We start from the raw sequence: 72089 nt of genomic DNA, 5'->3' as shown, positions 1-72089 counted from the left end.
AAACTAACTTATCCCCTAACTTATCAAAATTTATTTTAAAATAAGTGCTTTTAATTCTCCCTTTTAGGACCTGCTGACCCATGTTACAATATAACATAAAATATTTAGGACATAATTATTTATTAAAATTAACTTAAACAACATACTATAAAAACCAAAAAACTGCTTATCAAAACTATATTCTACTTACAAATTAAATTGTACAATGTTTTGTAAAATAAAATTATCTATCTCAAGAAAAAGGCTACAAAAAAGTTAATTAACTTTAATAAAGTCAGGTTTTAGTAATAAAAATATATTCAACAACTACAACTAGTAAAATAAAAATTCATAACAATCTAAAAACCTACTTTATCTAACATATATACATATTTAATAATGTCAAATTTTATTTGGTAATTTTTTTTTTATACTAGCAAATTTGTTAAAATCAAACTTATATTAATTTTAGCAGATTTACACATAAATTTAAAATACTGATTATAAATAAATACACCAGTTTAATTATGCCAATTATAAAGGTGTAAAGTTTATAGTTTAGGGTTGCCAAAGGTTTTTCAGAAACATTTTTCAAATTTTTGAAAGTACAAGTTTTTGGGTCTACTTTTGGTATAAAATTAAGTTTAGATAAAAAACTGTCTTATTTAGTAAAAAACCATTGAAAAGATATTGTTAAGCTACTTTAAGTGTTTATTTTATAAAAAGTTATTAATAGAAAAAAAAATGTTATCTATTGACAGGTTTTTTGTGCAAAATCAAGGCTTACAAGTGAAAATTGTTTAAAATTCGAGGTTTTTCCAGTTTATTTTAGTGTTTTCAGTTCAAAACTAAAGGTTATTTCGAAATTTCTCAAACTCCAGGTTGTTTTAGCCTAAATTGTCAAGTTCCAGGTATTTCCAAGTTTTTTTCAGGATTCCAGGCTTTTTGGTAACCCAGGTATTTGTATTTAATAAAGTATCTACCTCTGAGCAGAATTGACATCCACAAGAATTTATTGTGAAAATTTCATCTTCCAGAATATCTTCTTCCAGACATAGATTGCAAGTATGCTTTTCTGTTAAATAGTGTTAAATCAAATTTAAACAATGTATAACATAATAAAACTTTCAAAAAAAAGCAGGTTATAAAATATCTTTAAGAATTATCTTAATACAAGTAATTTGTTTCAAAATATTAGTGAAAAAAAACTTTTGTATAGTAAATTACAACCTTAAAACAGTCGTTTTAAAATGGCCTCACCTTCATTTAATTTATAATTTTTATTTATACAAGTAGTTTGTGACTGAAAATAAAAAGATGACTGAAATAAAACATTTTTATTGTATGTTACAAACTTAACAATGTTTTTTTAAACTCACCTTCATTTAATTTAGAATTTTCATTGTTTAGCACAAATTTCACAGTTTCTTCATTCAAACAAGTTTCATTGGTATCCATTTATTTTACAAAATGTTAATTTTTCTGCAATAACAAATATACTTTTATTAAGTAAGTGGTTGAAAAAATTAACTTACGGCTTTTAATTTACACAACCGTGTTTAATTTACTCAACTAATTCTTTATAGTAAACAATGTTACATTTGATTGACCAAAATTTAAATTTTGTAAGCAAAGTTTCTTTTTAAAATTTTAAGAAACATATTTTTTTTTTAAACTGAAAAAAAAAGTTAATATAGAAATTATTTTAAATATGGTTAAACGGCTAATAATTTCTTTTGTCTATTACTTTGCCAAAGATGGTAATATAAGGGGGTAAAGATTTATATTACTGTTTTCCAGAGGTTTATCAGCACCTATAGTTGGGGTACTACACTAAAATTTCTATAACTATTAAAGTTAAATTTTAAAGTGATTTAAGTTGAATAAATAATTTTAAAAGTTTAATATATGTAGGTTGTACCAGGGACATTGTGTCTGAGCAGATGGTTTTTATTATATTTTTAAACTGTTAAAACTATTGCTTTTAAAAAATACTTTTTTTTTACAAGCAACTTGTTGCAGTTTTAGTTTTTGTCTTACTCAATTAGTTTTGAATGATATCAAAGTAAGGGGTTTTTTAAATAGTTGTAAATTTTTGTACCCTCTAGAAAAATACCACAGATAGCTGCATACATGATACCTTTATTTGTTCTAAATGTTAACACTGTTGATTCAGCCTGAAGAGATGAAATAATAAAGACAAATGTTGGCCTTTTTCATAAGTAAATGTACAAACAAAAGTGTTCAATAATTTATAATAAACCAAAAGAAATAAAGATACTTTTTTTAATTATTCCATAGCTACTGTGTGTTGGCTTTTTTTATCAGTATTTTGTTTAGAACAAACCCTAACAGCACCATGTATTGCAGATAAACTTCTTGTTAAAGTAACAGGACAACTGTTAGTATTTATTGTGACATCATAATTATTTGTTGTTGATTGGAGTGACAGTAGTTTGGTTTAATTTTTTTTATTTTAGATAAATTTACCATATGGAAGTCTTTTCAGCCTCAAAAATCAAAATGCATATTTTTAACAACTTTTTGTATGACTTTATATTTAAATTCTAAATACACAAAATGCAAATTTATAACAACTTTTTTGTATGATTTTAGAATGAAAATCACAAAAAGACTGCAGTAATTTTTCATGTAAAAAAAATATTTTACATGAGAAATTATTATTTCACAATAAGTAGCTTTTTGAGCTTCTATAAAATTTTACATATCAATTTTTTAAAATACAAAAACTGTAAAGTTTTTTAATAAAATACCTTTAATTTTTTTATTTTTTTATCATAGAAAATTGTTGGTTGTTATCTAGTCAGCAAATACTAAATCTTTTGTAATCTCTCCATCAGAGAATCCAAGAAAATTTTAGAAAATTCCTTTTGTTTGAAACCTAGCAAATGTAAGCCTAACTATTAAAACCAACTACACTTTATGAAATTTATTTTAGTACTACTCAACACTTAACAAATGCATTATAAGCTATTTCCTTTCAAGAACACATGTTTTAATTGTTGCTGCACAAAGTAATTATTCATGCGAAAACTTTTTGTGTCTAGCGCAACTTAGTGGATAGATTTGTAGTATCAGCTTAAGTGAAAATGTATGATTTTATTCAAAGTAAGGATTCAAAGTTATCTCTCTTATTCGACTAGTTACTTATTTGCGAATCCGTTAAATGTTTAAAACATTTTTTGATTGAAAACAATCCAATAAACTGTATATTTCGTTGCTGTACAGTTTTCATTAATACTGATCGATTCGTAAATGTTTTAACTACCATTATCCATTATCCAACGCTAGTTATTTTAATTTTAATATTTAGTATCTATTTTTTTAACCTAGATATTAAACTTTTTTCTATGTATAAAAAGTCTCAAAATTCTACTTATCACGTTTAACATTTTATACTGAATCAAATGTAAGATATTTAAAAATGACGATAAACTAATAAAATGAATTACTTTTAATTTATTTTATGCTTAAGCGTACTTAAATCAACTGCTTTTCTACTCACATTAACTTTTATCTTACTTGTATATACTAAATTTCATAACATTCTAGATGTTTGCTATAAATTTATCTTTAAGTTTAAATGCTAACGTCGTTTTTAAAGAGTTTGGACTATGGAGCATAACATATGGTAGAGCATCAGTATCGCCAGATTTGAGTATAATTGTTGAAATCAAAGGAATTTTTCTTACTTATCCAAGTAATGATGGTTTAAAAACTTTTTGATTAGATTCACCTCAAAACACATTGGGTACCTTTGTTGTTTACAAAAACAAAAGAGTTAATCTTCTTGTCGAAAATTGGTTTAACGCTTACAAAGGAAAAGTTTACTTTTAGTATTTTTAGTCATATATTTTAATGTTCTTCAATTTCTCTTCTCTCTTTTTAGATACGTATTTGAACGTTATCCATTTATGAACTAATCTGAGGACTTTTGGCCCATCGGTACAATTATTTTTTTTTTTAACCGTTTTTGTTTTTGTTTATATTTTTAGTACGTTTGTATAACATTGCTTATTGAACGATAAAAAAAGCGCTCAAGACGTTTGGTGTAAGGACCTGGTGTACAAAGAAACCTTTCGGTTATCGATTAGTACACCACATGCTTATAAAATTTCTTACGAGCTACTACACATAGTTTTTTTTATTATTTAAATATTTAAATCTTTAGTAACAAAACAAACAGTTAAACAAAAATGAAAATGAAAGAAAATAAAAGTAAAAAATACTGTATTATGAATCTTGTTTAGTAACATAAGAACTAAAAAAATATATATAACTTTAAATTAACTTTTAAAAGAAGATAAACAACACAACACTAATAAACAACTTGTGATGAATACTTAAATTATAAGTTACAACCTCTTTAAACAAAGTAAAATGTAAAACGCTGAAATATTTTAACGAAAATTTTTTATAAGTATTTTGTGCTAAAAAGGTAATTTTTATTTTGTTTGATAATTTAACTTGAACAGTAAAAATAATTTTGCATTTGATAAGTTAAATAGACTATTGTAAAAATTTTAAGAATTTTAAAGAAGTGATTATAACTCTGATTCATTTTTACTTAAAACTAAGTTTAAAAGTATGTTAAAGTAGAAGGTTTTTTTATAGTTTTTTTTGTTTGAACTAATTAAGAAGTTTATTCGTCATTCAAAGTGAAAATTTTTATTAGCATCGGTTTATTAGTTCATTTTTCTTTAATAATTTTAATTTTTAATTTATCTAAAAAAAATTCACTATTAACAAACTTCATTTTTATGTTTGTAGTAAGTTACATTGTTTTAAATTGTAATATTTTGTAAAAATCACAAACATAACGCAAACGCATCAGATCTGAAACTTTAAATAAAAATCTATTATATAACTAACGTAAAAAAATAATGAGACTTGAAATGCAATTGATTAGAGTACGCCTGATCATAAAAAAGGTTAAGAATTATTTTTTTATTAGTTTTTTGTCACTTTTACATTAGTTTGCTTTTTGTAGAGTCTTAAAATCTTTAAGTAATAAATGAAGTTTCAAAAATTTTTATACATATAAAACAGATTCATTACACTTTTGCAATTGCATTACTTTTATAGCAAATAACTCACAAATTTTAGTTTTAATTATTAATAAAGATAAAAACTTGAAGCTTTAATTATAGTTCAAAACTTTACAACAAGTTGTTTAACTTTGAATTTTTAAATGTTTTAAGTTCATACTCTTTTGTCAAAACTTTAAACTAAATTATTGGTCTACTTTTTTTTATAACAAAACGTAAACTATTTTTTTTATTGAAGCACAGTTTTCATTAAATTAGTGGTTTTAATTTACTGTCGTTTAAAAACTTAAGTTCTCACAAATACGTTTTCAATAAACTTAATTTTTCTTACTTTACATTTTTTTTTGTTTTTGAAAAAGAAAAATTTAGTTTCTGCTTATTAAAACTTCTTTATAATTTTATAAAAATCTTTAAATAGTTTTTCCAATAAAAAGTAATCAGTACGTTCGATTAATCATAATTGTATAAAATTATAACTCTATTTAAAATAACAACAGATAAAAATCAAGATTCTGTAAACTTAAAATAAGCTATCATAACTTTTTTAGTTCAAACTTTGTTATTTGACTTAAACTGTACTCAATAAATGTTGTGAAGTTTTACAAATATTTAATAAAGCAATCAAAATTAATTTAAAGTGGGAGAACAAGACTGGTTAAACAAAACAAAATAAAATAATAACTAATTTGTAAAAATAATTAAAGGTAATGCTATCGAATTTTGTACTTAATTTTTCGGTTTTTATTTAATATTTAACTCTAAAATAAAGCTTGTAGTAGAGGTTTAAACAAATAGTTTATCTATTGTAAATGATTTACTACTATATTGTCTAAAAAGTAAGTATGTATCAAGAAATAAAGTTTAGTTAAACTTTATAAGTATTAAATTATCAAAAGTCGCAAAAAACAAGGAACTTTTCTAATTGTTATGTACCTTTTCTATAAGTAAACGTGAAGTTTTCAATATCTTACTTTTATTAAAAACTTCAATTCTAACTTAGTAATTAAATACCTGGTTAATAATTAATTAAAACACTTGGTCAAGTAATTTTTTGTTTTAAAGTTTTTAGTCTTTTGAACGTATTAAATTTTATTACAGAAAAAAAAAAGCTTGACAGTATTTTCGAACGAGAAAACTATGTGACTTACAAATATTATCACAAGTCGATTTCTATAAATAATTATTCAAAATAACGTTCAGCATGCTTACTCGAAACTACTAACGTTTTTTGTAAGCTCAGCAGAACAACTAACTGATTTATTTTGTTTTACCTAGTCATATAAGCTACAAAAATATTATAATTTTAAGTATATTCTAAGAATAGATTTGAACCTAAATTGTTCATTACTTGTAACTGTTTGAAAAGTTTTTCTGAAAACTAGAACTTGAAATATGCATTAGTTTAACAAAAACTAGCTATATTACAATTTAGTTCTTTTTTTAGGCTAGAAAATAAAGTATATTAACCAGAACCATTAAAAGTCCCATTAAGAATAAAAGTTTAATAAAAAATGTTTTCGCAGATATTAAACTAGTATTATTACTTTTTTACTTACACTATGTAATTTTTTTTTTATATTTAATAATTTAGGAAATATAATATTTTTGCACTAACTAAACAATATATTACGCTTATTTGAAATTGAAATAAAAGTTGCTTTTCTTACATTAGATTATTGTAAATGAAGTTAATTTAACTAATAGTTTTTGATTTTAGGATGAAAAATATGTTCGATAAAAGCTTTAAAACTTGCATCTTTCACACAAAACTTTTTTTTACAAATTATGTCTTACAAAAGTAAATATTAAAAAAAAACAGGCTTAAAATTTTTTAAACAAACACAATACTTTTATCCAAATACCCTATTACTTGATTACACGAATCGTTATTTAAAGAACTTTGTTTAAAAAGATTTAAAGTTCAGCAACTGTTTAAAAAATACATCTATAAGAAGTGTTATAATATACAACTTTTTTTTTCTTGCAAAAATTTCAAAATCTACTGGTTATATAAAAATAAGCAGGTAACATTAATTCGAACTTGATTGATAGTAAATAGAAGTTTTGCTAGCAAACACTTAACCAAAAGTCCATCTATTTTCTTGAGCCTAAAATTTGAATATTTGTTTCAATTGGATTATTCGTTTTTTAAAGTTAATAAACTTTTTTGTTATCAACAATAGATTTGAGTTTAAAACAAACATAATTTGTTTTTAGAACTTGACAGTGGTTTTTCAACTATGTGTTTTTTCATTATTCGATAAAGGAAACTTGACAATCAAATTATGTTTTAAAGCTTAACAAACAAAACAATATACTAATTACGGAAAGCTTAAAGTATCACAGAACTGTATGAAAAAATATAAGTTTTAAAGAATTTGCTAGCTCTAAAATATTTTGATCTAATTAGAAACTATTGTATATTAGTTTAACAATGTACTGCCTAAGTTGAATTTTATGTGTATTTGTATTTGTTAGGTAGTTGATAGAAAGCTTAAAGTTAAGTTTTTATACCTAACTATCAACCAAACTTTAATATGAAAACAAAAACAAAAAAACAGAATAAAAAAAACAAGATACAAATAAAAGCATACTTTAAGAAACAAAGATAGTTTGAAAAATTAGTTTTACAAAAGAAAACTTTGGTAGCAACTAAGGTCTAGCGATTTTCTAACAGTTTTTTTTTTATAGTCAGCTTTATATTGCTAGTATAAAGTAAGTTAATATTTTTAAGTTAGCTTAAACTCGAGCTTTCTTTTACCATAATCTGTAGTAATTAAACCAAGAAAATTATTGTGGTCATGAGATTAAACAACTAAATACTATGTTTATTTAATCAGTTCAAAAGAAAACATTTGCTTTTTTTATTGCTTTTGGAGTATATGTATTTGAGTTTGTTTTCTAGGAATTAAGTTTTTAAGTATAGAAATAATAAAATAGTTAACTTTTATGTTTTTGTAGGCTAAATTTTTAAACAAATTTATAAAAAAATACCATTGTATAAACAGCACAAAGAGTGAACGTGAAAAATAAAACAAATAAAGCATTAAGTGAAACCAACATTTGTTTGATGAGGATACCTAGCAAAAATGTCTGAACTAAACCAGGTATGTATATGGTATATAATTAAGTAAACTTTTTTGTTGATAGTTGTAATATTTAAATGTGAATTATAACTTTTCACAACAAAACCACAAAAATATAAATAATTGGATACAAAAAGTAGTTATCAAAATTATATATTAATTAATTGTCTTTGTTTTTATTCTGGACAAGACATTAATCTTCACCCACGTTGTATGATTTGGTAACCAAAAGTTTTTTTCGTACACCAGTTCCTTAAATCAGTCTTTTTGAGCGCAGTTTTTTTCTCTTTCTATAAACCACATTTACTGTGTAAATCATACATTAGCTTATTTTATAGGATTTAAAGTTAAGTATTGAAGAAATAAGCTATTAAAAGAATTTTCTACCTAAACTATTTTTGTTTTTTATTAAAATTGAGCCAAGTATCTAAATAATACTTTATAGAAACTAATTATTTTTTCAAAAATGCTAAAATTTACTAACATGCTTTGAAACTTTAAATGTTGTGAATATAGTGTTCAGTTTTGTTAATCTATTTCATATTAATTAATTTTTACAGAGAGAATCTTTTCAAGTACAATCAGAAAGATTAACACGCCAATACTTAGACAGACAAGCGAAATTAAAAGGAGAAATTCAACAACTTGAAGAAAAGTTTGAAGCTATGGAAACCCAAAAAAACGAACTCAGTAACATTTCGGATGGTTCAAACCTTGTAAACTTGAAAACTGTTATTGGTGAATGTAAGAGAATTTACAACGAGCTTCAAGTCAAAGTTGCACAACACGAGCAACTTTACAACGATTTCATCAGTTCAATTAGCAAACTTGAAGCTAAAGAAGGTTTGGCAAAAGACAGAATTGAAAAATTTGAGCACTTTCAAGCTGATGATAGTCATATCGGTGAAGAATGCCCGATCTGTATGGAGAATATTGAGATTGGAAGGGAGCTAGTTAGACTGGGTTGTAGTGGGAGACACACAATTTGTAAAGAGTGTATTTATAAATGGTTCGAACGTAATAATTCGTGTCCGATCTGTAGAACTGTATTTCTTGAATGATATGAATATTGTTGTTGCAATAAACGAATTATGCTATTTTAACTAAATATTATTTTGGAAAATCCAAAAAAGTTCTTAATTAGTTTTCGTTTTAGATCAAAATACTTAACGTTTATGTTTATGACTATCTTTAATTCAGAGAAATTGAATCTCTTTAAATTTATAAAGCTAGATATTTAAATGGTTTAAGCTGTGTAAATGTTTTTAAATGTTTATAAGGTAGTTAAAAAATATAGGGGTAAACGTATATGAAACAATGACATAAAGAACTTTTATATGGTTAAATGAAAAGTTGTTTACATAAAACACAAACTTCAAAGTTACTTTGTTACTTTTTTCGCTTTTAAATTTACAAAATATTTTTTAACTTTAATTTGGTTATAGATACAATAAAAACTAAAAAAACGTAGAAAATCAAAAAAATATTTTTTTTTAATGCAATTCAAACTATATAAAGTAAACAAAATAACTTGTTACAAGACTTATAAGAAAACTGTTTATAATTTTTTTAATAAATTTTTAGAAAATAAAAGCAAGTAAGTAAAATTTCTAAATGAAGTCTTTTAGTTATTTGTAGATCAAAATTCAAAATACAACAGAATAATTGTAAATTAAAAAAAAAAGGTCAGTAGGACGTAAGTAAAGATAAAAAGAAAACTTGAAGTTGTATAGAAATTGAATATCTTTTAGTACTGAAACTTCAATTTTATAACAATATAGTTTTTTAATATATTAGAACGAAGTTTTATTGTATACCTGACTAAAATGAAAGCTTAAGTACGTAAAAAAAACTTCAGATATTTTTATTCTTTATGCAAAAATAAATTTATGTTTAAATCAAACAGAGGAAACAAAAAAGTTGTGATCTTTTAAACTGAACATCTTTAAACTTTAAAAGATAAAGTAGAAAGCATCAACTGATAAACTGAATAACTTATTTTTTATATGCATTTTGCTCAACACTTTAATGATTTGAGACGCTATAAATATGTTTTGCAAGTTTTTTTTTTAATGTTTACATCTTTGAACAGTATATAATAAGAACGAGTGTATAAAAAATTTTCTGTCGGTAAATTTAATACATTTTATACAAAAACTTTAAAGAAAATTTTTGTCTTTTGAAACGACATAGTTTACGATCACTTATTAAAGTTATACCAAAAATTTATCAAAGTTTTTCGAATTAGACAAAGTTAAATACTAATTAAAAGAATGACAAGATGAAATTATCAAACAAGGCAACACCAAGGGAATGTTAAAGTTGGAAGATTGATTAAAAAACAAACAATTAATAATAATTTATGTTATAACTGTAGATTATCACATTTACATTTTACTAACAAACTTTTGTGCTACCCTCTAAGTCTAAGCCTTTATTGCATTCTAAAAATTTTTTTGACAACTTGATTGTTTGGTTTCTTATTTTGTGCCCTAGCAATTTTGAGGCAACATTCTGATAGAAATTTGGCAACTATGCTTACTAAATAGGATTTGGCTTTTCTAGATGACTGATGGACTTATTAAGAAAAATCTTACTGAGCTGCGTAATTCAAGTGTATTATAAATAACAATAAATTTTCTTAAATGCAAAAGAATGAATGTAACAAATATTCAAGATCACATAAAAATTATATAGTTTAAGTCCAAATGTTTCTATTGTTGATAAGTAATCACTGAATTAGAGGTCGGTAAAAAAATTTTTGTTCTTGACAAAAAACTAATAGCTGAAATAAACTTATTAAAAAAAAAACAAGTTAAAGCTTTTTTATACTATAAATATACAAATATGCTTTGTAACTTTATAGTGTGACTGTGATTAAGCTGTGTGTTTTTGTTATAACTATGATGTATTTCTATTAAACTTTATTAAAAGAAATATTCTTTAAACACTACTACCCGTAAAAACTCTTTTTTATTAAATATTTCAGGCATTTATAAAGTTCTACCGAACCTTACTAGAGCTTAAGTTTTTCTGTAAACTAAAGTTGTTTACGCGCGTAACTTCCGCCAACTTTAGACGAATCAAATTTAGTTAAAATTAAAAAAACTTTCCCCAAGCTGCATTAAAATGCTATGCAAAGTAAATAAACAAAATACTTCAATGTGTTAGCTCAATGGCAGCAGTATATTTTCTCAATTATTAAATATTTATTTAGCAGCTAAAACAATTTTGATTGAAGAAATATAAAAGCTATTAAACAGTATCTGTGTTTATTAATGAATTGTAAATATCTATTTGATCAACACCACTAGTTTATATTTTTTAGTTCAAATTGTTGTTGTGGTGTTATAATATTATATATTGTGTTAAATACTGTTATGGTCTTTAATGTTAAAAAAAATAATTGTATATAGATTCGATAAGTTATAATTAATAAAAAATTAGAGATTTAAGTTTAAGTATTTGTAATTTTACTATTTTAATTAATTCAAACATTTAAAGGTGTACAAACAAAGTTATACTCCTTTATAGATCAGTTTCCTAAATTTTTAGTTCAAATTACATTTACATAAACTTTTAAGAGACACATTGTAAGTTAACTTAAATGCTAGAAACTATATCACATACTATTAGTATTTATTAAAGTTAGAATGAGCTTTTTGTCATAAAAAAGACACAAGTTGTGTTCAAGCAATGGAGATTAAAAAATCCTTAGTTTAGTTGAAGTAAAGTAATTTCCTCAGAAGTATAATTGATAAATGTGTTGCTAAAGGAATAAGTTTAAATATTTCATTAAGAGATTAAAAAGATATTTTATTAAAAAAACATTAAAACCAACTAAATTAGAATAACTTAAAGTGTGTTTTTATTAAACATAACTTAACCATTATAAATAACTATTTATGGTCTAAAATTAGAATTATAAAACTTATAAGTAAAAGTCTATATATATATTTATATATATATTAAAGGTTTTATACAAAGTTCTGATCGATAGTGCTCGACAAATCAAATTGGAGCTTAATATTTATTTATTTAATTATATAAAAACTATAATTCAAACAGCTGTTTCACACATTGAAATGTAAAATTTCATGTGATCTTCAGTGAGTTGTAGTTTATTATAATACAACTCACGTACAATAAACTGTACCATTACTACGTCATAATTACTATAAAAAATTCTAAAATCGAAATTTCTGTTCACTATTATAATAAACTACAACTCACTGAAGATCACATGAAATTTTATATTTCAATGTGTGAAACAGCTGTTTGAATTATAGTTTTTATATAATTAAATAAATAAATATATATATATATATATATATATATATGTATACTTTTTACATACCTTAGAAGTAATGATTGTTGAACCTATAGTTTTAACAAGTTGATCTTATTTGTAGAATTATATCATAACTATCAGGTGTTTTTAACCACTTAACAAGGTAACTTTTTTATATTAGCTACCAAAGTAGGTTTCTTACAGAATTAGCAAACTAAAAAGGAAAAAAAAAGACTATTTCATTAGTCAAAAAGTCTTTCTATACACCAGAAAATTATTTGACCAAAGTATTTGAGAGTTGATATTTTATCATGTTTAACAAATTAATATTTAATTTTTTAAATGTAGCAATTTTATTTATTTTAAAAATAAAAGTTTTATTAAACAAATCACCAATTTTTTATCTAAAATTTTATTTTTGCAATACTTTTTTAATCCCAACATTAAAAGTCTTTTAAACTATAAAAGGAATTCAACTTGAAAATTTAAGGTATATAAATTATAAATTAAAGGATTTTTAGAGAATTTTTAAACTTCCTAGAAATTGACCCTTAGAAATTTGCAGTCCATACATGGAAACTTTTTACAAAAATTACAGTATTTCAAAATTTTAATAAGATGTTATATATAGATATAAAAATTGGCTTGTAGTTTATACTTGAAGCTTTCATTAAGGAGCCAATAATAATTTTTTATAAATGTTGAAAATTGTTTATTTTGTAGCATGTTATTTTGTTCTATTGTAGTTAATAAACTAATGATTAAACTAAGTTTAAATTGAAAACAATAATATCTATCATTTTTCTTTAAACGCAGACTAGTTTTTAGTCACTTGAGCTAGCTTTTTTGTCTGATAGAGTGGCAACCCTGATGCATAAATAGAATTAGAGAGTCTATTTCATAATTAAAAATATAATGTTAAGTTTCTCTTTATAAATAACATTTGTAAGTAATAATTTGTTTTTAACTTTCAGTTCTTTGAATAATAATTATACTATTTTTTAGAGTATATTAAGCTTTTGTACCAAGAAGTTGACAGAAGTTATTCAACTCGTTCAAAAAGTAAGTTTTGCTTCTCATTTTATTTTATAGAGGTTGCGGAGAAGTGTTTAAGTTTTAAAAGTTTTCAACTCAAAAATTATACATTATAACCATACAGATGTTAAAAAAATAATCTGATTGTTTAATGGTTAAAAATGATTTTTTTTATGTTATAGATATTGGTTTTAAAATTTACTCGTAATAAGACTTTGCTTTTATGAATATTCTAACTCATATATCTTGTTTAGTTTCATACAACAAATAAGTATAACTCACATAGCTTATAAAACAATTATTGTTTCTAAAGGATGTTCTAAAATTATATCGATTATAGTCAATTCTTTTAACATTTGTTCAAATAAAAAAATCAAGTAAAGTTTTTAGACACGAAGATTAATATATTTTTATTTTATATAAAATTTTGTACTGTTACTCAAAATGCTTTGTCAAATACAAACAATAATTTTATTTTATAAAAGAAAAACCCTTAGTAGAACTGTAAATAAAGAACTTCTTTGCAACAATTTATATTTTTACAGTACAGATGCCATTAGGTTGTTTGGATTATGAAAATCAATACAAAAGTCTATTTATTATTGTTTTCAGAAAATGTTTATTATAGACACAAAAAAAACTGTTTTTTAATAATCTATTACTATAATACTTTTTTTTACAGAAAATGCTTAGTACTGCAAATACAGAAGTTATTTTGTTATTTTAATTACTTTTTTTTACAGAAAAATGATTAGCACTGATGGTATTGAATTATCTGGCTGGCTGAGAAAATCTCCCCCTGAAAGGAAATTGAGGAAAAAGGTAATTATTAAATTAATCTGTTTTGTATTTTCTGTTATTTAATAAAAAATCACCTTTAATAATTTCACTAAAAACATGATTATTTTCTTACTCTTAACCTGAAAAAAAGTTGAGAATTAATTAGATAATTTGTTGTAACTTTTAATATTGTTTTAGTAGTCGGTACAATCTGTTCTATCATTTTTGTTTCACAAAGTTGAGGAAAAAGTTATAAAAATAAAAGATATTCAAATATATGAATTAAAATAAATTTTGTAAAGTAGCTTTGCCATAAATAAACTTAATTCCCTAGTAAAATATTTATGTGAAGTACTTTAACTTTTAAGTTGTGCAAAGTGTTACTAGATCAATTGAAGTGATTTTGAATATTGTGAATAAAATATGTAATGTATAACTTATTGACTGAAAAAGTTTAGTGTTTGTACAAATAAACTCTAATGGAATTTATATTCGATCAAAAATTAGTAGTTTGTACATTAAACTATCTAAAAATTTTACAAGAATATTTTATCTGCTGTAAAAATATTTTTTATCATTGATAAACATTTCAAACTTAAGAAATTTTATAACAAGTTAAATGTCTAATCAAATATGAGTGCTTTTAAAATCGTTAGTAAATGTTACACAAAAATTGGTTTAACTCTTTTAGAATTAGATTGGTGTATTTATATAAAATTACTACTTAAATTATTTTTTTATTTGTAGTAAAAATATTTGTGGGTAAGAACTTAAACTACTATTATAACTCTGATCTACCATGACAGTTTTAATACTTAACATCCGTTTATTGGCAAATAAAATCTGTTTTAAGATAATCTTATGCAAATTGAACAAAAGTAAATTTATTTGATCAATCTTAAAGGTTAGTGAGAATAAAAAACAGATTGTTAGGTTTTTTAGCTCAATTAGGAAAATCCATTCTAGTTTTACTGTATTGTTGTTGTTTAGAAGAAAAAAAACTATGTGATTATAAAAGATTATAAAGATGTTTTTCCAGATAAATTTTCACATATGTATGGATCACAATATATGTATATACTTCCTCAACGGAAATTAGAACAAAGGCTAGAATACTTACTATACTTAAGTTGATAGTTAGTTGTTGCTAGGGAAGCTAGTTTTATTGTTTTATTATCTTTTGTGAGAAACAAATTATGTGGCAGAAATATCTTTTTAGAGACATATCTCTAGACTTATTTTCACATTTGCTTGGATCACTATATAAATATAGTTCCTTAACAGAAAGTACAACAATAAATTAAAAAAAAAATATCTAAAGAGATTTTGAAACCATTAAATTGAAACCATTTTCATTACAATGTTTTTTTATTTTCAAAGACAGACTACCTTAAAACCATTCATCCATTTTAAGGGAAATGTGATAGTTCTTAGAGGATATGCATCTCCTTTATAATATAAAATATTTAACAGTTTTATTTTCATACAGTCGATGCTGAAAGTAGCCAAAACAGTTTACTATAAACTTAGGTTTGTCAGTTGAGTATTTCTGCAAGTTTCAAATGCATAAAATAGTTTTTAATGTATTTTTTGTCAAGATATGTCTTTTGTGTTTTAGTTGCAGTAAACTTGAAATTTGTTAAGATTATTTTATACATAACTAAATTGTTATTACATGCATAGCCATAAAAGTCATAAATAAAAACATAATTTTAACAAGTTAATAACCATTTAAGTCACTGATCTTTTTGAAGCAGTTAGTGATTTTGTAAGTTATTATCTGTTGTAGAAACTATGTATGTATGTTTTTAATGTATTTCAAACAACTTTGTTTTAACTGCTGTTTTCAAAAATACTAGTATTTAAAATGCTATTAAGTATAGAGTTCAAAGTTTAATTGCAAACTTTCTATAAAAGCCAAAATTCTGTCGAAATATTTATATTATAACTAAAAAACATATAACTTTTAGTTTATACATAATAACAACACTTTTGTATAGTTCATATATATGATTTAATTTTGATTAGTAAAATATTGTAATTCGATCTATTGGAATTGTTGTAATAGTTTTTATAAAATGTTTAGTACACTATATACAATTTTAAACCTAGTTTTTTAAATTTTAAATTTAAATGATTATTTAGGTTTTATTAAAATGATAAAACAGTAATTTTAGTTACAAAACTTTGTATTGATAAAATTATTTTTAATAAAGTCTAAAAATTTATGATAATGCTGGGAAAAATGTTTTATAACTATATTATATTACATAACAATAACATTTTAATTTTTCAGTTATTTAGTGGTTCAATGTATAAACGGTTTAATATGAATATATGAAAAAACACTTATGAAAAATAGTTTAAATTTTTATGTATTTTTTGTACTATTCTAAAGGAATTATAACTTTTTAAAATAAAAAAAACTTTGTTTGTACACCTTGTAAAGGTACTAATTAAATTAGCTTAGTGGTAATCCATAACTATCTATCTATAAAAAAAAACATTGAAAAATTAAGGTTTTATAAAAATAAAAACTGTAATTCATATATATATATATAGTTTTAATATTTTTAATTTTGAATACTTTCAGCTTAGGCATCTAAAAATATGTTAATATTTGAAAAATGTTAAAAGAATTTGAATTATTAATTAAAAGTTTCGTGGCATTTTATTTTGTAATGGAAAGTTTTCAGTTTCTAAAATATTATTGTGTAATACTTAAAAAAAAGCTAAGTCTTTTATCTTTTAAGCATTTAATGTTTAAAATATTCTAATGTAAAAAAACGTTCCTAAACTATATATATATAAAGTTCTCAATCTATTTTAATATAGTTATATAATAAATTAAATAAGTTTATTTCGTAATTATTTTTAAGAAAAAAATGTAAGTTTAAAATTGATCATGTTTGTTTATTTTATAAACATTTATTTGTTTAAAATTTTATTTTTCACTTTATGACTTATAAAAAAAAAAATAAAGTTGTCGTTGTACTATCTATACGTGTTTTTACTCTTAAAATTTTTTTATTAGCCCTAGACTTATATATTTTTTAATATTGAATTTAGCAAGAAATTTAACCTTATTGTTCATTACTTTAAATAAATTAAATTGTTGCTGATAAAAATTTAATCACTCTGTCAATTAATATTGATTTTTTACTGATTTAGTTATTTAGTTGTTTTAATTTTTTGTTTTTAACATACTCTACGTTTTTTGTAAACCTACTTTCAAATAAAACATTTAGAGTTTTAAAATATTTTTTGCTATTGACTTCAGATAAATCATCAAGGCTAAAGTTTAATTGATTTGTTAATTCGTATAAAACCACCGGTATAAAATTCCAAATTTTCAATTAAAGCGTGTCAAATTATAAAGCCAGAACTTTAAAACTGTTTAACTTTTTTAAAAACTTAAGATACTTTAAGTGTTTTTTCTACTGTAGAAATTTATGTAATGAATAATAAGCTTTACCTGTTCATTCACAAAAAATAGATAGAAAAATCTTGTATACTTTTTAGATATTTGTTTATGAAACTTAGCACTTGAGTTGGTATAAACAAGCAAATATTTAATTGTTTACTGACACTTAAAAAAAAAGTTAAAAATGTTTTTTAATTTTCAAGTATTTTTAAATATAGAAATTGTTATACTATTAGATTGAAAATAATAACAATTATAAATGTAACTTTTTACAAAATATTCAAAAACTTATTTAGTGTTCAACGTATAACTAACATAAAATATTTTATTACACAAAAGTATTACATAAAAATATGGTTTATGTTCAAAAATATATAACTATTATCAGCATATAGTTATAGTACAACGTCTGTTATAAAAATTTCTAATATTAAACTAAGTACTTTAATGCCAAAACTATAACAAAAGCTAATTTTTTGTCCATAATAAACTGATTTAAGTTTTAAGCTAAACATATTTATACACACAACTTAAACTAAATATTTCCACAATACATCTAAAAGTTTCCACACACACACACGTCGGGTCACACACACACATTATATTGTGACGTCATAATACATCCAACTAGTCAGGGTTGAGCGAACAAGAGCAGCATAGCTGAAATATTTTCTGTGTTGGATACATTTTTAGTTTACCTGTTCGTTTGCACGTGAACTGTTTATGAGTTTTTTGTCAAGTTTAAAGAGGGTTGTAGTAAGAACCGATGTTTTTTAAAAGGAATTTTGTTTGCAAGATTTATATGTTTACATTGAAACATTAGTGATTAGTTTTGTTTGGTAAATGTACTTTACGAAGTTTTATTACCTGTTGTAAGTTTTATTTATGAGTTTTTTTGTTGTCGATTTTTTTAAAAGAGGGTTATAGTAACAACTGATGTTTTGAAAGGAATTTTGTTTGAAAGGTGAGGTTTAGGATTAGTGAATAGTTTTATTGGGTGTTTGAATTTGTTTACGTTAGTTTTAATACCTGTTTAAGCACGTGGGCTCATGTTAATTATTTTATCATGTTGTTTTAAAGGGGCTGTAGTAACAATTGACGTTTTTGAAAGGTATATGTATGTTTATATTGAAACATTATAGAGCAGTTTAGTTTGGTACCTGAGCTTTTTCAAGTTAACTTTGTTTCCTGTATTAATTTTGCACGTGAGAATTTAAAAAAGGTTTTGGAAGCTATTTATTTACATCAACAGTTTAGTATTTTTAACTATCAACTATTACAAATTTAGTTTTTATTTTTGGGTTTAGTTTGCACATGAACATTTGTATTTTTGACCTAAAAGCTTTGAAGAGCTCTAGTATTAGTCAATTTGTGGATTTTCTTTAAAGTTCAAACTTTGATACTTACAGTTTGTTTGGTATTTGATTTATTTTTTGTTTTTGTTTATTTTGTGACCTGTATTTAGTTAGAATGCATGTAACGTTTGTGCAAGCTGTAAGAAAATAAATTTTTGAATGTAAATTTATCTGTAAGGGTACTTTTGAATAAACAAATAAAATATTTGACTAATGAAGTTATGCAAGATGGTTTTTAAATAAGAAAAATTATAACCTATCTTAATATTTTGTAAAATAAAATGTACATACAAAAGTTAAATATGCGTAGTTTGTTTTTAATAAGGGTATTTTTTAAATTGTTTTACCAATATATAAAAGCAATAAGATAATTACTATGGTGCTTACTACTATTTTTTTAATCTAAAGAAGTAAAATAATAATTGTTTCTATCATAAATATTTTTTATAAAGTCTAATGAGTTTTTAGTGTTTGCTATAATGTATCGTTCAAAAAAAAACCTTTTTTTAAATGTTAAGTCCTTTTAAAATTTAATTTTATGGATTGTAATGACTGTATTTCTTCAAATATGTTTTTACAACAATACGTTTTACTTTTATTTTGTATTGATTTGTTATCATATGGGATTACATTGTTTACATAAGTATTAAGTCATTTAGGACATCCTTTAAAGATTATCTGTTTCTATTTATAATCCTACTATAAATACAGAGATACGAATAATTCTTATTGGTCTACTTTATTGTAATAACTTTTTTACTAAGTTTCTTATTGGCTATTTTTTTACAAGTTATTTTTAAGTGCTATAAATACAGAGACAAATTTAATTCTTGTCGGCTTAATTTTTCAGATTTTAACCACTAAATTTTACAAATTTTGTTACATCATATATTTTTATAAGAAAAACTTATGTTTATATAAAATACTAAATAGTACCTAAAATAAAAAAGTTTTTTGTGGGCTATATTTTTACAAAAGATATTTAAATGTTATAAACAAAAAAAAAAACCATAAAAACAAAATAGATGTGTTTGTGTTTTTAATTAAACTTTTGATTATGCTATTTTTTAATACACTTACATTTTTATTATGAATATTAAAATATAAGTTCAGTAAAATGTAGTTGTGTGCCTTAAAAAAACTTTCAATCGTCGTTTTTTAGTATAGTTGTTTAACTACTAAACTTTAAAATCATAACAAATTTATTTAAAAAATTTAAATTTTAGTACTTAAAACTTTTATAAATATTTTTATAGCACCGTAAAAATTTCAAAGTCAAGTTAACATTTTAAAATAAATAAACAAAACTTATAAATTGTTTGTTTTGTTAAAAATTTGTCATGGAAGTTTTTGTAAACTAGTTATCTAAATTTAAAGTTAATGATTTTATTAATATTTATATAAAATATGAAATCAAGCTGTAATAAACAGTTAATAAAATGCTAAAAAATAATTTAAATAAAAAAGAAATGAATGATAAAGTTCAAAAATAAGTTTTTGTTTTTTTTTGGAACAAATCAGTTTTAATTTTATTTTATTTCACTATTAGTTTTTAACATAAAGCTAGAAATGTTTTTAATTGTCAAGACTAATTGTTTTCTAATTACAAAAAGCAAATTTTGTATTTAATTTCGTAAAGTTTTGGATACAAAAGTTTGAATTGAATTAATTGTTATAAAAGTGTTTATTTTTAATAAAAAGTTGGCAAAATATTTAGCACAAAATAAACATCAATAAAGACAATTTAAAACCTTTTAGATCAATTACATATAAATTTGTTTACCTTTTTAACGTGTAAAACAACAGATAAAGGCTGTTTTACTGGAATAAACACCATAAAGTACCATAAATTAAAGTTATTTTAAATCAAATAGAAAGTACAGCATCTAATGCGCGTGTTTAAGCAGTTAATAATTAAACTTGAAAATTGTTTGATCTATTTTCAAGCTGCTTCAGTCTTGTTTTGTTTGATAAGTGAAAAGGTTGTTAAGTTTTATGTATTGTGTTGTGCTCATTTGAGATTTTAAGTTAGAAATATACTTTTAACTTGAATTGTTTGTGTGAATTTTAAATCTATTCAGAATAAAAGTATAAGTAAAGTTTTCAAGATGTCTTAGATTAGATATTTTAGTTTTTTAATTAAATATAATTGTTTAAATGGTTTAATTATAAAATAGTTTTATGATACTTTACTGTTTCAATTTTTTCTAAAATTGTAAAAAATATTATTTTAGAAAAACAGGTGTCATTATTGCTTTAGTTGGATAGAAATTATTTGATTATCTGTTTTTAGGAAAAAAAGTTATGTTTATTACATTTTTCATCTAAACATTTTTACACTTCAACAAATATTTTTACACTATCTTTATTATTAAAATAAAGCATTAGCTGTTTCTGAAAAAAACTTAAGTAGTGTTTTATTTTATCATAAGACAAAATATATAAATAATTAATGCAACTCACTTGTTTCGAAAGTCACTTTCTTTTCCATTGTGTAATGTAAATGTATTGTTTAAAAATATATTAAAGTGAATAAGACAAACTTATACAATAAGAATATTATAAAATTGAATTGTATAACTGTTGTGATGTAGTTTGTATTCTTTTATTTAAAAGAGGAGTAGCTTTCAAACACAGTTATAAATAGTTTTTAAGTTCATAAAACAATAGATCTAATTAAGTTCCAGCAACAAAAATTTACTGTTTCTTTTATTTTTTTATAATGCATAAGACCATTAGTTCGAGTAAGCAGATAGCAGATTTGAGTTACAAAAAAGAATAATATAAACATATTAATTTCTTCTGCAATAAATTCAGTTTTTATTTGATTTTAAAAACAGTTTGAGTTATTTTATCAACATTTAAGGTTGAAATAAGTATAAATAGTTTTTTGTTTCAAAGACTTAATTTATGAATATAGTTGCAGTTAACATTTATGTTTTTGAATTTATAAAATTATAAACTTAGCTTGAACAAGTAAAAAGTTATAAGTATAAACGTAGATGTGTAAAAATCTGAGTTGAAAACATCCTGTTTTTTCATAAAGTTGCTAAAAAGATGAGTTTTAAATTTGCATTAAATCTAAAAATACTTCAGTTGTAACTTTTGACTTCCATGAATTATTAAAACTCACAAAACTGTATGTAAATGTGTTTTTTTTTTTACAGATTTTAAAATTTATGATGTTGAGTTCAGAAAACTAGTTAAAAGTTCAACTTTTAATACTTTGTTTTATTTTCATAAATATAATTTTATCAAGTTTTAAAATTTATTGCTACTTAATAAATTTTTTTATAAAAAGAAAGTAATAGTAAAAGAACTTTATATTATAATATAATTTTATTAATATTAATACAATTATTATGATTTTATTACAAAATACTTATATTGCTAAACTTAAACTTTTAAATCAATGCTAATATTATATGTATGCATAATGTAATAAAACTTTTGAGTACAGTTTATTCAACTAATAACAAATTTGAGTGCCTGTTGTGAAAACAGAATAAATAATCTGTTATTTTAAAGTTTATTAATTACATCATCAAACATTCTTGCTGTTATAAATACACTTTACAGCTGTAAACTAAATTCAGTTTCGCAGTTGAAACATTGGTTATAAGGTAAGATAATTTTTCATAAGTACTTTCATAACAAAAAAAATTGATAACTTTTTGAGACTATGTTTTAAATTTTTATAGCAGAGTTTTGTAGTTTAACAATTAAATAAACGACAATTTAAGTTGTTTAGGCACAAGTAAGTTTATGTTTTGATTTCAAGTTTCAATATAAATTGTAAAGTTTAAACTTAGACTCTTCTTACAAAAAATTCAAGCCTCAATTGATTTTTACATATTTTAAAGATTAAACTTATTCTTGATAACAAAAAGGTTGATCATACCGTTCGATCATCCGACCACAAGCTTCGGTAGACTGAGACTGGTATGATCAACCCTTTTGTTAAACTTGAGCTTGTCTCACGGCATACGAAAGTCCAGGCTTCTGCTCTGCAGACTTTCGCCGATGTTTTTGTTGATTATTCTTGATAAGATATATTTAAACTTTAGTACAAAAAAGCTCTAACGTTTCTTTTTATATTTTGACAAAAAAATTATTGTTAACAATGTATTTTTTGTCTTTTTATTAAAGTAGCGGTTTATGTGAAAAACTTGAATCAAATTAGATGTTTTCATTTTTATCTATTTTTAATATTTATAAATTTAAACAGGCTTAAACAAAAAAGCATAATAGCACTATTTACCATTTTATTTGTACTTATTTGATTTATATGGGCTTTGAATTAAACACTAAAATTAAACATTATATTAGTTAACTTTTATTTTAGTATTTTATTGTTTTTTATTATAATTTTTAAACAGGCTTGGAAAAAGAGGTGGTTCGTTTTGAAATCGGGAAGAATTTCCGGGGAATCATCGGTTCTCGAGTATTACAAACAGCAAACATCCAGAAAGCCGAATAATACAATACACCTCGATAATTGTATCCAAGTTAGTATACTATTTATAGATGATAATTAAAAAGTTTAATAATACAATACACCTCGATAACTATAATCAAGTTTATACTTTATACCTTGATAACTGTATCCAAGTTAGTATACTATTTATAGATGATAATTAAAAAGTTGAATAATACAATACACCTTGATAGTTGTATCCAAGTTAGTATATTTTAATAAATAATATTATGTTGACTTGTTTATTTGATTATTACAAAAACAAACTATTAGGAAACCGAATTGTACAATAAATTTTGATAATTGTATTCTAGTTAGTAAATTTTAATAATTGATATCATGTTTACTTGTTTATTTGAGAATATTATAAACAAAAAAACATCTAGAAAGTCGAATAATACAATAAGTCTTGATTACTTTGTTCAAGTTAGCTTAAAAATGGTATATACATATATTATTTAATTTTTATTTGTAAGTTTTTTGAAAATATAACAATCAAAATAAAGCCAACAATTGTTGCTACAATACAATAAATCTAAATAACTGTACTTAAATTTGTGCACTGTTAATAAATATAATATGCATATTGCATTGTGTAGTTATTCATTTGTAAGATTATATTAATGTAAAAAACGATAGAAAACTAAACAATACATAAATCTCAACAATTGTATTCAATTTTGTTTTAACAGTAGAATATTATACTAAGTATATAAAAAGTTGTTGTATTCTAATAAAATTTTTGAACAATACTTACAAGTAAAAATACAAATTAAACAACAAATCCTAATGCATAATGCATTCAAATAAGACTTTTCTCAATACGTGCTGTATTTTGTATCCAGAACTATTTTATTTAATACTGTTACTAATTCCAGTTAGCAATCAAAAGTTATAAATTAGCTAATTTTGAATACAGTTTATATGATTTAGTATAAAGTTTTAACACTGTAGCTAGTATTTTAGTCAAGTTTGTACTACTCAAAGTATTTCTAATAATTAAAAAAAACAGCAATGTTTTTAATAGAAGTATACTGGTATGATGATAATATTTCAAATTTAAGTAACATAAGCCAATATTAATAACATTTCGTTCGATTTTCATTAATAATATAAACGAAAAACTTCTGGAAAGCTAACAGTACAATAGAACATCAACTTATTTGTTTTAATTAGAATTTTAACTTGAACAGTTACGTAAAAATCAAAACTCTTCTTTTGAGTGTGATTTTGATTTCCTGTGAACACCTTACTCACAAGCAACAAAATACTTAGTTTACTGTTGAATTTAAACGCTTGTTTCTACTATTATTATATTTAAATCTTTTTTAAATGTATGAGTATATTTTAACGCTTGTGAACTTTTTAAGTAATTTAGACTCACAAGTAACAAATTACTTAGTTTACTGTTGAATTTAAACGCTGGTTTCTACTATTGTTACAAAAAACTTTAATCAACCGTTTTTTAAATGTATGAGTATATTAAACGCTTATGAACTTTTGAAGTGATTTAGACTCACAAGTAATTAAAAACTTTATTTACTGTTTTTTTTTTCTTTATTTTTGTATTAGGATAAATAAAAGAACCGTTTTTTAAATGTAGCATTTATACACATTAATAAACTTTTTAACTCTAAAAATTCCATATATTGATTAAAACAAAATGATAATAAATCAACGGTTTTTACTGTGACAAGGCTAAAAGACAAACACCAGCAATCCATAAAAACAAATGAACATAAAAGTGTTTGAAGGTTATGAGATTGATGTGTTGTTTACACGTTTGATTATGACGTCACACCAATGTTTATATTAAAGCCGGTCTCTGCTAACGGTAGCCGCAGGATATAATTATTTAACAGCAAGATTGTTTATTACGACTAAGGCCGGAAATCATGAAATTTATAGTATTTACGGTTAAAGTCTATTTCATTGTTTTGTTAATTTTTGTTTCTAAAACTAATATTTCATATTTACAATATTTCATGAAATATGTCGTACTTAACTTTAAGGTAGTTGATTGCGACAAGGAATCAAAATATGTTTGAGCTTTTTGAGATAGAGCTTTTAACTAATTTAATTTGATGTTTGTTGAATTTGTAGTTTATTTAAATAACAAAAAGTATAACTAATAGCTACATATGCTAAAATTCTTAAAAGACAATTTGATTTTTTTTATTTTTAGAATTTTGTGCTTAGTTATATCACACACTACAATTATTTTAGATTTTTGATAAATTATTTACGAGGAAGTATGTTATTTTTATTAAATAAAATAATTTCTTTTAAAACTTTAGCAAGATATGTATAATTTCATTCTAAGTTTCATCTATCGCTTTTGATGTTTTATGAATTAAACTTTTTTTTTTAATTGTTCATTGTGTTACATCTTTAAAACGTTTATAAAATTTACTTTTAAAGATAGTTGTTATGAAATATTATACATAGGTAGACTCATTATTACAAGCATCTTCAAAATATTAAAAATATTTAGTTTGTATGTTTAAAACTAAATAGTTATTTCACAACTTATAACAGTCAGTTATAACTCTTGCTTTAATTTTGCAACAATATTTTAATCATTGAATTCTCATTAAATCAGATACATATGTCATAAAAATAGGTTTGGATCATTAGCTTTTAGCGCGTAACTAATAGCACAGCAATTACTGGCAAGTTAACTTGTTTTCAACTCACTAAACTCACTACTATGACATCATAACATTCGCTTGTGTTTGCAACTAGCTAAACTATAGGGGTGCGCATATGTTTTATAAACCAACACTACTTCTATGAAATCATTAATTAGATTGTATTTACAACTATTGGGATGTAAGCCTATTTTTTCACATAAAACTTACTACTATGATATCATACTAAGAACACACCTTTAATTAACATCAAAAACATCAGAAAACCTTCTTAATGATTATCTTGTATTTAAATTTAGTTTGTAGTTTTACTTGAATCTATTTTCAAGAAAACATGTTTTAGTGATAATGTCACATCATTTGCTGATTATAAAATTAAAAACGAAATCACATGTATCTTCTGATTTAACAAATTTCATAGCTTGTACTAAATTAACAATAAGTTTATTATGCTTTTATATAAATCTAACAAAAAATATTGTTTTAACACACAGACTAAAACAAGTAAAATATGGCAGTTTTTATTAATATAAAACAATTAAAATTACTAGTAAAAGCTGTAAGTTTTAAAGTTCACAATTGTTACATTGAAACAACAGATTGATAAATATATTTTTTTATTTAAAAATCTAAAAGTTTTTTGATTAGTTAGCGCATACTACTTTATATTAAGAATGGCATAACATTAGTAAAATATATAAACTTAGATTTTATTTTAAGCTTTTATATTATCACCTTATCTTGTAATGTTATCTCGGAAGATAGTTATTAATAATTTTCTGTTATGACGTAATATATAGACACTTTTGAATTTTGTTATAGGTTTTTCATAGATAAACATAACATTCAATTTTAGTGACTCTTCAGGTAAACAATATTTAAGTATGACATCATAATAAACGATAAACGAAAAATATAAAAGTTTTGTGTTTTCCATCAACTTCTACAACTATCAAATGATTTATCATGTCTTCATGTAGCAAAATTATCATTTCTTCATGTATTTTTAGTTATGACGTCACATAACAACAAGTACGCACGTTTTAACATGAAATAAATACAGGCTACAAATTTTTGATCTTTTATACTGTTGTAAAATATACTTTGACAAAGTTTTACAACATTTGTAGTTTTACCATTAAATAATAAAATACAATTTTGTACCATACCAGGTATTCACAGTTTAGTATGAAACATAATAAACACTATATAAGCTGTTTATCTTAAACTGAAGCAGTTTATCTTTTACTTATACAAGATATTATTTAAACAAAACCTTATCGTTATCACATCACAATACTTTTATGACATTAGATAATAAATGTCCACGTTTTAACACGAAAAACTGGCTGTTTAGCTCATACTTGAATTGTTAATCTTTGCTACTTTTGTAAAGTGTGCTTTAACAAAAACTTGCCAGTATCACACCTCTATGGCTACACAGATAGAATCTCTATACTTATATATGTATATTACAATTGTAACATCTCTAACTTACCTTATTAATTAAAATTATGACAACATAAGATAATATTTTAATACTTAATATATAAAAGTTGCACAGATTATTCTCAAAACGTTGTTTTTTGCTACTAGTATAAAATATCTTTTAACAAAAAGTTTACTATTATTGTAGCATGACAAAACCATTATTATGTAACAGATTTATACCTAATATTATAGAAATTTACAACAAAATTTACCACTATGACATCACAAAAGTTACCGTTATGACATCACGAAACTAATTATTACGTCACAGATAGACACCCACGTACCTGTGGCATCGAAGCAGCAAGGGTTCGTGTTTGATATTGTGACGAAAGAAAGAACTTATTATTTGGTTGCCGACAACCAATTGATGATGTCAACTTGGGTGAACAGATTATGCAAGTTGTGCGGATTTTACCATGGTTAGTAAAATTTCAATATTTATTTAATTATGTATACTTAATTTTACTTGGACGATCTGCTATAAAATCCAACTATAGTTAACCACTGGCTTATCAACCTATTCAAATATATAGCAATATTGTTAAAATGAGTATAAATTTTTTAAATAAGTTGAAGATATTTTCATTCTAATTGAATTAAATATACCAAGGATCAAGTTCTATTATTAGAAAATATTAAAAAAACATTAAAAACGTCAAAAATTTATTTTACATTTTTTACTACCGACTCCTTCATGGGCAAAGTGAATTCATGGAAAAATATTTTAAAACATTCTAGTGGTTGCTTGTATAAACACTTGAAAAGTGAGGACAATAAAATTTATTTGTCGCTAGAAAATGAGTATTAAAAGCTTTCGAAGATGTTGTGTGTGAAACAAAAAATTATTTGAAAACTAAATATTTTCACAAATGAAAGTATTAAAAAAATCCTTTTTAAACTAACCAAAGTAAAAATATAAATTAGTTTAAATATTAGACTTACGTTTATAATTGAAAAAAATAACTTAGCATCTTTGATGAAAAGATTTCACAAAATTTTTAAAAACATTTTTGTTTAAAATTTTTTACTTAGTTGAAAAATATTTTTGAATTTAAATACGTATGTAAATACAACTATGTAATATAAGTACGAAGCACCAAAAACTTCGCTTAAAATGAATCACGGGTTATACCTTTTTGGTAAACACAGGTTATCTAGACTCAAACATTTGTAAAAAGCCAAATTTCATGGGAAAATTTTGAAAAACTAGCTGGAAATGAATCATAAGTTTAAGCCGTATTGACAAAATACTAATACCAGTTTTTCATTATCGCATCTACGATCAATTTTAAAAGATTAAATCAACCACTAAGGAACATTACAAACGCATTAGCTGTGAAAAATGCTCTTTGTCAACTTGTTGTACAAGATGTAATACTTGTGGGCGTGTTAACTTATCATAAAAATGAGTTGGTTGTATTTTGAGGTTTGAGTTTGTTTTGATAGTGATAAATTAGCTCGTTGAAATGTTTTTGGTAAGAAATTGTACAAAGTTGTTTTCAAATATCCACTTATTTGAACTTAAAATGTTGGTGTAGTATAATTTTCTAAAATAATATAAAAGTTCTTTATTTATATATCGGTATTAAAAATAATTATTTATTTTATGACGATATAAATTTTCAACTAGATTTTATCTAAAGATTAAAGTTTAAGTTTTTTATTGCAAGTTTCTAAAACTATAAAAATAGTTTTGAAATATTACTGAATTACTTTTGATTACTTCTGAGTGTTTAATTACTTTTAGTATAACAGCTTAAATTAATATTTTTTAAACTTTGTTCTTATTAACATTAAAACAACTATTAAACTCTGATGTCCCTTTAGTTTAACAAAAGTAAAGTTTTTATATCATTTATATTATAATGTTAAAGAAATACAACAGTGATTATTATATGCTGTGTTTAATGTAAAAAATATTTAAAGTTGTATTTTGTATGTCTAAATTAAAAGGTGGCATAAAAAAAGAAATATTAAAGATGTTACAGTAAAAACTAAAAAGACTAAGAGTATTTTTAATTCGACATCAAAAGAAAACCTTAATTTTCAAACTTATATATATATATATATTTATACAAGGTCAAAACATCAAGACTAATTAGGGTTACATGAAAAAAACAAAACAGTTTAACTGCGCTAATCAGAAACACTGTATCAAATTAAAACTACAAATTTGACAACCTGAAACGTTTAATTAAATTAAGTCGTAAAATACTCGCTTTAATTTAAAAAAGATGTATTTTTATTTGTTAGTGTAAATTTTGTATGACAACTCAGTTTCAGTTTTGATTAGCATCAAACTTTGCAGACTTTTGAGTAAAACAAGGTTTTTAACATTTTTTATTTAGAATAAGTTTTAAATGTTGAGATTTCAGCATAAAAAAACTGATGAGGTTTGAAATATACTAACAAATTTTAGATTGTTAAATTTAATTTATTTACTACTTAAATTGGTTTTTTATTTGTTTAATTCAAGCAGGGTGCGACTTACATTTCGATGAACACAATTTACTAAGTTTAATATTGATCAATAAGTTTGAAATATTTTATTTTAAAGACTTTTTTCTAAGCACAAATTTTTCTTAAAATAGTTTATGACAAAAAATTAAAATTTTAAATGTTTAGTTCAACTGAGTACGATGTTCTATAATTATAAAATAATAGCTTGAGTGATGCAACTAATTGACAAAATTTTTATTTTGAAAATTATTATAAAATTTTCCTAATCACATCCACTTATTCCATAAAAAATTAATTGAGGTAAACTTTTATTAATAGTTATCTCAATAATTGCAAATGAGAGTTTAAAAATACGTTTCAGTTCATTTGTAACTATAGTTTTTATGGTTTGAAAAGTGTGCTGTATGAACTTTTTTAAAAGCAATTCAGTTTGTTTGCAAAAATTTACAGGAATATTTACGGCTATAAATATTAAATAGAAAGTTTACATGTTGTTTTGTAAATTATATTTAAAATAACAATAATACTGCATTCAATTGTAATTTAATTAGTTCTAAAAAAATTTTTTTAAAAGAATATTTCTACGTAAAACTTTTTGAAAATTGCAAATAACTACTCGCAAAAGATTTTGTAAAAAAGTTGCAAAAGTTAAAAATTTTGTAAAAAAGTTATAAAAGTGTAAGTTTTTGCAAAAAAGGTGTTAAAATGACATTTTTTGCAAAAAATGTGAGTTTTTTTTTCCAAATATGCAAGAATGAAAGTAGTTATAAAAAAGTTGCAACAAATTACTACACGAATTATTATTGCAGCAAACTTTTACAAACAGGAAATTACGCGTTTTTGTTAAAAAGTTGTCTATTGCAGTATTTGAAAAATTTATGTTTATATACTGCATTGCAGTTTTTAAAAAATTGGTGTTTGTATATAAGAAAAATTATTGCAGTATTTAAAAAAATTGTGTTTATATATTGTATTGCAGTATTTAAAAAAATTGATGTTTGTATATAATTTTTGTTCAGCAAAATGTTGTCTATTTCAGTATTTAAAAAAATTGGTGTTTATATAATGTATTGCAATATTTAAAAAATTGGTGTTCATATATTGTATTGCAGTATTTAAAAAATTGGGGTTTATATATTGTATTGCAGTATTTAAAAAAATGGTGTTTATATATTGTACTGCAGTATTTAAAAATTTGATTTTTATATACTGTATTATAATATTTTAAAAAAATGGTGTTTATACATAAGAAAACTTATTGCAGTATTTAAAAAATTGGTGTTTATACATAAGAAAACTTATTGCAGAATTTAAAAAAGTTGATTTCTGTATATAGTTTTTGTTCAGCAAAAGTTGTCTAAGCGCATTGCAGTATTTGAAAATTTGGTGTTTATATATTGTATTACAGTATTTAAAAAAAATGATGTTTATGTATAAGCAAAAGTATTGCAGTGTTTAAAAAAAGTTGGTTCTGATAATTGAACAGTCTTTCAATTATATTAATATTTTGCTGACCAGAATGACTATTTAAAATGTATTGCAGTGTTTTTCTTTTTGGATGTTAACGAATAACTAAGTACGTTTCAGGGTTTAAAGTAATTTGTTCCCATAAATTGTATTTGAAAAATCTATGGTGTAGAAATTTTTTTAATATGTTTTAATTTAGAAACTTGTTTTAATTGGACTACATGTATTGTACTTTAGTGATTATAAAATAATTGTTATAAATTTAGAAATGATAAAAGTTTTGCATTAAATTATAAATTATATGGCATTCTAAATGGTGATAAAACTATTAAAATGATATCTAAATGAATTTTTTATTCTAAGTATTTACTTAAAAAAAAATTCATTGAAAGAACATTAAAAATACAAAATTACAATTTACTATAAAATACTGTATATTTGTTTAATTAGTAATAATTAAAATAAATTATAGTTAACTTTAATTAACACTAATGAAAACATGTTACAATATAAAATCAATAATAATGTGTTGATTTATTTAGTTAGAATAAAAAACCTAATTACATACAATAAAAAAAAAAATAAATTTAATTAGATATAAAATAACTTTTCACCATACAGGATACTAACTTCCCTGTATTACAAAACTTATAATCTTTTTAATTTTTGAAACAAAATACTTTTTTTAAACTTTGACAATGTTTTTCCTGTTCAAACTTCAAATTTAGTCAATGTAAAGTCACGAATAGAATGCGGTTTAAATTTCACTGAAAACTTCAGTGAAATTGTATACTAGGATGTTTAAAAATAACTAAATTGCATATAACTAGAGTGTTTGTGTGGCTTTATTTATAAATTATAACTTAAGTTTGTATCAGTTTAGTTTAAAAATAAATCATGATTTGAATCTTGACAGACTATTATAATTTTCTAAGAACTACAGAAAATTATATTTTTATAAAATAAACTTTTGAAATTTTCGACATAATTGAGGGAAATTTGTGGTTTTATTAAATTTTTCTTCAAAGAGTTAAGTTTCTACATCGGTAGAGTTCTATTATCAATCAACTTATTTTTGTTTTGTGACAGACTATTTTGAAGTTTTCTTAAAAATTCTAGTTTGATAGCCTGCGGTTTTTTTTTCAAAGTCTTTATGAAGTGTCTCTCCAGAGTTAAGCTTAAAGACATTGCTTTGTAATCGATCAAATTAATTTGTGTGTAATATTTGAATGTTCAAAAGATCGAAGCTGGACATAATTATTTATGTTTTTTTAATAATTTAACTAGTAAAGTTTAGTATATTAAAAACTTGTAACCTTACAGTATGCTCACATAAACAGTAATTGAATGTAAAACTTTAAAAATATTCAGATTTCATTTTATTATTTTATTCTTGAAAAACTTATAATGTAATATTGATAAAAATATTCATTTTTATTGAAGGCAGTTAAAAATGAAAATAGTTAATTAAACTAAAAATATAAACTTAGCTTTTGTATTGAAGTTTATGAATAAATGAAAAAACATATTGATGTATTATCAGACTGGAAAAAAAATCTATGAAACTTATTTGAGTATTTTAAGTTTTAGATTAAATCATATTTATTCTTAATAGACTCGTCAATTGAAAATTAAAAATTGTATATGTTACATCTACAATTTTATAATAAAAATTTTTATAATTATATATTTCAAAGTTTTAAATGTATTAAAAATAAGTTTAATAATGGTAAAATTATTATAGACCCATCAGAAAACGACAATTACGACCAGAAGACTTACAAACCAGATCCGACGATGACAAATGGTTCGAGATCAACAAATGGTTTGAGACCATCAAATGGTTCGCGGAGTAATGGTGAGTTGTTGGGTAATTCCCTCGATCGAAACTCGACCGGTGACAACAGCTACATAGGAGGGTGGGTTTTTTGATATTTAAATAAAAAAATTAGTTGTAAAATCGGTTTAATAATTTGTTCGTTCAAATGTGATTATGAAAATAAGTTTGTTACTTACCAAAAAAACAATTCTAAAAAAATTATAAAAACTGTTGTTATACAGACAGGGATTTTTAAATTTAAAAACACTGGTTTTAAATAAGTTATTTGATTTTACAATGATGGAGTTATAAGTGTAAGTTTAAAATATGTGATTAATTTATTTTTTAAGTGTTGTTAATGTTCTTAATTAACTTTTAAAAGTTTAATGAAAGTTTTTAATAAACTTTAGACAAGTTTTATGTACAAGATGTTTTTGTTTTTTTTTAGTTTAAATTTAGCTTTCTCATTTTAATCAAGTTGTTTTAAAAAGTGCAAACACTTAAACAGAAATTTTTAAAGATTATTTATTTCTGAATAAACTTATATCTGCACATGTTTTTATTTCGAAAAGTTTCAATTAAGTTATTTTATATATTTAAAAAAATCACAAAAACTTTAACAAAGTATTTAAATGTTTAATCATTGATTTTTTTTTTAACGTTCAATATTTAAACTAAAATATTTTTTTTTTCTGAATAAACTTTTGCACGTGTTTTTAATTCGAAAATTTTCAATTAGGTTATTTTAAAACTAATACGGTTACCGCTTACGTTGTTTTGTTTCCTTTATTACCGAAATTTAATAAATTTTCACACACAGGTTTATTTGTTTCATATTGGCTCATAATCCTTAAAAATACTTTCTTGCGGCCTTAAGGTGTCAATAAATATGAATCATAAATACTTTAGTTGACTATTAGCTTTTTGTTTATTACGTCATAAATAGTAAGAGATCATAAGCTTTTTTATTGGTTTTTTGTTTTATTTGCATAACTATGTCTAAATTGAATCTGTACAATATAAATGCTGCACAATGTAAAATAATAATTAGATAGTTAGAAATTTTTAAAGATTTAATTTCTTTGAGTATTTAAAAATATTGAGCCATTTTACTAACTTAGTTTTTAAAGTAGCTTTCATAAGGTACTATTCTTACTTTGTGGCAATAATAAAATAAAATTTTAAGAAGTTATTTATTAAAATTTTATTGGTTATTTAAAAGATTCCATGTTTTTTGTTTGTGACATAGATAGGTTTAAAAAGTACGTATTATAGTTTTATTACATACGAAAGTCGTTAAAAAAATTTCAACAATTTTAGTCTTTTATTATACATACAAACTCGATTTTAAAAACCAAATAAAAAAAAATAAATTGTAATTTGCATAAAAAGCTGGGAATTTATAATTTAGTAATTTTTTGGTTTTTCGGATTAAAGTGGAAAATTAGAAATTAAATTATCGTGTAAAAATTTTTAGTAAAAGTGGTTTCCGTACTTTTAGACTAAAAATCAACTTACTTTGCAATATAGGTACAATTGATTTTATTTTTTATCGAAAAGGTTTTAATAACAATCAAACATTTAAGTTTAAGTACAAACATTTTGTAATTAAATAGTTTAGAAGAAATAAGTTTTCGCATCAAGATAAAATAACTTTAAATATGACTTTTAAAGAATATAAAATTCTACAAACAAAAAATCTTCAGTATACTTTGTATATAAGTTTTTTATATCATAAAGCTATTTTTATTCAAAATAAGTTTTTAACTGTTTTGTCAGTAGTTAATAAGATGTTATTTTAAAAAACTAGTTACTAACGCATAAAATACTCAAAAAGTATTCATACAAGAGTAGTTTGAAGTTAAATTTTAAACGCAATTTAACAAACTAAAATTGTACGGGTATTTTATACAATAATTTTATACAATTGTTCTTTTTTTTTATAACATAATGAATCGTTAAAATAGCAATTAAGTTGATTAATTACCATATTATGTTTTGTTCTATATTTAAGTTTACCCGTTCATTGAAAAATAGTAAAACATAAAGTTTTAACTTTTTATAAAACCACTATTTATTTTTTGGTAAGATTATACTTTTAAAACCGGTTAAACTCATTAATGTGCTCTATTTTTGTTGTTAAAACTTTTATTTTAGTTGAGAAAAAAAGTTATGTCGGTTGACATAAAAAAACATATTTTAAGACAATGTATAAAGTAAGTAAAATTTTTAGAAAAATTAAAACAAATGCTACACATATATTTATTAGTTTCACTGTAATAACTAATGCATGTTCATTTTGTGTATTTTAAAAGTAAGTTAAACTTAAACCACTTATATTAATACATAGAATTGATTACTTGTAGTTTAAAGTTTTCCATAATCAAAGTGTTCTTATGATTCAAATACATTTTTAATAAATATAAATAGTTATAAAAAAAACTTAAGAAAAATGTCAAGTCATTATATTAGAAAAAGTCCAGTGAAAAAGTGTTTTATACAGTTTTTAAGTAAATTTTAATGTTTTTTTAAAGTAATTTGTTGAACAATACTTTCTAATGCTTTATTTTTATTTTCACGATATTCATAAATATTAAACAAATCTAAATACTTTGATTCATAATTGATTAAAAAATACCAGTAAAAGTTCTAATTTTTAACTAATATTAACTGGAGCAGCAGCCTTCAAATTTATAAATAATTTAAAATTTGAAATTAATTATTCTTTTTTATTTATTTATTTCCAAACAATTCCAGCAGCAGCAGCCGACTCCAGCAGCCTTCGAGCCACCACTGTGACGTCATAACGCCTCTGGTGACGTCACAGCCGGTCAAAACGACGTCGCACAAACCTATGACGTCACACATGAACTCGGTGGGTTCCAATGACGTCACAAGCGAGTTCTCAGACAGGGTGTACGTCAACACTGACGTTGTCGGTGAGTTGAAAAATTATTTTTATAAATATCAAAAAAATTATATATATATATATATATATATATATATATATATATATATATATATATATTGTAAATAATTAATAAATATAAATAAAATTGGTTAAAAAAAATATTTTTATAAATAGGTAGGTATTGTTTTAATTAGAAAATAAAATGATAACAAAGTTTTTAAACTAGGTTTGTTAAAATATTTGAAATAAAATAAAAATAGTTATTAAAATTATCAGGTAACAATAACGCGAGTAAATCAAAAATATAGTATAGTCAAAATAATATTGAGAATAATTGTAAACAGTTAAAATTTCTTTACATCTAATCTGTAGAGCAACGAAGCTCTAATAAAGTATTTGCGTTAAGAAATTTATTATTTGGTCGTTCAGAGTTTGGTATTTGTGGTTGTCTTATTTTCTTAATCTTTAGAATGCTTTAATTGTCTTAATGTTTAGAATTTTTATTCTTACTTCTGATATAAAAATAAAGTATTTGCAATTTGGTCCTGCAGAGTTTAGTATTTATAGTTGTTTGGTTTTCCGACGGCCTTCTGAATTTTCAGGGTTCAAAGCATCGTTTCCTCTGATATAAAATATAACTTACCGAAGTGCTGTTCGTAATTTTATTAGTTGTAATCAAGATTTTAACGAAAAAAAAAGTAAAGTTGAAATAAATAATGTAAAAACGTTTATAAATAGTTGGTTATACTTTTTCTAAACAAGAATTATTTTTAAAAGTTTCAACAAGGTTGAAAGAAAAATCGGTCCTGAAAGATGTTTAAGTTAGGTAATTTAAACAGTTAAGGTAATTTTTGATTCAGTTAAGAATTTGTTTGTATAAAGTTAAATGCTTTGATAATTTAACGTATTTTGGTTTTTTATTGTTACAAACAAAAATAAAAAGTTAAGTTTTGTGTTTTTTCAAGACACTTTGAGACGTGTTTTAGTTTTCTAGAAACAGTTTTTGTTATTTTGTATATATGTTTTTGTGTAATAAATACTTTGATCTTTTAACGCATAATTTCATTGTTACGTATGAAAATAAAAAGTCGAGTTTTGTAGTTCTTTCAAAATGGCAACGTAAATTAAAAATAAAGATTTGGTTCTTGGTACATAAAAATATAAACATTTTGATGTATTTGGAGTTAAAATGTATTAATAAACTGCAAGAATTTTGAAAATATATTAATAAGTAAGAAAGTTTAAGTAATTTATATATGTCATTCAAAAATATTTGCTAGAATAAGATATATAATCTTTTAAATAAACTTTTAGAAATTTCATCAAATTTTGTATAAAACTTTAAAATATTTTTGGTCAGAAAAGTGTATGGTGTAGTGACTACAAGAAAAAAACCCTTTAAATATTTTTTTATGGTATTTGAAGGATTTTAGTTGTTATAGAAAAATTATAACAAACAACTTATGATGTAATATTCACTTAAAAAAAAGGGGGCGTAGATAGTTATGCATTTTAATCTTGTCAGATATATGATGTTTTAAATTTTTTTTAAGTTACAAATTAAACTTTGAAAATTTTCATTAAAATACTGAACGGATCAAGATTAAGTACGTAACTTAATTGGTAATAAAAGTTTAAAAAGGGATAACTTGAAAATAACAATATTTAAGACTATTTATTGCAAGTTTTACACATTTAAAAAATCAGCCATACAATAAGAGTTATACTTGAAAAAATATAATATATCTTACAAAACTATGATTTAATTTTAATTAACTTACGAAATTATTAAATCAAAAATGACACTTTATTTTCAAACATCTTGAAAAAAATGTTCTTGTTTTTATTCTTCATTATTAAAAAAAAGTTATGTGCTTTATAGAAACAAACACCTTTTTAAAATAAAACATGTTTTAGTACTTTCAATCTAAAGAGACCCGAGCAAAAATTTTACTTTTATTGTACAAAAAGATCAAATATTTTATATATGTCATTCAAAAGTACTCGTCAAAATAAGATATATAAGCTTTTAAATAAACTTTTAAAAATTTCATCAAATTTCTATATAAAACTTTAAAATATTTTTGGTCAAAAAATTTATGCTGTAGTGACTACAAGAAAAAAACCTTTAAAGGATTTTTCTTGGCATTTGAAGGATTTTAGTTGTTATAGAAAGATTATAACAAACAATTTATGATGTAATTTTCACTTAAAAAAGTGGGGGCGTAGATAGTTATGGTTTTTAATCTTAATCACAAACATGATGTTTTTAATTGTTTTACAAGTTATATATCAAACTTTAAAGATGTTGATTAAAAAACTGAGCAATTAAAGTATGTAATTTGCTTAGAAATAAAAATTTTAAAGCAATACTTAAAATAATAATATTGTTCGAGTTTATTTATAGTAAGTTTACATATTAAAACAAGTTTTAGCTATACGATTTGAAATTATTAAAATTAAATGGTTTATAATTTTATAAAACTAAGAATTAGTTATTAATTAACTTAAGCAAAAACTAATTTAAAACTTATACTTTATGATGTGACATTATAAATAAATTATAAAAAAAATCTATTCTAGACTTTTGTTCTTCATCCGAAAGAAGAAAATGTTGTTTTGTAGCATTAGACATAATTTTGAAATAAAATATTTTTATTATTTTAGATTTAAAGAAACTAGAATAATTTATTAGTTTCAACTTAAGTCTAGAAAAAAATTAAATGATTTATATATGTCATTCTTATATACGTGTGGGAATAAGATGTATAAGTTAAAAATTTATCTCAATAAAATACATTGAATTTCTACAATAAATGTTCAAATATTTTCGGTTAAAAAATTTATGCTGTAGTGACTACTAGAAAAAAACCCTTTAAAGAAATTGCTTTGGTATTAAAAGGATTTTAGAGGGATTAAAATAAGAAAATATGTTGTAATGATTATCTATGCGTAGGTGTTAATAGTTGTGGTTTTTAATCGAACTCATAAGTATGATCTTTTAAGTTCTTTAATACACAGAAAATACCTTTGTTTACAAATATCAAACATGTGAAATATTCCTTCTTGAACTGAACGGTTTAAATTTAATTATTAACGCACCTTAAAAAATATTAATTAAAAACGAAATAGTTTTTAAGTTTGTTTATTATAAGTGTTGTATCTTTTATAAATAAAGTGTTTTGTATATATGTATATAGTTTTTGTAGCCATACATCTGTAATTGTGTAAACTAATTTTTAAAGTTTACCACATAGCACTTAAAGTATAATTATTATTTCTAATTTTGGTAACCCAAACTCTTTTTTTAGTAATTTAAATACTAAATGCGTAGAATAAAATATCAATTTATGTTTAAAAACTAGACTTTATAGCCTTATAACAGCTTACAAAATTATTTAGATATTGGAGATGTAACGGTACTAAAATATAAATAAACATCAACACTTTTGCAAACTCTTTTGTTATTTGTTTAAAAAAGTTCACCTCGATGTAATTATTTATTTTTATTGAAAATGTTTAATCTGAGTAGTTAAACATAAAAGTAATATTTATGTATTGCATATGTATCGCGACATATTTCCAACTTGAAAACACATAATAAAACTGAAATTCACATTATACATGCAAATATTAAAAATCAGACGCCCACCAAATGTTTGCTCAGTAAATTCCAACTCTTTTGTTGTCACACAAATTGAATGTTTTGTGGAAGTTTATATAACACTTTTGTTGGGATTTCATAATTACAACGACTTTTATTTGAACAAAATACTTTAGTTGGCTTAAAAATTAGTAAAATTTGATTTTAAAATATTTTTTATAATTTATGCAGAATTAATTATTATAATCAAGTGATTTATTTCTATTCTTATTTCTTGTTACATAAATTTAAACTGCTTTCGAAACGGTTTTTATATTTCTATTGTTATCTAACAAAAAATAAATAAACAATATTCAACAAATTACAAAAATCAATGATAACAGTTTGTTTTTAAACTCAATTAAGTAAGAAAGTAACTTTTTAGTCTAAAAAACTACCACTTAAATCTAATGTTTAGTTTTGCAGATTTTTAAGAATATAAGTAGTAACAACAATTTCAATTAGTTTTAAAGTTTGATTTAAATGATATTTTTCAGTTGGAAAGAAAAATTCGTCGACTTTAGAAGAAGAGGTATATATTTTTTTTGTTTTATAAAAATAACATCTTAAACATATATATATATATATATACAATTTATTCAAATGGCGATTTTAAAAAATTCTAAAACATATGTTTCACAAAGCTTTAATTTTTCATAAAGCTTTGATCATCAGCCAGTTAAATTCAAAATACAAAGCACTGTACTAAACAAAGATACAAAAGTTATGCAAAAAAACAAAAAACAGTATGACGTAATATTGTACATTACAAATATTCAGTACAAAAATCGATCTACCTTCTAACTAATTAAACAACTAAAATTAACGAAAACAACAGTTAATTGACTATAAAATGCTTCAAAATTTGTTGTGTTTTAAAATAAATCGCCATTTGAATAAATTATTTAAAAGCCCTTCAAGTGGGCTCAGTTGAAAGTGTTTACGTTTAAACATTAACCTTATTTTATATATATATATATATGTATATATAAATAAATGCATAAAATATTCATAAAGGAGAAAATTTCACACCGGTTTTTAAGCAGTTAAAAATTATCCAAGGCACATTTTCGTTTGATTTATTTTTATTTAGCTTTTTTTAGGTCGTAAAATGTAGGGAATAAATGTCTTAAAATAAACTTATCCAAATGTCATCTCAAAAGTTGTTTATTTTGGTTTCATTAAACTTTACATATACATCTTAACATGTAAGATTTTTTATAGAAAAATTAAGATTTTTTTAACCATGTAATTCAAAATATTTAAGTACGTAATAAGGAATTAAATATTGCGAAATTTATAAAACAATTTGTAATATTATAAAATACGTGTAGGCTCCAAATGTAATTAAATTACTTGCATACTTAAAATTTATTTTCGTTATTCTTTTGAAATATTTATATGTAAACCAAAAACTTTCACATATATATAAATTGTTTACATATTTAGATGTTTTTTATTAAAACTGTAAATCTGTTTATATATAATTTATTTACTGCAGTCTAATATTTTTACTTAAAGCTTCTTGGTTAGTCTTGATATTTTTAAATTAAATAAGTGGTATTTTACTATTTCCATAAACTGATTTTAATATGAAACTTTTAAAACTTTTTTTAGTTTTAAACTTACTTACAAAAAACTTCTAAAATGTATATAATGTTTTTTTTACTTAGAACTCTCAAGATTATGTACGTTTAGATCAATTTGTAAATTGTTAAATATTAAACATTTCAATTTTTTTTTCTGTTAATTATTTTTTATCATTTTTTTAGAATCCACAGGATTATGTTCGCTTGGATCAATGTGTCAGTTCTTCAGTCAGTTCTGAAATGAGTTCCAACATAAGCACTGGAAATTTGCTTCAAGAATTTGTAAGTTTAAAAATAATAAGAATTTTTCAGTTTTATACTGTTTATTTTCATTAGTTTTATTACGCAAAAAATTTTTGCTCAAGAGCTTATCAGTGCTTAAACTTACAGTTTTTATATCTTGAAATTTTTTTGAGTTTTATATTTGTTTTATAGTAGTTTTTATACTAGTACTGGTTTTTTATTTGTGAGTTTGAAAAAAAAATACTTTACAGTTTTCCAGTACAATACTAGTTGTACAAAAGTTTAGGAATTTTTTAAATAGAAAATTTGTTAAAAAATGTTTTAATTTAATTTTTTTTCAATAAAAACACTCAGCTACCAATTATGGACGAAAAATTTAAACAGTCGCGGGAAAAACAGCAAATCCCTAGCAACAGCACTCTACATAGCAACCAGGGTTCGTTGCTTAGCAACCGTGGTGGTGGTTGCCAACAGCAACGGAGATTTGAGAGGTTGGAATCAATTCCAAACCATCCCCCGCCCCTACCCCCTATTAATTGTAAGTGTTTGATAAAATTAAAGAATTAGTTTATTTCATAAAAATTAAGCATAAGTCATAAGGATCATAATCTCAAATCTTAGTTTCATCAATTAGTTCTCGCCTTTAACCCTTGTTAATGAATAGTTTTTATAAAAAATACAAAATAAAATTATTAAATTTAACTCCTAAGTAGCAAGCTTGAGCATCACGATCTTAAAAACTTAGGTTCTGTAAGCCCCCACCATTAAATTTTAACTCTTTCATCTATCAGGTTGCCAAAAATCTGGAAAAACCTGAAAATCAAGAAGTTTTGAAAAACCTGGAATTTTAAACAATAATCACTAAAAAATCATTTTTACCTACAAATCCGTATTTGTAACCTTTTTTTTCTAATCGAAAAATAACATTAATTCCTCGTCCTTAATCTTTAGTTTTTAGTTTTTACTTAAACTTAAATATTTACTTAGTATCAGCTTAATTTATTTGTATTTACTTATAACTGTATAAATCAGTACAATGAATAAACATCTTACCAAGCATTTTATACAATAAATCCCGTGCATTAAATTAATTAACTATTAAAAATTAATGTTTTTTTTCAGCTCAGTCATCAAACAATGTGACGCCGCTGGGAATAACTTCGCCGGGTATTATGACGTCACAAAACGACAATTACGAGAATTTGGTCGATGACGACGACGTCTTCGAACCGCTGAATAACGAACTCGATAAAGTAAGTTTTCAGATAAATTGTCAAAAAAGTTTTTTTTTTAATTTGTTTTAAGTGGTCTAAAAAGTTAGCTGATAAAATACATTAAAATATAGTTTACAACTTAAGATTAAGCCATTTTTTAAAATTAAAGTTTTCCAGGTTTAACAAAAAGTCAAAAACACACATTTAGCTCAACTTTGAATTCTAGAATTACTAAATTTTTACCAGAAAAAAGCTGAATTTATTTTTGTTGTCAAATAAAAGCGTAAACTTTTGTTGAAACATTTTATATTAACTTGATGTAACATTAACTATTTGATGAATTTGACACCTTTAAAAGGTCATACTCATTGTTATAATATTTAGAATATTGTATTTATATTAAATTACTTATTCTTTTTTTTTTTACTTCAGAGATCGCAAACAATAAGTTGATTGTTTTGTACCGCTTTGATCATTTTGATAATTTTTGTATAATTAAATACAGTTTAATAATTTTTTTTTATTATTGTTTTTCAGAGATCGCATACAATGAGCAGATTTTCTTCGGAGAGTCACCATAGCAACATGTCAGATTATCAAAATTCACTGCTGATGACCAAACAAGGTTTTATATATATATATCTTATTAATCATAATATAACGCTGGGTGGTTTGAACATTTTGATAGTAGCTTTTAGAACCATTTGAATTTTAAACGCTTCACTGCTTCAAATTTTACTCAGAAACTCTTCTAACTTTCATAATAACATACAATGTACAAAGTTGTAATGGTTTGAGATTATTTTGATGAAAGTTAATTTTAAATAAAAAATCCAAAACTTTGCATGAAGTAATAAAACAAAAACTTAAATTTCAACCTCAAAGACCAAAAAATAATTTTGCTAAAAACATTTATTGATTAAATAATTATAAAAACCAAATACTAATCTGTTTAAAAAATTAGAAACATTTATTAGAATTAAAATAATTTAGTTAGTAGTTTTTTACTAATTTGCTTGTTTGCATGACAACTAACAAATTTCACCCCGTTGCCAAGGAACCATGCCCACTAGTGGCCGACCCCAGCAGCGCAAGACCCACATAATGCGGCGGGTCACTCTCTCCAAAGACCACACCCCGTTTGTTGCCAGGCAACGCGAGTCGTTGTCGTGCCAACCGAAGCCCAAAACCGGCCACAAGGTGCGCAGGGGAGCTAGTTTCGGGGGAAGTTCCAAGAAAGGGTATTCCCCCAGTCAGAAGCAACCGTCGAGCTTGTTCAACTTCAAAATTGGCGGGAAATTCGGGGGGAGTTTTGGCGGGAAGGTTGATAACAACGAATACGTGAACACTGCTGACGTGCTGGACACAGGTACAGATTTTGTGTGGGGGATTTTTATTGGGGGCGTAAGTAAGGGAATTTAAAAAAAAACTTTTGTTAATTACGTTTTAGAAAATCAAGTTGAAATTAATGTTAAGTGTTTTTAGGGTAAACTTTAAATGTAAATGCTTTTTTTGTCAAATTTTTAACTTAAATCTCGAAATAAGATAAAATTAAAAAATAAACAATAATTAACAATAACATTAATTAACAAATCTCTTTATGCCGACAGATAGATAAAATTATCTAAAAAAAAATGACAAATTTCCAACTTTAACAAAAAAAGTACGCATTCCAAGATTTGTCTACAAAAAATATACAGACACATTAAAAATCATTAAAAATCATTAAAAGCCTAGAATCGATCAAATTTATCAGAAAATTTCTAACGAAAAACGTGATAGACGCTTTTGCAAACGCTGCTGCAATCACACGCTGCAATTGTGCATGTTTTTTGCAGAACGCATGCAAACAGCTTGAATGTTGATTAGAGACTTTTAGAGTTTTTGTAGTTTTACGTGTGTAATTTATGGTTAATTTAAAAGTACGTATTTTAAGACTTTTATTAATTTATGTTTATAAATAAATGTGATTTAGTACTTTATTAGCGACTTGCTGTTAATGTTTTTACGTGTATAATTTATGATTAATTTAAAAGTACGTGTTTTGAGAGTTTTATTAATTTATGTTTATAAATAAATGTGATTTTGTACTTTATTAGCGACTTGTTGTTAATGTTTTTACGTGTATAATGATGAATTAAGAATACGTATTTTAAGCTTTTTATTTATTTGTTAATATAAATAGATTTAGTTTTTGGTTTTAAAAGTAGATTTTTGTAACAGTTTTATGTATATAGCTTTAAAAGAATAAATTTAAGAGATATTTAAAATACTTTTATTGATTTGTTGATAAATACTCGTAAATCTAAAAATTAAAATAAATATTTTTATCAAGTTTAACTAAAAAAAGTGCTTATTGATGACATTACACGTAAATAAACCTGTTTTAACAATTTATTGTAAAAAAAAAAGCAATTAAAGCTCTTAAATGTAGTTTTATGAAACAAATTTTGATAGATACCTTTTAAAATTGTTAAGACGTTGTTAAAGTGCTAAACTAATTTGTTTACAGATACACACAATTAACATGCTTTAAGTATAGTTTTAGGTACAAAATTTCTAAACGGTAAACTAAAAACACATTTTTAGCGTTTTGATTAGTTTACGTTAATAACAAGATCTTAATTTAATCACTTTCAATCAGTTTTACGTAAGTTTTATTTGAAAGGTAACTTTGACGTAATAATGGTTTTAAAATCAGTTTACTTTGATTTTACGTATGAACTAATTGTTTACGTCTTTAGGCTTTTTAAAAATCAATAGTTTGTAGGATTTTAAGTCAAAAACCTACTTTTTAACTTAATTAGACTTTTTGTTTGATGTATATGTACGCACTTTAAGCTTTTAACTATTTTAAATGAATTAAAAAGTACGAACTTAACTAGATGCCTAAAATACATTTTAAAACAATTTATGTTAACTTAACATTTAAAATGCTGTATCTTTTATATGCAGTCTTTCTTATAATATTCGTATTTAACAATTAAAAAAACTTTAGACGATGCAAACCTATTTTCTAAGTTTTATTATGTTAAGCATTGCAACAATTGGTGTTGATTAAAACTTATTTTAACAATTAGCATCAAATACGTTTCTAAACTTCATGTCTTGAATAGTATTTTAATAAATATTCTACAAGTTTTACAGTGTTTCATGATAATTGCAATACATTTTGAATGAATGTTAGCACAATATTACTTAACTGAAGTTTTTAAATAATGATGTAATTAAAATTGTTCAGTGTTCGGTACAAATATTACTTATGATGTCACTTAATTATTGTTAAAATAAATAATATAACTGAACTCTTTTTTTAAACATTTTAGTATTAATATTTTTTTTTAATATTTTATTATTTATTTAACAATACTATTTTTTTTATTTTTTACAGTGTACGGCAGCGATAGGAAGTCTGCAGTAAGCAATTCATCGGAATCAAAATCTCCTAATGTTATTTTCGAAAAAAACAAAACCATCAGGGTCAGTATACAAATCATTGTTTTGTAGCAATATGGAGTTTAAATATATTTCAACAACAAGGCTGTGTTAAAAGCGTCAAGAGTTTTACTTGGATTTTCGTTGCAAGTTAAATTTAAATAAAGTTTTGCTGTGAATCGTTTAAGATAGAGCTAATGATTAGTTTATTGTTATTATTATTTAACCTTAATCACTTTCTACAGAGCCCACTTGAAGTGCTATTAAATAAATTATTAGTAAAATGCGATTTTAAAAGTTCTAGAACATATGTTTCATAAAGACAAGAAAGAGTGTCTCTAATCTTCAAATGTTTCAAAAATTTGAAGATTAAAGAAAATCTTTTTTGTCTTTATGAAACATATGTTCTAGTATTTTAAAAATCGCATTTTACTAATAAATGATATATGTATATGTATATATAACATAATTTACCAGTTTTGAAAACAGACTTCAAACGGGTTCACACCGCAAGTGGGCGTTTTTTCACCCCCACCAATCACAAACAAACCCCAACAAATACCAGGGGTCCAGCAACAATTGTCAGGGGTCCAACAACAAGTTGACAACCCCTACCACAATCTCATTGACGCTTCGAAGGGAAGGTTTGTGTTTTAAAACTAAAAACCCTAATTTGATTGTCAACCCTAAACAAACTCAGCCCTGCGAATTTAATACTAATGAACTCATTAATACTTATTTATGACCTTAGTTTTTACATATTTAAATTTTCAAGTACATGTTTAACTACAAGGTACCCTTAACCTTCGTTGATTAAAAACCCAAAAGCATTAATCTTTGATATAAAGTCCGTTTGATTTGAAAACTGTTTGTTCTTAAATTGTTGGTAAAACGATATTTAACTTGCAACTTGAATAACTCTCAAACATAGTTCCAGCATGACAACTTATCCATTAAAAAGAAGAAAAGAAGCATTATTATATTCTTTTCAAATTTAAAGTTTGACGTTAAGCAATACTAAAAATCAACTTTTAATTAGAAAGTTTAAGGGCTGAACTTACAAAAAAAAAGAAATAAACTATAAAGTTAAAAGTCAAGAAAAAACAAAACACTTCAAACAGGTTCGATCAAAACCCCCTCTCCCCCAGATGTGTCCTCCCCAGCAACCAACCACCCGTGACCCGCCAAAACTTCCCTGGCAACCAGTTACCTAGCAACCGGAACGCCCAGTACAGCAACTTCCATGGCAATCAGCAGTTTCGCCACCGGAGGAGCTCTTCGGTGGGTCAGCTCGACCAGTTGGACCAGAACGCTGTTGTGACGTCACAATTGAGCAAAGTGGGGAGGCGGAGGTCGATCGATGACGTCACGAAAGCAAATTCTCCTCCGCCGCGGCCCCCCAAGCCGAGTTGGGGAACCCCCCAGCAGAATAGGAGAAAATTCAATGTGGAAGTTGGTTTTTATAATTTATTTTTGCACAACAAAATAAAAAATTAAATATATACTAACTGATTAACACAAGAAAGTTTAATATTTTAAATTTGTGACTTAAAACAAGCTAGATAATTTATATTAAGCTTTAAGTATAAAAGTATGATAAAAAAGGTTTAAATCTAAAAACATATATACATTTGTGTAATTGTAACAAAATTTTATACACCAATTAAGCAAATTGAAGCAGTTGGTAGAAAATTAAGTTACAGTTTATTTGTCACTTGTTTTTATATTGGCTAAGTTGTTACTAAAACCAAATCGTTTCTACAAATTTTTTACCTTTTGAAATAACTATTTTTAATAACAACCATTTTAAAGGTTACAAGTTCTTTTTTAATACATGAACTATTAAATATTTCCAAATATACAAAATAAAAACGACAAAAGTGTTTCTCCCAAGGTGATATAACCTTGTTTGTTAATGCAGCCTTTTAAAAACAAGTTTTACCAACAAATAAAATCTTTCCAAACTATTAATAATTAATTTGAACTTTTAAAATCATGTTTGTTCGAACTCAGTTGAAAACTGAACTTATTTAAACGATTCCAAGTTGGTTAAGAAAAAAATTAATTTTATTGATGAATGGTCAACTAAGTTTAACTTTGCGTATTTGATTGAATTAAATTAAAATTTTGTGGAATATTCAAACTAATAAAGTTGTCTCAGCTTGAACTTTAAACTTGAATAAAGATTCCATCAAGAATTTAATTTAATTTTCATTTTGAGCATATTTTAATTTTTTTTTATGTGTAATTAAAAAGTTAGTTATACTTTATAAATTTTCTAAGCATTTGCAGTGACTTTTATTACCATTTTTTTTTTACTTATCCTAGCTTTTTTCAGAACAATAAAACTCCAAACTTCCACAGATCCAAACAAAACAGTAGAAATTCAACAGGTGATGATTTTATAATTTATAAAATATACTTATTGTAAATTTTTTTAAAGTGCTTCAAAGTTTAAATGAGTTAAATACATACAAATTAAATAAAGTTAGAGGTGTTTTTATGAAGCTTACAATAATTTTTTCTACTACATAAAGTTAATTTATTCAACACTAGATCACAGACAAATAAAAATTATATTGTTAAAGTTATTTTATAAATTTAACAAAACATTTTGCTAATAAATAACAAATCGAAAACTTCAGCACATCTTTAAATCGATTTTATTTTCAGTGGAATTAAATTGTTCCATTGTAGATTATTGATTTTTTTTCCAATTTTATTTCGTGTTTTACACAACAGACAGAAAAAAGTTACATGAAAATATTTTGTAAACCTTTATATTTAGCAACACCAAACATGTTTTGAAAAGTAAAAACTTTTTACTTGGATTTAAGCAATAATAAAAAAATTTATTTCTTAAAATATAGTTTGAGTAAAAACATTACCTACAAACTTAAATTTATTTCTAATGTTTTTTATTTAGTATTGTTAAACGTTTAAAAGAAAAAAAATATTGCGTTTTAGGTAATAGTGGAAAATAATTTTAATTTGAAAAAAAAAATTAAACAACTTAAATTGATTAATTTTGTTCAAACGTAAAAGTCAAGCTTAAATAAAATATTGTATCGTATAAACTCATGTTTTTACAGATCAAAAGACTTTTCTCGATTGTTGAGCACTATTTAAATGTAGGATTGCTTTAGTTGTAAATTTGTTTTGAAAAGCTTTATTGAATAATAAATAAATTTTTTAGTTTTTAATTATTTTTAAAAAAACTAATCAATTATTATTTTATTATTTTATTTTCTCCATTATTGTTAAAAATTAAAACAAATGTTTCTAGAAGCTCCAAGATTTTTTTAATTGACACGCAAATGTATTAAAAAAAAAAAAGAATCTTTTATTTTAAGCAACAAAAGCATGTGACTTAGAAATTAAATTATTATTTGCAAAAATTTAATTTTCAATCAATATCACAGCATACTGTGTCTTATTTCTTTATCAGTTGTTTTTGGGACCTTAAACTCAAATAGAACTCGTTTTTTCACCAAATGATATAAGAAAATTAAGGTAAAAAAAGTTAAAACGTTTTGATTTAAACAGCAAACCAAAGTTTTTACAAGTTTTTTTGTTTCAAACTTAAAATAAGTTTACAACATACTTATTATTCTTTTTTCTAGTAGTAATTCAGCATAAAAAGAATAATAAATAAAGTATAAAGTAAATTAAAATGAACGCTCGATGGATGCTTTAATTTTAGTATCAAACAAACAAAACAATAAAAATAAACATATTGTGATATGTGTTTAAATTAAATTTTTATTTCATATCACTTAAATCAAACATATTAAAGATATAATATATCATTGTATCTAGTATTATAATTAGAATAAATACAATAAAGGAAAATATTGTTTGTTTTAACTTTTTTATTTTACTAACAGACAAATCAACTTCAGAGGAATTGAGTCCGCCACTGAATCATAGTATGACGTCACAAAACATCAATATGACGTCACAATACCATCAGAACGTAATAGTTCCACCGAATCAGGAGTTCAATTATAACCACCAACCTTATACTAATGGTTTGTAAAATTGAAAACAAATATGTAACAAATGATTAAAAACATTAGCAATTTGTCCTATTTTTTTATTTCTATCGAGATTATTCATTTAGCAAAAATAAATAGCAAAAACCAATATGTTAAACTTGCAATATACTCTTTACAAACTTGTTTATAACTTTTAAGAAAGGTTGCTTAAAACTAAGTTTAATGTAATAGAACAATTAAGAAGTGTTTTAGTAAAAAGTTGATATACTTGCATGATTTTAAATATATATATATCTTACACTTTGTTTTCAATTTGTATTTTTTTTAACAGCTGTACAAGTGAAAGCTTTCCATAACAACACACCAGTGTACAGCAACCAGCCCCAAAATCACCATGGCAACCAACATATCCATGGTAACCAGGCGTTGTACTGCAACCAGCCCTTGCATAGCAACCAGCAAATACATAGCAACCAACCTCTGTATAGCAACCACTTGCAATCCAGCAGTTCATCGGTTGCTAGTAGCGACGTTGCTATGAAGACCCCGCACGTTGCTAGGGAGGCCCCTCCGGTTGCTAGGGACAAAAAGCCGAAAGCTGAGTCCCAATCATCGTCGTCTATGAGGTTTGGTTTTAATTTACAAATTTTTTTCACGAAAGTCTTCCTTTTTCCTTAAAACAGTTACTTTCGACTAATAATATTTGTTTTATCTAAAAGTTTAAATGTACGAAAATAAATAACAATTTATATCCTGTTTTTATTTTACAATTTTTCAATATCAACAGCGGGAGTCTTATGTTCTCACCCACAAATTCAAGCAACCAATCCACGCCCAACTACGTCATAAACAGCCCGCAAACCCCTCAAAGTTACGTCATAAAAAGCCCGCAAACCCCCCAGAGCTACGTCATGAACAAGTCGCCCAACAGTTACGTCACGAACCAGCCCAACTACGTCATGGTCGCCCCTAGCAACCCGAAACCTCCGGAGAGGCCCCCAAAAAACCTGCAGCAGTCTCCCAACGTAAACAGAATCACTCATGCAAATCAGAAGTTTCCCGCAAAAAATCCGGTCGTTCCCGCTAAACCTGGAAGTATTCCGCAACAGGTTTTTTATTAATAAATTTTTATAGTGTTAAGTAAAAATGATTTTTTTAAACTTTTTAATTAACCAAATCCATTAATCTTTTTGATTACTAAAAATTAGAGGCCGCATAATGATAAATACATTGAGTAAACTACTTTTAATTGTTTGTTGCTTGATTGTATATTTTATTTTAGATAAATTTTATTTCAGAACGAACAAAAATACGTGCAAGTTCCGTTTCCAAATCAAATCGTTCCGCCATCAATAAGTAACAAGTAAGTTAAATTAAACAATACAAATAAATTTCACCATCAGTAAGTAATAAGTAAGTCAATTAAACAATACAAATAAATTTCACCATCAATTAGTAATAAGTAAGTTTTGATTATTTTTTATAAAAATAAGTTAATTTTGCTGTCAATATGTAACAAGTTAGTTTTAATTAAGTAGTAAAAATATATATTTTCGTCATTAATAAGTTCTAAGTAATTAGAAGTTTATGCAAAAAATAAATAGCACCGCCCTTAGTAAGTAATATATATTAGTAAGTAATATAATTAATGTACAACTAAATGGCTACACAATCAGTGAGTAATAATTAAGCTTTATTAAAATAGAAATAAAATTTCTGCCGTTGTTAAGTAAGTTTAATAGGTTTTTGCAGCTAAAATTAAAATAGAAATTATAGATATATCAAAAAATTGTAGGTTTTTAGTTCCTGACAAAAAAAGTTACCTAAGGTAAAATTAATATCTGCCGGAAATGCTTACAACTATCTTAAAAAAAATTTTCAATTGTATTTAGTTTTCTCATTTAAATTTTTAGCCAATCTTTCAGATTAAAGTATCTAAGACAATAGTTCTTCTAAAGTTGAAAGAGATTTAGAAACTTATACTAGTACTTTGTGAACAAAAACCAAAGCCGTCTTTGCTTTTGGTCTTAAAAAATTGCTGTTTTTTATTTAGAGGGTGTCACTCAAGTTTACCATTTTTTTTACCATAATGGTTTTTAAGGAACCATTCAATTCTTTCGAAATCAATTAAATCCTCAAAATATTCTCTTGTGTAGTTCCAGTCTTAAAGTTTTATATTTTAAACCATTTTGGCTTAACCGAAAGTTTTTAAAAAAATTTTAAATAGGCAAAAAGTACAGGTTTAAGAAAGGAAATATTTTTTAGGATGCTTTTTAAAGCTAGCGGATTTAAATAAACAATTTTGATGTAATTCCAGATTAAAAGCATAAAAATTTTTACATAATATGCAAAAAATCAATACTTTGAAAAATTTACATACGACATCTGGTAGGTTAAAAAGTAGTAAACGCCCAAAAACTTAAAAACCATAAAATAGTAAAAAAGTTCTCATATTGATTCTGTATAAGCTTTAAAATCTGGCTATTAAAATCGTTATACTTTTTGATCTTAAGGAACTGAAAATATGCTTTCAAATGTTTAAACCTGACCTAGCTTTAATTTTTCTGATATTTAAACTTGAAATAAATAACATTGAGTTGTAATAACAAGTCAAAAACAAAATAAAGTTAGTTTTTAGCTTTTTATTACTAAAAATTATGATAAAATTGAGTTGCTGTTTTTTCTTTAAAGTTTAAAATTAAATAGAATACTATATGTAAAAAAAAAGTACTTTTTACATATGATAAAATAATTATATTTATTTATTTATATGTATGTATAATGTTTTATTTATTTCAAGTTGTGAAAACTTTGTAGAAAACTTAATAAACGATCAAATAAATAATAATTTAGTGAACATATTTTTTTTAATTAAATAAATAAATACTTTTAGCGGAGAAGACGTCATAGAATATTCGTTTATTGATACAATGAAAACGAAAAAGTTAGAAGAAACAGCAAATAGTAGAAAAATTGAAAATTTGAAAAAACTGCAAATTGGTAGCAAACAGAATTCTACTATAAGTCTCAATTCAAAAAAGTGAATATTTTATTTCAAAATTAAGTTAAAAAAATGTTAACTGTTATTAATACTTAGTAAGTAACTAATTTGATATACAAAAAAATAAAAAAAGAAGTTATTGATTTAAAGTATCGAGTGGTTGTTAGAAAAATAACCATCATTTTGAATTCAAAAAACTAAAAAGTACACTTTTAGAGATATAATTTAATTGAAAACTTACTAAAAAGTTGAATAGTGTATATAAAAAATAAACTATACTTTTTTTGAAATCTAAAAAGTACAAACTTTAAACATTAATGTAGAAAGACCTGTTTAAATGTTGTTACTCAATCAATTCAAATTTAAAATGAAACTTTTTATTCAAATTGACCTCAAAGTTGTTAAATTTTTTTAAAAGTTTTGAACTGAAAATGCTTACTACTAAGTTAAAATTTATAGTAAAAAAAATATTCAACAGGTAAAACAGTATTTATCAAATATAAGAATTTATTTCGAATAAAAACTGTTTAAATATCAAAATTATTTTTAATGCTATATAAAAAAAGTGAAACTAAGCTTAAAAACAAACCTTGAAAAAGATAGGTACTGAACAAAATATAAAATAAATAAGTTATTTAAAAAAATTGAATTTTCCATTTCACAGTTTGAAAAAACTGTCTTGATAAAATACGTTATTTATTTAAAAGTATCTTAACTGTGTATTAGTTATTTAAACGCTCTAATTTAAAATGTCAAGCAATAAATCAACTTAGTTCTTTTTTGTATGATGTTATGCGATTAAGAGACTTTATAAATATTTTAAATTAAAAAAAATTATATTAAGCTTGAAATTGGCTTGTTGGTTGTATATTTGAAAAAATATACCAGCGCTGAAATGTTTGCTTTTTTATTTCAGTACTAAAAATTACTATCCTTACATATATACAATTACAATTACTTATTATATTACAAAAGTATTCTGAAGATTTTTCTTAGTATAAAAGTTAACAATTTTAAAATATTTTAACGTATATTGATTTTTTTGTATTCTGTATTTATTATTTTCAAATTTTACTTTGAACTTAATTATGTATAAGTTTTATGAACTTTTTTATTAAAATTTTAGAAAAATTGTACTTTTTTTTTCCTTTATTGCTTTCTTAATTTTTTTTTCTGTTTGACAATTAAAGCATGTTTTTTTTCCTTAATTAAATAAGTTGTACTTTTTACGAATTGACTTAAAGTTTATTTCTGTTTAAATTAAAAACTGTTTTATAATCTTTTTTGACAAAATTAAGTTTCTTACTGCCATTTTTGTTTGTTACTGTAGTTAAATTGCTTTTATCTAGTTAAGTTAGCAACAGTTTTTATTTTCGTGAATAAATTATGTTTTTTTTTTAATAAATTTTTTAACTGTTGTATTTTTCTATTAATAACTTTAGTTAATGCTTACTTGCATGCTAAAATAATTATAAAAAACTTTATATGTTGAGAATACATTACTTAGTTAATTAATTTTCCTAAGCTAATAAAAATTTGGTTTGAAAAGTTTATTTAGTTAAAATAAAGATAAGTTACTTAACTACTCAATTTTGCTTTGTTAGTTTTAAAAAGCTTGAAGATCAAATATCAATAAATAAGAGTTAATTTTTTTGTAGTTATTATGAATTCAAAAAATATATAGAGCGACTAGTATATACTTTAAACAAATTTAAAGATTAAGTTCAAAGATTATTTTGCACTTAAGTAATAGTTACTTTTTATTTAGGACATATGTTTCATTTAACTTAAGTTTCGAATCAACTCATTTAGTAAAAAGAAATCAATTTCAAGCTAGAATCTTCCAATATCTTAACAACTAGACCAATATTTTTTTTTTCGCAAACGTTAAAGCTATCAAAGAATCCAAGTAGAGCTTTGAAAAATAACAACTAAAGTTAAATTTTTTATTCTTAAAAAAATTTTCATACTGAAGAATTTTGTTTCATTTTTTAGTTATACAAAAAAAATAAGTTAAAAAACTTGTTTTATAAGAAAGTCCACATAAACCTCAAGATCACTTGCAGAAAATAATGATTGCATAATTAGCTTTTCTTATAATAGAATCAAGTTACTGTATAAAAATTATAGCACTTTTGTTAAATAATTTTTTTGCAACAGCATTATAATTTATACCTTATATTTCTTTGTATCAGTTTTCAAATTTAATTTTAACATATTTTACTTTATGCTGAATTAATTACTTTTAAGTATTAGTAACTATTATACAAACAAAATTTTGAAAAATACTATTCCATATTCTTGTCAGGGTTGCCAACTCTTTGAGTCAAGAAATCTTCCCAAGTTACCAAAAACTTCCCTGAGTAACCTTAAACTTCCCTGAGTTTTTTCAAAACCTTTGATTTTTTTTTTTGCTTCTGGCGCAATTTACTAATACCTCATGCTCATTTTTCTTCTTTAATAATTAAAGGAAGGTTGTATGTGTACGCTTGTTTAGATGCTTGCTAAACTTGTTAAAAAAACTGTTTTCAAAAATTTAATGTTAAAAGGTTAAATCAATTGAGATTAAAAAACTAAACTTGTGCACAATTTTGTGTAAACATGTTAGTCAACTTTATACATGATAGAAAAAAAATTGTCTCTTCAATTACTTTTTTACCGAAAACAAACAGTTGTAAACAAATAATTTTATTTAAGAAATAAGTACTTATAGTGCAATATAGTTTTAATAAACTACTTAAGTAAGTTAAAAGTTTATTAGAACTATAGTCAACTACAAGGTTTATATCTATAAATTGTTTGTTTTTGTTTAACTTTAGATATGATAAATTTAAACCTTTAAAAAACTACAATGATAATTCTAAGAATATTGAAGAACTAGCCGCAAGCCTAAAAAATTTATAAATAAGCACTTAAAAATATATTAAATTACTTTTTTTAACAAAATATTAAAACTGGATTAACTAAATCTCATTCTAGATCAAGAAAAAAATTTCCCTGTGATTTTTTTATCTAGAAACTTCCCTGAAATTTTTAGAAAAAAATTAAAATTCTCTGAGTTTACCTAAGGTTTTCTATAATTCGAAAATTCCCAAAATTTGTGGCAAATCCGTTTAATTTTAAGTTTTTTTGCTTCTAGAAGCTTTCTTAGAACTAAAATAATGGTTTTAGTAAAAAAAAGTTTTGAATATGTACATTAAAAAGAATAACTTTAAAACAGCTGTTAACGATCTTTAAACAAAATATATTAATTTTATTAAAGGTTTACAGGCTACGATGTACTAAAATTGTACTAAAATTTTGTTTATTTATAGTTAAACGTTGAAAAATATTCAAAGTTTTTTTTAAGTTATTCAAACGGCTGAATTAATTTGTAAAACATGTAATATTTTTCTACTTAAAATAATAAACAGACTTTAGTTTCCGTTAGTTATTGTAGTTCCTGTTAAAGTTTTTAAGTAAAATAAAAAACTTGAATTGACGCTTCTTTTCAGCTAAAAAGCATAGCTTGCTTACAAAACTTGAAATAAAAAGTTTATATTGTTAATTTTTTGAAAATACTTAAATGTAACCGTAATAAAGTCTTCTTTTATACCTGGATTAAAATTTAGAAAGTTCAGTTAAAATAATACGGTTTTTAAAAATAAAACATATAAGTAAAGCCTAATTTCGCTGTGCATCATAATCTAAAAAATTTGGAGATATCTAAAACTTTAGTATTATATAAATTGATTTCTGTGTAAATTATCTGAGCTAGGTTGCACACTTAATTTGATTTAAAGTTTAATAATAGAGATTAACTTAAATTTTAAATTAAAGAACTTAATTTAATATCATTTAACAATAAGTTAAACTTAGACGCATTTATTGCTAATATTTAAGCTTATGCTATTCGTAGCTAGAGATTTATTAAACTATATTGAACATATTTTGTTTCATATTTTAAAAAGTAAAATTATTGTTTAGTTTAAGTTGTATATAAGTTTATCTTTTGTTGCTTTTATATAACACATAAACTTTTCTGTTTTTCTACAAAGTTTTTGTTAATTTAAATCTTGAAATACCAATTGAAGTCTTAAATTACATACTGTACGTATACATAGTATTAAACAAGAAAAGTATGTCATACAAAAATTAAGCAAATGTAAAATATTTAATCCTATTTGCATACAGTCATAGATGAATGATTGAATTTTGAATGTCTGATTTATGAAGATTGATTTGTTATTTAACCTTTTTTTCAGTGAACTTAACAATTTATGAATTTCTATTGTAATATCTCTTTTAAGTTTATTTGAACTACTTTTGTTAGCTTTTTTAGCTCAAAGCTTTTCAAAAACTACTAATATTTACCTATTTTTAGACTACAAAACGTACTTATTATTAACAAACTTTTAAATATCTTTTGGTTGTGAACTTACCAAGTAATTTACTAAGCTTCTCAAAAAAAAAATTACAAAAAAGTGAATTTTTAGTTTTATAAGCTGAACAAGTTTGAAAAATTCGAAAAAAAACTTTTGTAAATTTGGTTTAAGTATTTTATTATTACAAGTTTGAAACAGTAAAATGTTTTACTCCAATTAAGAAAAGTTACTTAAAACTTTTTTTTTTTAATAAACCACGGATTCTATTTAAATTTTATAAAAGTAAGTTTTCTTTTTAGGTGGAAACAAAACTAAAGTATAAAATATTTTATCATAAAGATTAAGAAAAGATCTAACGAAAGAAATTACATAAATATCTAAACAATAAGAAAAACTACAATCAAAACAACTTTTAGATTAGTTACTAAGAATTCAAAGCCATACTACTACTCGAAGTATGACCCGAAAACCAATAAAGTTTATTCTCAAACTCTGCAAAGAAATAGAAAAGTACATTTTGAAGAGTCTATCAAAACCCATAGGAAAAGGTTAGTGACAAGTTAAATAAAATAATAAAAAATAGGACTTACTTTTTTATTAAAAAACTACAACCTTAAATTGTAAAGAACTATCTCAGAAAGTACACTTGTTTTATTTAATTTTAAGTTTTATTTTTTTCGTCTAAAACATGTAGAAGAGTTATAAACATAAAAATTTTAAATAAGTTTTAGACTTATAAAGTTGTTATTGTAATCTAACTTAACGACAATTTTCAGAAATTCAGAAGGATCTAGCAGAATAAAACTGAACCCAAAATGGCATTAACAAGTTTTAGAAAAAAAAACCTAATAAAAAAAAAACTAGTACATTGATTTGTTTCCTAACTTTCTATTTTAAGCAATTGTTGAATTTGTTTTCTTTTTGTTTTTAATCTTTGAATGAAATTGTTAAATAAGTTTTTGTAACATTTTTTTTGTATTGACTATTGTAGATTGAATTATTAATAATAGTTTGTTTTCCATAGTTTTATAGATTCAAAAAATTTTATATACCTTTTAAGCACATCATTGATTTTTCGTTATCTTTTATTTTCTTGAAAACTTCAATTATTTATATTAGTAAAATAAATAAATAGTGTCATTTTTGTTTGTCGCTTAGGAACTTAAGTTTTTCAGTGTTACTAAAAAAAAGATTCTTTTTGTAAACCTAAAAAATTGTTTAATTCATTAGTTACTTATTCACCCAAAATTACTACAAAACATTTGAAATAATTAAGTTGATATAAAACTAGAAGATTTGTAAAAAAAAATTTGTACTTCAACTTTAGATAACGTTAGAGTAAGTAATTATTAATTAAACAAACAGTTTTAACATGCTTTCAAAGTTTTCAAAGTTATTTTTGACGTTTTTAAGAAATTATCACCAACGAAATGTGCAAACGTACATATGTATTTTTTGCAACAATGTTCCTTATAATAGTTTGCTAACTCTGAATATTAATTGTTGAAAGCGTTAGAGCAGTGGTCGGCGGCTGTATGTAACTCGCAGGTCAATTTTCCTTGGAAAATTGTTAGCGGGCCATACTAATTAGAAAAATACCTCTCAGAACTCATTTATTAAAAAAAAGTCTTAGTAAACAGTTGAATAACAATTTTCTAAGATCAAAAATGTGAAAAATTAAGCAATATCAGCGCACTAGTAAAGAATATTTAAAAAATTAAGAGCCGAACTCGAAGTTTTTAAAAGTAAGTCTTTAATTTTTATTGTTTTTAAAATGTATATTTCTGACTGAAAAGAAGCTCGCGGGCCGCATATTTTTACTTTGAAGCCCACATTTGGCCTGCGGGCCGCAGTTTGCCGACCCCTTTAATAGAGGAATGTTTAAAGTAAAAATGTTGGCATAATGTTAATGCATACCAGTGCGTTACCAGTATATAAAGTGTTTTTATTCTTAACTGAATAATACTGACATAATTTAAAATATCTCACAGTATCATGTAATTGTACATAATATGGGTGGGTGTCACTTCTGCACGAGTGGACACTTTTGAACGAGAGGACACTTTTGAACGGTGTTACATTTTCACGGAAATATCTATTCAAACCGATGATAAATTTTCCCATTTAAATTAAACACTTATTTTTTTATTTATACAACTAAAAACTATAGTTTATTTAATAAAAGCGTCTGCTTAGTTTAAATTTAATTAAGTTAAAATTTATATTATAACATTTTTTTATTTTTTAGTAAAAGTCAGTCTTTTTATGCAGAAACTTAAACAATTAGTTTTAATTTTAGCTTTACTACTTAGTTTTTGATTTTGATTATTTTTTCTTTTTATTTTATTATAGTATTTCAAGGTTCATAAGAACTAAACCATATAACAAAAACATAGTTGTTAATTAACATATCAGAAATAGAAATAACTTAGAACAGTTTTTTTATTTTAGTTTGTAATGAATTAAATGTTTTAGTTTTTAAGTTTTTTCCCTGGCATGAATCTTTTAAAAATAATTTAATTTTACCATTTAGTGTTTTTTGTTTCTAACTTTAATTTTTGCTATTCAAGCTTTTAAATACTTGATTCTTTTTCTCTTATATGTATCTGTTAAATTTTTTATTTTTTTTCAGTTATTTTTTTTTGCCAAATTTGGTACTAGCTAGAAACATTTAATCGGCCTGCATGCAAAAGTAACGCCCTGTTTAAAAGTGACCTTGCTGTGTAAAAAAAGTTGCTGTGTAAAAATGTCGCCGTGATAACATGACGTTGTGCAAAAGTGACACCGTGCAAAAATATCTCCGTGCAAGTGTAACAATGTAATGCTGTGCAAAACTGTTGCAAGTGTTGCCGTGCAAAAGTGATGCCATGCACAATTAACCTTTGTGCAAAAGTGTCGTTGGGCAAAGTTGTCCCCTAGTGCAAAAATTAACCACGGTGTAAAAGTGACGCCGTGTTAAAGTGTCGTTGTGCAAAGTTGTCCAAAGTGCAAAAGTGACACAGTGCAAAAGTCCTCCTCGTGCTAAAGTTACGCTCGTTCAAAAGTGACCCGTTTCCACATAATATGTATCAAGTTAGAATAACAAGAGTAGTGAAGACATTTAAAATTTAATATAGTCAAGGTATTGAAACTTTGCTTACCTTGTACAGCCATTAGATGACATTGTTTTTCTATCATAATAATTTTTTAAACGTTAGAAGTTTCAAGTCATTATTCAGTACTTTCAAAGCAACGTAGTGTTAAAAAACTAATTTAAAAAAAGCTATTAACTTATATGTAGCGTTTGTGCTCAATATTAATACTTACTTTAATAAAGTATTACATTAAACTTCTAAAGCTTAGTTAAAAAAAAAGATCGATGACTTTCGGTGATATAAGACAACTTAAATATTAAAACAGCTAGTAAAAATACAAACTTTGACAAGGATTAAAAATATTATTACATGCAGCATCTAAAAATAAAAATAAATAATTTTTGTTCAATTGATTTAATTAGAGCTTGATTAATTTTGCTAGAAGGTTACTTGGAACATTTTTTTTTAACATCTTTAAATAACAGGTTATATAACATAAAACAGTTTTGAGACTGTTGCTAGACAATCTGATTTACTTGTTTTTTTCAGATATAAAGATAAATCTTAGCATTCTTTATAATATTTTATTTTAGTCAAATTACATTTAAAACTATTATTTTAAAAGAGCAAAAATAAAGCTTAACTTTTACAACGCTATTAGTATGATAAATATTATATTTTGTTTTTGTTGATATTATAAACAACTCGTTTTTACGTTTTAATTGATGTTAATTTATTTTAAAATAATTTATATCGTTTGTGATTCATAGAAAACTGATGTTCAAAAAGGAAAAAAACAACAGCTCTTGTAATGTACAAGTAATCATAGAAAGGTAATCCCGCAATGTTGTTTACATTTACTAAAGTTAGTTTTGTTTTTCTTAAATTTTTACTATTTTTTTGATTATTAAGTTAGTAAAAACCATTTTTATTAAACTATATCTTTGTTAAAGTTAAAAGTTATCAAAGTACAACTGTAACAAATTAAATCGGTTAAGATTAGCTACAAAAAATTTTTTTAACAGTTGAATTATATGGACTTCAACGTTAGTGTCACCAAGTTTTTCAGCTAAAAATTAATAATATTTTTGTTAAGTTAGTCTTGAAGTAAAACCCTAAACTTTATTTTTAGCCTAAAATGTCCTGGACTAAAAGGTATCCAACAAGGTGTACGACTCGATAAAGATTTGTTCGTACACCAGTTCCTTCGACCGAACTTTTTGGGTACTTTTTTGTCGTTCAACTAACTTACTACTAGCTGAAATACTGCTTTACATATTTTTTATTGATTAAAATAGTTTTTACTTTAGTAAACTTCTTAAAACAGTTCATGTTGTAATTTGAAGTTGCAAGCCCGAATTACAATAGACATATTTCACTTGTTAGGACTTTCAAGCTCGTTTGGAGGAACTATAAATAATTTTTTGTCTCTTAATATTTAATCTGCTGTCATAAATTCAAAGTAATGCCAGTTTTAATTAAAATTATTATATTAATATCAAAAATAAATAGTGAAGAGAAGGAGATTGATATAACCTGCAGATATAAAAGCTGTTATTTTCATTAAAATGTTTTTTTTGGTACCGAACAATATAACAAATTTATTAGCTGTTCTTATTAGTTTTTAAAATTTGTGTTGCTTTTTATTGTCTCATATGTCTTTAAACTAAACTTTATATGTGAAGTTTAACATTAAAATCTTTTCAGGACACAGTCAGGTTTTGTTTTTTGAAGTTTATTGACAAAGAGAGAAAAACTCTTTAAAAGTTTCTGATCTTTATCGTGCAATAAAACTCTATTTTTCTTTCAAAGAATCATTTGACTATTTATATAATTGAAGTAAGCCTAAATTTTTCATTTCAAGCTAAAGTTTTAATAATTAAGTTAATGAAAAAAACTGTTAATCAGCAAAACAATAAAAATTAATAATAGTGTGATAAATTGTTTGTCAAGTTTTATCAAATCATTTTCATTATCAAGTCTACACAATCAAATTTTAAACTATATTATGAACTAATACTATGAATTAATATAGTTTATTTTGAACACGTTTTAAAACTTAAAAATTACGATCTTAAAACTAAACACTATGTAAGTGATTTAAAAAATAATCAGTTTAAGTACTCTTTTTTTCGTTGTTTAGTGTAATTTTTGGCATTATTTTTGTTATAAAAAAATGCTATGCAGTTACTGTCCGAAGTTTTTTCTGAAAAATATTTTCTATATTATTTTTTATTTGTTAGATAGAAGTAAATTCGATATTCCAATTTAAAATGTTTACATGGCAGAAACTGTATTCGATTATATTCTTTAAAAGAAAATATCAAAACACAAAAAAAAAACTGTACACGGAAATGATTGAAAAAATTCTGTACTTATTTCAACATGTTACTTTAATCTAAATCAGTGCCTTTCAAAACTCACACCAAATATTCTGAGAAACAGTGCAAAAAATATTGAATAGTGAAAACATACTTAAAATTGATAATATCTACTTGTTTTCAATTTAACATCTAAATTAAGGTAACTTTTCAGTTATCAATAAAATTTATACTACAATAAATCCTATGCAGGAAAACACTGATTTTGTTTAAAATATTGTGTAAACAGTTTAGTTTTACTTCATTCTAGAAGTACTTTTTTTAGTTCTTACTTTAATCCGTTTGAGTTAGGAGAGGCAACGCAACAATTTTTAGCTTTAAATGTTGTCTTAGCGCACAAAAACTTATTATAAATTTATAAAATTAATTAAAGTTGAGAACAATAGTATAGCTTATTAAATGATCATATCATTTTCTAGTAGAATTTGTAAACTAAACTCCCCAAAAGTAAGACTTTTCAAGTAAAATCGTCTTGCTGATATATTTTTTGACTAAAAAAGTTTTCCTTTTTTGTTGTGTTTGCAAAAGTATTGTGGATGAGTAAATAAAGAGACAATAATAACATTCATTAGCAACAAGTGAGAGAATTTAACTAAAGAAAATGTTGAAAAAATCTAACAGCTTTTTGGGTGGATTCAAATCTCGGTTTTTTCTTTATTAAGCCATTCAGAATAAAACTGCTTTTATCTTTTCAAAAGAATATCAAAACAGAAGCAAAAAATTTGTTCAATTTATATAGGGTCCGATGGTTGATTCTACGGAGTTCCCTTCTTTTTTTTGCTGACTCAGCAAGTATGTAAACTTTTAAATTTCAACAAGTTGATCATAGTAAAAATGCAAGAAAATTTTCAATACATTTAGTATACGAAAAAGTGTTGATATGCTTATATAAAGTCACTTGTATAAATTTTTCCTCATTTTTCTAGTTGTTTTGGTGATGTATGTGGTGAATGTGATTTTTATTACATCAGATATTTTTTCACCTATATTTCTACTGTAGATTATATATTTTTTAATTTTACAATTTTAACTTAAATGTTTAAATTATATTTAATGTTATATCTGTTTCAAAAATATACATTTAAGTACTAACTTTTTCTGTCAGTTTTTTCATTTTTAACTTGTTTTGAAGTTTATAAATAAGAAGTTTTATAAAAAAGTTAATAAATAGATTTTTATATGCCTCACAGTATGTTTTGTAACAAAAACCATATGATAAATTTTAAATTATATTAGACTTTTGCAAAAGTATAGCTTTTGATTAAGATACTGCAAGAAATAACAGTTTCATAACAAATACTTATTTCAGTTTGACTATTTGCTAGTAATGATGTTTTGAACAAACTCAAGTCATTAGATTTGACTAAAATTAGTTTCAGATTTTTGAGATAATAAATATTTTGAAAACTTTGAAAAGTTAACTTTTAATATCTAACACCAATCAATATTACAAAACTCTAAATAATATTTTATTAGTTATTCATACTTACTTACATGCTATTCATAAGGTAATTTGTTATATACTTTATTAAAAATTTCCTAAAACAATAACTTGGCTAAATAAATCATCACGTATTATGACGTCACACTACTGGAAAGCGGCCAAGCCTCCGGTGTTTCCCTCGATAGTCTGACTAGAATGGACCATATTCGGGTCTAGCTCGATCTGGGGGGCTTGGGGTTTGTACATTTCGGAGGTCATTTTGTTCATCATGATTCCAACTCCCTCAATCATTCCAAGGATCAATCCGCCGAATATTCCTGGAAAATTATAAAAGTTCCTGTAAAATTGTATTCAAAAGTTCCTATGAAAATGCTTGAGTAAGTTCCTGTGAAATGAAAGAGTGAAAAGAACTGATGTAGATACAAACACGAAATCCCATAAATTTGATGCAAAACAAATACGAAATCTCATCAATTTTATTAATTTCCTGCGAAAGCATATGAGTAATTCTTATGAAAGCATTAGTGTAGTTCCTATTAATCGGTAAAAATTTGAAGGTAAAAAACTGTTTTAGAAAGTATACTAACATTGAAAAATATTCTACAGTTACTTTAAACATGTATTGATAAAATCTTTGTATATTTCACTTTTTGTTATGTGATCTAAACTTTAATACTTTTACACAAAAATTACTTGAAATATCAAGTTTTTTGATAACTTTTGTTCAAAATTCAGGTTTTTCCATGTTTTTTTTTGCCTAAATTTTCAAACTCAAGGTGATATGATTACCAATTTTTGTAAATAATAATTAATATTATTAATACCATTTACCAGTTGTTATAGCTACCCTGAATAATAATTATTACTAAAATAATTAATAAATAAATTATTATTACCTGATCCTATAGCGGCTCCTTTACCCTGTCTCATGGCCAAAACGAATCCCGTTCCTGTTAAAAGTAAAAACATTTTTTTTAATATATATATCTAAATTTCAAATAGATTATGTTTTTAATATGTAAAAGTTTTTAATAAAAAAAAAACAACAAGAGAATTAAAACGGTAATAATTTTCTAGTCTAAAAAGCTTGAAATGTTATAGTAAACAAACTAAAACTTTATCATAAACTTTAGTAAATAAACGGTGAATTTTTTTGGAAAATGAAACTTTGTCTCGTTACAGATTTTATTAAGGGGGTAATAGGGATTAGTAAAGTAGATTAATACAACAATCAAAACAACACTTATATTTTATTTACATAAACTAAACAACACAAAGATACAATTACATCACTCTATATGAGAACTAAAGTTAAACACACAAGAAAACATTAGTTCTTAAATCTAACGTGTTTAAAATGCATTTTAACTTAAAGCACACTTGCCGAATGCTACTGCACTGGAAGAACGCAAGTAAAATTCCGTTTTATAAGCACTGAAACAAATGTAACTCCTTTAAGTAAACAATAATATTTATTGTTTTAAGAAATTTGTTTTGAAAGTTATAAAAATTGTTTTGGAAAAGCTTGTTTTGAGAATAATGAAAATTGTTTTTATTATTACAAAAAATTCCATATTTATTCACAAGCTTTAAAATACTAAAATGAGATGCTAATATCATTACAACTTAAGCTAATGACAAAATAAAGTTTGTTATTTTTTACTGTAATTTTTACTTATTTACTTGAATGTATGAACATCACATAATATGTTTACCAATTTAAAAGAAATAAAGTAAGAATAAATACAATACAAAACTTCAATACAAAAACCTTAATTTATCAAAACAAAAAAATTTAATTTAACATGTTAGCCTTCTATGCTAAACAACTTTAAATGACATAAAAAAGTTTAACTAAACTTAAATGCTAAAATCTTAAATTCAAAACTTTAAATACTAATAAATACATAACCGTGTCCTTAAAAAATATATGTCTAAGCAATTAAATAACTGTGTACATGTAAGTATAAAAAAAAGGCTTACGAATTTGGACCATGATGATAAGTAGAAACTACAACAAACAGTATAAAAAAATCTGAATGCAATTAACATTAATAGGGGAAAAATTGGATTGCAAGCAATAACATTTGCATAAGTAATAACTAATATTATGCAGGCATTAACTTTTTCAATATTACCAACAGTTAGAATGTATTTTCTTAACTTTTTTGAGACAACAAAAATTCAGGCAAAAGATTGGAAATCGAAATTTAATTAACTTTTATCAAATTTTTCTATATATTATCAAAACCAAACCCCAAAATAATGAGATAAGGTAATAATGTTATTAAAAGATTTTTTTATACAGTTATCTCAATTTTGTTTATTTATTTATAACAGTAGTCGGCAAGTCGAGAAAGAAAAATTAATAAAAAACATTACGGCATAAAATACATATTTTTTACTAGTTTTTATGAGAAAAACAAGACAAATAGACTATTCATTAAAAGTTACAGTAAAACTTTAAATATACTTTTTGGAAATAAAATCAGTTTTAAATAAATAATAAAATTAGTTAAAAAAATACTGGCAGCAGAAGGCTGAAAACTCATTTATATTTATAAGTTGAAATAATACCGTTTATTTATATTAATTTCATTTATTTATATCTTTAACTTCAAATCCGGACGTGGAGTTTCATGTAAACAATATTATTTATTTACGTTAATTTTATTTTATTATTTATAAAACCAACCGAATCCGGACATTATCGAGTTCCATGGGTCTTCCTTCTTTCGAACTGCGGTCAATGCGCACTCAAAAGAAGCGAAAGTGAGACCCCAAGCGGCGAAACCCACCGCTGTTTTGGGTGCTTTTACCCTGGCTTGTGATACTGCTCCTACCAGGCGGTTTCTGTGTTGGGGATTTTTTGTTTAAGAATAGTTGTTACCTTTCAGTGTTCAGATGGCTAGCTTTTAATTTTCATTAATTTTTTTAAACTGCTTGAAAATCATGCAAATAGTTTGCATATTTGATGAGTCAGCAAAATATTTTTAAAGTTTTTTTAACATTTTTTTTCTTATTTATACCGTTATCCGTAACCCACGTTACCCAAGCATAAAAAATAAATCAAAAAATAAAGTTTTATCATTAAAGTTAAAATAAGTATTAAAAAAATTGCCGACTCAGCAAATATGCAAATTATTTGCATGATTTTCAAGCAATTCAAAAAAGTAGTGGAAATCTAAAGCCAACCTGTTGAGATGACTAATGCATTACTGTATACAATAACTTGTAATTAAATTTGTTTAATAAAACATAATATACTTGTCAAGTAATATATATTTAATGTACAAAATAATTTTCATAACTTAAAACAAAACAACATAAATTTCATAGTATACATAATGTGTCAGTGAGAAATATTTTAACAGAAATACCAATTACACATTTACCAATCCCCAGAAAACGTTTATCGTTGCAAGGTGTAGAGTTTAAGACTAATGTTTTTTTTACCATATAAAAAAATTATAGGAAATTATTAGTTATAAGAAATACTATTTGTTAAAATTCATTTATAAGTCAGTACATATACTTTTAGAATACACACATATTTATGTTATTTATTTTTATATAGTATACTAAAAAGAATTTCTGATGAGCTGATAAATGTTTTTTTAGTTTAAAGCTTTTAGTACTTTTGTCCTGACGTTTCCAATAAAACCTATAAGATAGTTCTAAAAAAGGGAATGTACCAACAAAACTATTTTATTGATATCATTTGTTTACAAATTAATTTTGGGTGAAAGTAATTACTCCTTACTCATATACAAAACAAATGATTTCCCTATGTGGCCCCATTATTTAGTAAAGGGTACTATTAAATAATTATACATAAAAATAACTTTACTATATTTTTTAAATAATTGTTGCAACAAACAAATTTAAGCACTATTGAGTGGTAATTATAAATTTTAATAATGTATTTGTTTATGTAAAGCTGAAATTTATTTTTGTATGTAGAATATTTAAACAAAAAAGTTATGGTTGTTATATTTTTAAGAGAAATAAAAGTTTGCACGAGTTAGCCAGAAAAGCTCTTAAGTTTCTATCTAACTATGGTAAAACCACTTAACAAACTAATAACAATGCAAAAAGATAAACTTCATCTTTATCTGTAAATAGAAAACAAGACCTGGCTGGAGTTAAATACATACAAAGTAGGAAATTAAATAAAAAAATTTAATAGCATTTGTTTTAAACAGTATTTGTTTATTTTATATATCAGTATGCTTCCATTAAACTTAAATGAAAATACAATTACTACAAAATAAAAATAACCACAACGTTTTTGAATAAATAAAGATAATAGAAACTAAAATAATAAAAAAACTTTATGGATAATTAACTTTTAAATAAACAAATAACTCTTGCTGTATCAATTGAATTAAACTTAGAAAAAGCTAAAAAAATCAGGAAAAAATACTTACAAACTTATTTAGTACTTGGTAGGAAATTTTACTTTCAATGTTAAATTTCTGATTAAAAAATGTTTTAAAACTATGGTTCAATGTTTTTTGATTACTTTAATTTATTAGTTACAGTCTTTCTTACCCTTATTGTCTTTCTCACATAACTGAGAACTACATCATACATGGGTATTACTTACATAGTTGGTATTTATAAAGTTACTTTTTTTTATTAATACTAATTAAAAAGTATAAAGTAGAGCTTAGTATGATATAAAATCAGAGTATGAAATGCTATATTCTTATAAATCCTGGCATCCTTGGAGCAATGTAGATTAAATTAGATAACTTTTGTGTATATTATGTAGTATATATTCAAAATACAAACGTGATTCCTTTAGGAGCGTTCCTTGCCCCTCCAGCAAGATTGAACATTCCGGAACAAACGAATCCAAGGCAATAAGCACCACCAGTGTCTTCAAAAACTCTCCAAGGACACGGATCTCTGCTGTAATCCATTTTATTTATTTCCTAAATTCTGTTTTATTTATAACTACAATTAGTTTTTTTACATACAGAACTAAGAGTAATAAAGACCTAAGATATTTATTGTAAACCATTGTATTTAAGGGCATAGGTGGATGGGGTAAAATATTTTTTTACTTTTTAATATTAAAAAAAAATTAGCTTTACTAAGCTACAAGATACTTTTTTCATGTTTGAAAGATTCAAATTATATTTTGAGAATTAGCAAGTCAAAGTTGGAGTCATCAATACGTTCCTTATAGGCGCAAACTAAAACCACATAAAAAGACACTTTCACTTTAAATCTAACTTCTCCTACGTTATTTGAGATAAATACCTCAATCTTTCATGAAATTTTCCTTGCGGTATTTAGAAAATTCTATATCAAGGAATTAAAAAAAATTCAGCAATAAGAATTATATGAAAAGTTAACAAAAAAAACCAGTTCATTTTTTGTTTTTGTCATAAATTTTCATTTTTAAATTCTATTCCAACATATTTTTTTTTCTAAAGTTTGAGGTAGTTATCTCTAAAAACGTAGGAGAAGATAAAATTTTAGTTAGTTCTATTTATTTGCTGTTATAGTTTGCGCCTCCCATAAGGAACCTATTGTAGTCTGCAACTTTGACTTGCTATATCTAAAAAAATATGTTGATCTTAAAAGTTAAAAAGCAACTTGTAGCTTACTTGAAACTCAACAAAAAAAAGACTAAATTGTGAAAAAGGTGGTTTGTTAAAGTTTATTGAACAACAAAAAAAGACATTAAAAATATTTTGTCCTAGGACCGGGTGCACAAAGAACTTTGCAGTTAAAAAATCTAAACTATCTTAAATTGACCTGGGTTTTCCAAAATTCAGCTTAATTTATCCTAAGTAGTAGGGGTCTCTAAATGAACGTACTTCAATATTTTTTTAATAAATCTTGACTATTGTTAATTATCTTGTAATACTCTATCAGGGTTGTCACAGGTTTTTGAGAAATTTCTTCAAGGTTTTTTAAAGTATACATTTTTGGATCTATTTGTAGTTTAAAGTTAAGTTCAAGGTTCAAAACTGTGTTAAGTAGTATAACAACATCAAAATAATACTGTGAAGCTACATTACATGTGTTTTATAATAAAAAAATTTTTGATGATGACAAAATTGTTAATCTATTTTCTATATGATAGATTTTTTGTGTCAAATTACATTTTAGTACATAGTTTTTAAATTTTTTTTAAATCCCAGATTTTTCTGGTTTTTTAGTAATTTTTATTCAAAATTACAGGTTTTTTAGCCTACATTTCTAAATTCCAGGTTTTTCAAGGACTTTTGTGGCAACCATGTATCAATTAAATGTTTATAGTTTTAATGACATTTGAGTTGCCAATCTTTCAGACAAAAAAAAAACTAGCTCAAACTTATCCCTAAACCACTTAACATGAGTAATAGGAAATAGATATTTTTATTCAAGGTTAAATACCAAGAAATTGCAAAGTGATAACAAAACAACTGAATAAAGTACTACTTTCAAGAAATAAATGAATTCAATAAACTAGCCTGAGATTTGGAAATAATTCCAAAAAAGCTTGTGTACAATAAACATTCAAACAATACCGAGTTTTTAAAAGAAGACTTAACTAGTCTGAGTTATAAGTAGCTGCCTGGCCCTATAAGTTGATAAGGTTAGTAGACTAAAAAATGTTATTTTCAAAAAATCAATGTTCAAAATGAAAATGTCAAGGTGAAATAAATTTTGGAAATGTTAAATATAACCCATACATATATTAGGTTTACAATTCTTTTGAGGCAAAAAAGTGACCAAAAACTATTCTGAGCTTTACAAAAACCTAAAAAGAAAACTTTCTTTTGAGGTCTAATTATCTTTTAAGTTATGTAACATATCAATTGTATGTGCATAAAGTATATTCCAGTGTGCTAAAATTTTTATAGAATATTAGTTAATAGAATATTGAAATTCAAGCATATCCAGTTTTGTTCAACTTTTATCCTATTTGTCATAGTTGTTAATAAGCTTTAGATTATGCAATTATCAACACAACTAAATTTTGAAAAATATATTACTAAACAAGCTGTAATCAAGTTATATAATGTGCACAACATTTTTATCAGTAATTTACTCATTGCTTATTTTTAAAGATTCATTTTGTGCAGTTATTTTTATATATCATTAAGAACAGGGTAGCCACTGGTATTTCTAATATTCTTATAGGTTTTTAAAACAATAACTTTTCTTGTCCCTCTTTGGTAGAAAATTAAGTTTAAGGTAAAGCAAAAATATTTATAACAGTTTAAAATTACTGGTAGGTCACTTTAATGCTACTTGTGTTTGATTAAAATTCTGAATGCATGTATTTTATTTTTTTAGTAGTTATTTGTTATCTTTTTTAAACTAATTATCAAAACCAGAATTATCTATTACTCTAGATTTACAAGTAAAATTCCCTCCGTATTGCAACCTATGGACTAAA

At 24.0% G+C, this 72089-nt stretch overlaps 3 protein-coding genes across 5 annotated transcripts in view; 1 reads left to right on the top strand and 2 right to left on the bottom strand.

Annotated features, from left to right (window-relative positions):
• LOC145836196 (putative E3 ubiquitin-protein ligase RNF144A-A) overlaps nucleotides 1–1463 on the bottom strand; it is a 20930-nt gene extending 19467 nt beyond the window's left edge. The window contains exons 1-2 of the mRNA XM_082944014.1: nucleotides 1359–1463; nucleotides 963–1054 (exon numbers count right to left, since the gene is read on the bottom strand). Coding sequence (XP_082800140.1) covers nucleotides 963–1054; nucleotides 1359–1437 — 171 coding nt within the window. The 5' untranslated portion in view covers nucleotides 1438–1463. The remainder of the gene's footprint in view (nucleotides 1–962; nucleotides 1055–1358) is intronic.
• An 11967-nt stretch (nucleotides 1464–13430) lies between these two features.
• Nucleotides 13431–58692, top strand: LOC145835815 (uncharacterized). 3 transcript variants are annotated; one of them, XM_082943540.1, is made up of 22 exons: nucleotides 13431–13487; nucleotides 14204–14282; nucleotides 23399–23527; nucleotides 27910–28060; nucleotides 33313–33487; nucleotides 36148–36326; nucleotides 40439–40473; nucleotides 41714–41812; nucleotides 42128–42311; nucleotides 42896–43026; nucleotides 43525–43612; nucleotides 46379–46467; nucleotides 46912–47066; nucleotides 47544–47874; nucleotides 48761–48815; nucleotides 50310–50453; nucleotides 50752–51046; nucleotides 51208–51529; nucleotides 51719–51783; nucleotides 53314–53460; nucleotides 58202–58333; nucleotides 58562–58692. In XM_082943540.1, exons 2-22 carry the CDS (start codon nucleotides 14208–14210, stop codon nucleotides 58608–58610), a joined length of 3030 nt encoding a protein of 1009 aa, XP_082799666.1. In that variant the 5' UTR covers nucleotides 13431–13487; nucleotides 14204–14207; the 3' UTR covers nucleotides 58611–58692. The 3 variants fall into 3 exon arrangements, with proteins under 3 accessions (XP_082799666.1, XP_082799667.1, XP_082799665.1); XM_082943541.1 differs by having other exon boundaries at nucleotides 36145–36326; nucleotides 42158–42311; XM_082943539.1 differs by having other exon boundaries at nucleotides 36145–36326.
• A 6136-nt stretch (nucleotides 58693–64828) lies between these two features.
• Nucleotides 64829–69612, bottom strand: LOC145835611 (mitochondrial import inner membrane translocase subunit Tim17-B-like). Its single transcript, XM_082943284.1, has 4 exons — nucleotides 69482–69612; nucleotides 67380–67537; nucleotides 65581–65634; nucleotides 64829–65001 (listed from the first exon to the last, which is right to left on the bottom strand). Exons 1-4 carry the CDS (start codon nucleotides 69610–69612, stop codon nucleotides 64829–64831), a joined length of 516 nt encoding a protein of 171 aa, XP_082799410.1.
• Between the last annotated feature and the right edge of the window lie 2477 nt (nucleotides 69613–72089).

This window comes from Thalia democratica, chromosome 5 (assembly GCF_965202585.1).
Source record: "Thalia democratica chromosome 5, ktThaDemo2.hap1.1, whole genome shotgun sequence".
In the NCBI taxonomy this organism is placed as follows: Eukaryota; Metazoa; Chordata; class Thaliacea; order Salpida; family Salpidae; genus Thalia; species Thalia democratica.
Note: the sequence above shows the minus strand (reverse complement) of the source record. Positions and strands in the feature narration are given on the sequence as shown.

What these genes read in the sequence shown, in the direction of transcription:
- LOC145835815 (XM_082943539.1), top strand. Translation starts at nt 14,208, where the DNA reads ATGATTAGCACTGATGGTATTGAATTATCTGGCTGGCTGAGAAAATCT. An exon ending in GAAATTTGCTTCAAGAATTT is followed by an intron (nt 41,813 to 42,127) that starts GTAAGTTTAAAA and finishes AAAAACACTCAG; the next exon opens with CTACCAATTATGGACGAAAA. An exon ending in CCGCCATCAATAAGTAACAA is followed by an intron (nt 51,784 to 53,313) that starts GTAAGTTAAATT and finishes AAATACTTTTAG; the next exon opens with CGGAGAAGACGTCATAGAAT.
- LOC145835611 (XM_082943284.1), bottom strand. Translation starts at nt 69,612, where the DNA reads ATGGATTACAGCAGAGATCCGTGTCCTTGGAGAGTTTTTGAAGACACT. An exon ending in AACGCTCCTAAAGGAATCAC is followed by an intron (nt 67,538 to 69,481) that starts GTTTGTATTTTG and finishes TCCCCAACACAG; the next exon opens with AAACCGCCTGGTAGGAGCAG. An exon ending in CTCGATAATGTCCGGATTCG is followed by an intron (nt 65,635 to 67,379) that starts GTTGGTTTTATA and finishes TACTTTTAACAG; the next exon opens with GAACGGGATTCGTTTTGGCC.